Below are 72,089 nucleotides of genomic sequence, written 5' to 3'. Positions count from 1 at the left end.
TTTAAACTGTTCGGGGAGCCTATGCCATAGGAAGGAATAACTGTACCATTTATGCAAATCACACATGTTGCCATGAGGTATTCATATTATTTGGGACTTCCTTACCTCCCCTATAGTGCCTGATGGTTGGCTCCCTGTTCCGGTACTTTATACCTTTTCCCGATATCTGAGATTTAGTGAAGCTGGTTTGTTTCCGAGACAATGCGTCACATGAGCGATTAGGGGAGGAGCTTGAGATCCGGTCATATGACGCGCCCCATGTGGGGACTCTGTCCGGTTTCCGGGCGGTGAGGCACTGCGTTCATGAGACCCTATCAACCGTGGAAGTGTGCCACAGCATTACAGGTGGAGCAACCGTGCACAAAGGGGTAAGAGAAATTGCCTTTCCCTATTGGTTCTGGCTGTTATTGTGTGGCCAATGTGTTAACCTATCCAGCGATTGGCTGGTATGTTGTACAACTGTGTTTGTTTAACCTACTAACATATATATCCCCCTATTTTTAATCATCACATACTTAAGGTCGGAAGAAGTGCTGCACTGCGCGAAACGGCGGTTGCCTTTCAGTGGGCGTTCCACCCTCACTCCCTTCCTTGTGTATCTCCTGTGTGAGTATGCGTTCATGCTGCTAATAAACAAGAAGGGACTTGCATTGAAGATCGGTGGGTGCTGCTCATTTTTTCTTCATTTACTGTTTCACAGATTGGACTCTTTTTTTTCTTCTGGATGCGAGCGCCGCCATAAAAAGTTTCTTGCTTACAGCTGTGGAGTCTATTGTCCATACAACTGGACTGATTGCAGTAATATAGGTGTTGCCATTGTCACTTGCTGTTTTTCTAAAGAATGAACAAACATGTATTATCTTAGTAAAGTTATCCTAAATAATTGTCTGCATTTAATTGCAGATGAAGTAATTGAAATCACAGTTAAAAAAGTTAAGCTAGCTAATTTTTTTTAGCATAATAGTGTACTGCACACCAGACATCTCCAAGCAAGCGCAGTTGTCATCTTGCTAGTGTTGTCTTGGAAAGACTGACCAAACTCAGTTTATGTGTTTCAGACATAAGAGGTCAATGCTGCCACAACGGTGCTAAAATGAGGGGACAATACAAGGGAGTGCAGGTCATCATTTTAGAATCAAATCCCTTTTTCTTTGTACCATGTTCTCCACGTTATTGGAACCTTGTAATAGTTCATGCTGCAGAGACTTCCAGCCAAGCAAATCACTTTTATAACATTCTGAATCACATTTATTCATTTTTCTCAGGAACAACTAAAAGGTGGGAAGTGGCCTCTGAATATTTGTTGCATCTAATACTGAGAGCTTTGTCTCCCACAAGTTGGTGTGCTTGTCTTGAAGCTGTGAAAGCCATTTTATTAAAGTTTCCCCAACTTGTTGAAGCCTTGGAAGTTTTCACACATGGAAACAAATTTTCTAGTGACACAGAGAGGCAAAGGTTATATTGGATTCAATAAGTAAATATCCATTTGTTGTATGTATATAGTATTACATAAACCATATTAGCCTTGCTGTCCAAGCAGACTATAAACCTTTCTGATGTTATTGCACTTGTTGAGTCTGTTACTACTGCTTTTACTGAATACTTGCTGTCAGGTTTTAAAGAAGCTGAGTGTAAAGCTACAGATTTTTGTGAGAAGCAGGATGTACCTACTGAGTACCCAACACACAGAGTTTAAAAAAAAAAAAAAAAAACATGATAGTGCAAAGAAAAAGATTGTCAGAGCCAGCATTCCCAGGAATAAGTGGATCATCATTTTCGAATCCAAGGACAGAATTTTAAGAAACTTGTTGTAAGCCTTTACTGAACAGTCCTTGAGGAAATAAGAACAAGATTTGGGTTTTTTTTGCAAATATTCACTGCAAAGTTTGGATTTCTAAATGACCTCAAGGAAGCAGCCATTGAGTTACCTGTCTCTCAGCAACATTGTTTAACCCCTTAAGGACGCAGGTTTTTTTCGCTCATTTCTCGCTCTCCACCTTCAAAAATCCCAAACTTTTTCATTTTTATGTGTACAGACCTGTGTGAGAGCTTATTTTGTGCGTAACAAATTTTACTTTCCCATAATGTTATTTATTTTAACATGCCGTGTACTGCGAAGCTGAAAAAAAATTCCAAATGTGGAAAAATTTTTAAAAAACTGCACGTGCGTCACGTTCTTGTGGGCTCAGTTTTTACGACTTTCACTGTTCGCTCCAAATAACATGCCTACTTTATCCTTTGGTTCGGTGTGATCGCGGAGATACCAAATTTATATAGGTTTTATTGTGTTTTAATACAAAAAAATTGCGATATTCTGAAGCTAATAACTTTTTCATACTTTGGCGCACGGAGCTGTGTGAGGTGTCGTTTTTTTTGCAAAATGAGTCGACGTTTTCATTGCTACCATTTTGAGGTCTGTGCGACATTTTGATCATATTTTATTCCATTTTTTATGTGATGTAAAAAGGTGTAAAAGTCGCATTTTGGACATTTGGGCGCCATTTCCCGCCTCGGAGGTCACCGCCGCCCGTAACAGTTTTTATATTTTGATAGATCGGGCATTTTGGGACGCGGCGATACTAATATGTTTGTGATTTTTACTGTTTATTATGTTTTATATCAGTTCCAGCGAAAGGGGGGTGATTTGAATTTTTTATATTTTATTAATTTTTTTTATCTTTTAAACTTTTTTTTCACTAATTCTTAGACCATCTAGGGTACATTAACCCTAGATGGTCAGATCATTCCTACCATATACTGCAATACTTCTGTATTGTAATATATGGCATTTTTGCAGCTCATTCATTACAATGAGCCACTGGCTCATTGTAACGAATCTGCAGAAGCCAGATAGCATCGGGTCAAACGAAGACCCGAGGCTACCATGGCAACCGATCGCCACCCCCCGATGACGTTTGGGGGCGCGGCGATCGCAATAAAGATGGCGGCAGCGACTTTGCCGGCGGCAACGGACGGGTTAATAGCCGCGATTGGTGCAAGCACCGACCGCGGTTATTAGCGGTGGGGGTTTGCTGCAATATGCAACAACCCCCACCCTTGTATGAAGAGGACTCAGCCCGTGAGCCCTCCTCATACATTCCCTATACCTCTGCGCCGTAGAGCTATGGCGCAGAGCGTTAATGGGTTAAACTTCTCGGATCCAGGGGTTGATGGAGAGACCATACCAGAGGAGCTGAAGACATTAGTTGCTTGATCATTTAGGCCCACAGGAGATTTTACAGTATATAGTAACAGAATTGCAACTGTTGATAACAATACCTGTTTCAGTAGCAGGAGCTTCAGCAAACTAAAGCTAATTAACCTCTTAACGCTCAGCGTCCGATATATTGGACGCTGAGCTCAGTGACTTAGCGCTCAGCGTCCGATATATCGGACGCTGAGCCGATGCCGGTTCAGCTCAAGATTTGAGCCGAACCGGCATCGGGAAACACGGGGTGCCGGCTGTGACTGATAGCCGGCACCCCAATGTAACACCCGCGATCGGAGTTGTCTCTGATCGCGGGTGATTAACCCGTTAAATGCCGCGGTCATCGCGACCGCAGCATCTAACATGCATCTGGGGTGTCTTTCCCCCACGATCGCCCCCCCCCCCCCGAATCATTTTCGGGGGGCACCGATCATTGCTACGATATCACTGGGGTCCGATCTGGCAGAGTGCCACCCTATGCAAGTGCATAGGCTGACACTGATAATGCCCTGCAATACATAAGTATTGCAGGGTATTATTATGAACAAGCAATCAGATGATTGCTTGTTCATTTCCCATGGTGGAAAAAGTGAAAAAGTAAAAAAAAAAATTATTCAATAAAAAAATAAAGTAATAAATCACCAAAAATGCCCAAAAGCCCCAAAACATATAAAGAGCCATATAACTAAAAAAAAAGTCTAAATCATAACACAAACCCCACATATATAGTATCACTGCGTCCGTAACAACCCGTAGAATAAAAATAAATAATTATTGAACCCACACGATGAACGCCGTAAAAGAAAACTGTTATAAACCCTCCAAAAATTATGATTTTTACCTATTCAATCCCACAAAAAATGCTATAAAAAGTGATCAAAAAAACATATGTACTCTAGAATGATACTGGTGCAAAGTACAACGTGTCCCGCAAAAAACAAGCCATCAAGCAGCTCCGTAGCCAAAAACGTAACAAAGTTATGCCACTTGGAAGATGGCAATACAAAAATGATAGATTTTTCCCCACAATAGGGTTTTATTTTACAAATTTAGTAAAACGCAAGAAAATATATTAATGTCTGGTATCCCCGTTATCATATCGACCCATAGAATGAAGATAATATGATTATTAGTCTATACGGTGAACACCACAAAAAAAAAAGTAAAGAAACCAGTAGAGAATTGATGCTTTTCTACTCCTGCTCTCAAAAAGAAGTTCCTAAATTTTCAACAATAGGTGATACCAATCCCAAAATGGTAACATTGGAAAAAGCATCTCATCCCGCAAAAAAAATGCCATCACATTACCCTAATAGCGCAAAAGCGAAAATTTTATAGCCTTCAAAAGAGGCCAATGAGGAAAGTAAAATCCTGGCAGCTGCAGGGTGCTCCTTCCCTTCTGCGCCTCACTGTGTGCCCATAAAACAAGTCACGGCCACATGTGGGGGGTCTCTGTACTCGGGAGAAATTGTAGAACAAATTGTATGGTGGGTTTTGTATTTTTATCTTTTGGAAATGTGTAAATTTTAGGGCTAAATGAACGTATAACCGGCACAATTTGACTATTCTAAATTTCGCCTCCATTTTGATGTAATTACTATGAAGATCTCAAGGGGTTAACAATCTTCGTAAAATCTGTTTCTGATAGCTTGAGGGGTGCAGATTTGAAATTGGGTTGGTTATATGGGGGGTTTTGATGCTAAATATGTAAATTTTCATTCAAAACTGTATTTTTCCCCAAAATAGTCAATTCTGAAAATCCGGAAAAGCGCTATTCGATTTGTAAGCCGCGTGACATCAAAATAAATTATCCAGACATTTCAAAAATGATGAAAATGTAAAGTAAACATATGGGAAATGTTATTCAGCAATTTATTTAGGTGGTACATCTATCTGCCTGAAAACGCAATGATTTCAAATTTCAAAAATGGCAAATTTTTCAGAAAATTCATCATATTTTCTTTTTTTTTTTAAATAAACGCAAAACTTATCAGCCAAAATTTACCACTAAAATGAAGTACAACATGTGGGTAAAAAACAATCTCAGAATCGTTTTGATAAGTAACAGTGTTTAAAAGTTATAACCATATAAAGTGACGCATGTCAGAATCCAAAAAAAAATGTGCAGAGGGCACCAGATTCATGATTTGTGTCTCACATGAATCTTGCGCCCCCTGCACTGCTTCAACAGAGTGCACCATTTTTTATCTGGTGCACTTTTAACATAGGGCGTGCAACACATTTCTTTCGACCTTTGCATGTTAAATGTGGTGCAAGGTCTGATTGAGCACTGGAAAGCTCCCTTCAGTGCAGAAATTAGTTTCGCATGGAGAGTAGTGCAGTGTGCAACACAATTTTGTTGCATGTGCCAGAAATGTGTCTAAGACACTTAAATAACTGTGCAAATAGAGATCTGATAGAAGAGTGGCGTACCATTTTGAAAAATAGTTTCTTAACAGGCCAATTCTATTAGTCCCTGGATACATTGAAACCTGGAGCCCGCCCTGCCCGAAGTTCTCATTGCAGAACCAAAATACTGAAGCAACGTTTCCTCAAAGCAGAATAATTGGCTTCACTTAGGCCCGTTCCACACTTGCGAGTGTGATGCGATGAACTCGCATCACACACGCAACGCAAGCTGCCGGGAACGCACGGCCCGAACGCTGCACAACGGGAGTGAACTCAGCATGTCAGTTCACTCCCGGTGTGCAGCGTTCGGGCCGTGCGTTCCCGGCAGCTTGCGTTGCCAGTGTGATGCGAGTTCATCGCATCACACTCGCAAGTGTGGAACGGGCCTTAAAGTTCTATCTTACCTTAACCCTTTCCTTTAAAGCATGAGGCCCCCTAGCCGGCCCTGACAGGGTTAAACTCTTCTCTGCCAGCGACCCTCTCATGGATTGATTTTGTAGCTTGGTTTTTGGTTTTCGGCAGTTTACACATTCATGAGTCTTTCAGGATATTGTTGAGGAGGCAACAACTAGAGTCTAATAAACAATGGGATGTAGACTTACTGAGTTACTGGAGTGGTTTGGCTTTGGGCAACAATATAATTATTGTAAATCCAAGGTAAATGAAATTGAGCTGCATGCAACTTTAGTAACACAATTGTGATTTTGACAATAATATAGCATCTCCGGTATTCTAAAACAAGAAATTATATAAATAATACAAAGAAAAACTGTAAAGATAAAACATATACATTTTGGTATCAGAATACAATTTACAATACCTGTAAATTGAAAATTAAAAACACAAAAAAGCGTTAGAATTTCATTTTATTCACAATTTATCCCACAAATAAAGATGACTACATATCTGTGAATAAATTATTTCTGACCCAAATAGTGCTACTAAAAAATCAGACTAAACAAGCTTGTATGCTGATATGATGAAAAATGATGAGATTTCTGATGCACATGTGTGATACCTGTCAGATTTACTATAGACAAGTCCTTAGGCCTCATGCACACAACTGTACGAGAAAGCGGCTGTATATACAATGGGAATACGGCCCCATGCATTCCAATGGGCAATACGGCGATCCATGTACATGACCGCATTGTCCACCGTACCATACCGTAATCGAGCCATATAAGAATATAGAGCATGTCCTATTTTCCACCATATTTTCGTTCAGTGCGGCTCATAGAATTCAATGGGAACGTATAAAATACAGGTTAAATAGGTGCTGCATACGGCTGTGGTCCATATGCTGCCGTATATACGTGCAGTATCCATAACCAGTGGGAGGTGCATTCTGTCATCCAGCCAATAGTCAGCCATCCATCATTTACCAATACAGATACAGTGCCATACGGTGCAATACTGTATTGCCTGTATTTACGACCAGAATACAGGCGAATAGAAAGAACAGAAAAGACCATACGGTCGTGTGCATGAGGCCTTAATGTATGAACATATCCTAAATTATCTGTGTACAAACTAAATAGAAAAACATGACAGTGTAAATCAGAAATTGGTAATCAGAGTTGCTTTTGTACAGCAGGTCAAGAGTTAAACATTCTGTATAGTTTTAGTGACTTTAGAGTAGTAATAAAATGCAATAAAAATAAGGAAGTAAATAATATTCATAAATAATTCATGGCAGTAAGCAACACAATCCAATGCTTTTCCTGTTAGACAAGCAATAAATAGATATTTTAATGTAGAATAATAAAAATTGTATTATGGTTTATAGCTTGTATGCCCCATTAGTATGCCTGCAGTACAGTGCCTCTAGTACAGTATAGATTATGCCTGATTATAAAGGTGATTACAATAACTTTCTACATAATCATTGTGAAAACATCTGTTTCTCTTGTGCCGGAACGTATACATAGAAGCTGTCACTAGTGGCATATTTACAGCATATTTCTATGTCAGGGATATAAGCAGAGCCATACAGTGCAGCAATTATTATCCAATCTGTTTTATGCATCGCAAGATAATGGAAGGTTGCCTTCTATAAATATCTCCTCCACGGTACCTTTCCTATCTGTAGATGCATATAAAGTAGGACACAGTGCTTCTTCTTGTACTGTGAACAAAGCGCTATAAACCCTTAGGATTTCAGATTGATGCAAATATACAGTCTGAACACATAGAGCATTGAAAATTTCTTCAAAATTCTTTTATATAAACATGCCACAAGACCACTCCTTTCAATATAGTTTACATTTATTTACTTATCCTTGCAACTAAGTACAAAACATTTAGCTAAAACCTGCTTGGAAACTTGTGCCCAAAAATGTACAGTATTACACTTCATACTATATAAATAATATTTTCTTCAATCTATATTACCAAGGGCTTATTCTTTATGTTTGTTCATCTTTGTGCATTCATAACATTCATTAACCCCTTCAGGACTCTTTTTGTGTGTTTTTTTAGTGTTTTTTTTTTTTGCATTTCGGTTTTTCACTCTGCTCCTAACACAATCAGCATCTTTTTGAGTTTCCTGTTTACAGAGCCCTATGTGGGCCTGTTATCCTTGAGAAAAATGTTACTTTCTCATGCCACTATTTAATATTCTGTGCCACGTACAAGTTGGTTTAAAACAATCCAAATACGGTGGAATTACCACACAAATACAGTTGATCCATATTCTGATGCGCTTTATTTTTACAACCTTAAACGTGCAGTCTAGAGGGCATTTCCCCTTGATTGTTTGGGTAAGTACGATTACAGAGATAACAAATTTATATATTTAAAAAAAAATATCCAAAAACCTTGCATTTTTTTAAAAAAGCCTTGGATTGCAATATTCTTCCATCCTTGAGTGTTTCATAATTTGGTTAAAGGAACTGGGCTAGGTATCATTGTTTGCAAGATGAGAGGACATATCATTCATACCATAATTACAACTGTACAATCTTTTTATCACTTTTTACAAAGAATTTTTATGGGATGCAAAATGGTGAAAAAGTAGCTATGTTAGTTACTAAAGTAGACATCTTTGCAAAGAGAAATCATCATCTTGATAGAATAGACACTTTGAAATGTGAGGATAACATGTTTATGATTTTATTTGTTCACGATATGTGATCAAGGGAAAGGGTATGATTTCATTTTTTTCATATTTTCATATTTTAAACTTTTTTTCTTTCTATTTCAGGCCGCCTTTGTTGATCACTTATGAAATAAACTGCATTGCAGTATATTGTGAATTTACTGCTTCTCTGTTACCAGAATGTGCCAAAGGATAGCAATGCCTGCCTTTAACAGGTTCCCAGCTTTAATAGCAGCTTATGAGGTCATGTTAAACTGATTGGCATTTAGAGATGGCACCGCTCATGTGCATAACTGGTTAACTGCCGCAACTGGGGCCAGCATCGGTACCACTATTTTCAATCTACAATATTAGTGGGATTGTGTGCCATCTGTAGAGACATGTAAATATGGCATAAGGCACACTTATAATATAATATGTATAATAACTAATTTAAAAAATCTCTACTGTGGATTTTCTGCAACTCTAGACAAATTTTAACGCCATAAGGAGTTTATTTCTGTATTTAATTGCACAATACAAACATTTTTTTACAGAATGACTTTTTATTGAAACATTTAATAAACATTCAGATAGAACAATAAAACAGAAGGGAAGAAAGGCAGGTGGGACAAGGTAAATTAAAAATATCTCATCTCAATACAAAGAATATACATGGATTGTTGGGTCTGTTCAAAGGGAGGGGTACATCTAATTAATCATAACTATGTCATTCTCTTAGAGTGTGAATTACATAAAAAGGGAAGAGTGGGGATAAAAATGGGTTACGCAGCCTCTTCATGTGTATTAATCTAGCCTACACTGTACACTACATATCTGTGTATAACATCTATGAAAAGTACGACTGTTTTCATTGGTCTAGTGTTTCTATAATTTTTTTCAATAAAAGTTTCCCATGCTAAGCAAGATTTTTCATATTGGTTCAAACTGAATTGTGCTATATATTTAGGTTTTTCAAAGCTACATACACCTTTAATCTGGTTTAACCAGTCAAAAATTTTGGGAGAATTTGGTTACATATATGATTTTGTTATTTCGGTTTTAGTGGCCCCTAACAGATGAGGCAGTAATCCTTTTTTTTTAATTATTTTGTGTCCTCAGTTTAATAGAACTAATCTTACAGATAACTAAAATGTGGAGTTAACGGAATTATTTAACCGGTTAAGGACCGGGCCCTTTCCTGTTTTTTCATGTCCATTTTTCACTGCCCACCTTCAAAAATCTATAACTTTTTTATTTTTACACGTAAAGAGCTGTGTGACGGCTTGTTTTCTGCGTAACAAATTGCACTTCATAATGATGGTATTAAATATTCCATGCCATGTACTCGGAAGCGGGAAAAAAATTCCAAATGCAATGAAAATGGTGAAAAAACGCATTTGCGCCATTTTCTTGTGGGCTTGGATATTACGTCTTTCACTGAGCGCCCCAAATGACATGTATACTTTATTCTTTGGGTCGGTACGATTAGGGGGATACCATTTGTATAGGTTTTATAATGTTTTCATACATTTACAAAAATTAAAACCTCCTGTACAAAAATAATTTTTTTGATTTTGCCAAATTCTGGCGCTAATAACTTTTTCATACTTTGGTGTACGGAGCTGTGCGTGGTGTAATTTTTTGTGAAATTTGATAATATTTTCAATGATATCATTTTTAGGACTGTACGACCTTTTAATCACTTTTTATAGATTTTTTTAGATTTTTCAAAATGGCAAAAAAGTGACATTTTCGACTTTGGGTGCTATTTTCCGTTACGGGGTTAAACGCATTGAAAAACCGTTATCATATTTTGATAGAACGGGCATTTTTGGACGCTTTGATGCCTGATGTGTTTATGATTTTTACTGTTTATTTATATTTATGTCAGTTCTAGGGAAAGGGGGGTGATTTGAAATTTTAGGTTTTTTTTATTATAATTTTTTTTTTTAACTTTTTTTTATTTTTATTTATACTATTTTTCAGACTCCCTAGGGTACTTTAACCCTAGGTTGTCTGATCGATCCTACCATATACTGCCATACTACAGTATGGCAGTATATGGGGATTTTCTTCCTCATTCATTACAATGTGCTATCAGCACATTGTAATGAAGGGGTTAAAACGAAATAGCCTCGGGTCTTCGGAAGACCCGAGGCTACCATGGAGACGGATCGCCATGTGCCGCTATCTGTTTGAGGCTGCCGGCAGCTCTGCCGGCAGCCCACGCAATAAAAACACCTGCGATCGGTGCTAGCACTGATCGCGGATGTTACCGGTAAGCCTTTGCTGCAATATGCAGCAAAGACTTACCGGCTATGGAGAGGGCTCAGCCCGTGAGCCCTCTCCATGCAGCGCGACGCGACCGCCGCCGTGAATACACGGCGGGCGGTCGCGAACCGGTTAAAATATCCTGAATTATTTTCCAAAATAGTTGTAATGTTGCATACCTATAGAAAATGTGCCATAGCTTTTTAAATATTTTAAATTTTACAAAAGTTTTTATTTCATTTGGGTACTTTTAGCTATGGTCATGGATAGAGATGAGCGAGCACTAAAATGCTCGGGTACTCGTTATTCGAGACGAACTTTTCCCGATGCTCGAGTGCTCGTCTCGAATAACGAGCCCCATTGAAGTCAATGGGAGACTCAAGCATTTTTCAAGGGGACCAAGGCTCTGCACAGGGAAGCTTGGCCAAACACCTGGGAACCTCAGAAAAGGATGGAAACACCACGGAAATGGACAGGAAACAGCAGGGGCAGCATGCATGGATGCCTCTGAGGCTGCTTAATCGCACCATTATGCCAAAATTATGGGCAACAGCATGGCCATGACAGAGTGACAGAATGAAGCTAGATAGCATCTAAAACATCCAATAATTGACCCTGACACTATAGGGGACGGCATGCAGAGGCAGCGGCAGCAGCGGCAGGCTAGAGAGTGGCATGGCGACATACCCTAAATGGACTCAGGCTTCAAACCAATGGGTGGCAGAGAGGAACCAAAGGAGGTGAGCAAGAAGCGCTCAAATAATATCGGTACATGATAAAAGTTTGCCAGTATATTTTGTGGATTACACAGCAGGGTGGCGACAAAGTTAACATGGAAGCCATGAAAACAACCCAAAATTCTGCCTGACACAGCTCGTTTGATAAGGGGACCATGTATGGAGGCAGTGAACTAGTAGTAGATTAAAGGTGCTGCAGTTAAAACTATGTTAGTTGGATCTTGGCATGGAGCTGGCGCTCCGCTGCCAGGCGAGCTTTCGCCAATCCAAGCCCCTGTCTCTAGGCTACTCCCCAAACAGCACTTCTAAGAACCTTTTGTATAAGATCAAGTGTAGTAGCGTTCTTATAAGTTTAGGATATGGCGGGTGAGGGGAATGTAAACAGATGCGCAAGAAGCGCTGAAATAATATTGGTAAATGATAAAAGTTTGCCAGTATATTTTGTGGATTACACAGCAGGGTGGCGACAAAGTTAACAAGTTTGTTGTGGAAGCCATGAAAACAACCCAAAATTCTGCCTGACACAGCTCGTTTGATAATGGGACCATGTATGCCTACAGTTCATGCCAGTCGCTGCACTGGCTGCCAGTCTCCTTTCGAATACAGTTTAAAATAATAACCCTCATCCATAAAGCTCTGTATAATGCTGCACCCCCCTACCTCTCCTCTCTTATCTCAGTCTATCGCCCAACCCGTGCTCTTAGATCCGCCAGTGATCTTAGATCAACCTCTACCCTAGTGCGGACCTCCCACTCGCGTCTCCAAGACTTCTCTAGAGCTGCACCAATTCTATGGAATGCTCTGCCCCGGACTATCAGACTAATACCTAACCTCCAAAGTTTCAAACGTGCTCTTAAAACCCATTTCTTTAGGCAAGCCTATAACACTCATTAACTGCATGAAGTTTTAACTCTTCTACTAACCGGTCCTGTGTCGTCCTCCCATCTGTTATCCAGCAACCAACAGGCACCAGACTTCTCTGCAGTCCCATTAACCCTGGACCTGGTGACGGCTGAGTGGTTCAAGCGACAGCAATTCCATTTATTATATTTTGTTCTATTCCCTAAGAAGAATGGCTTGACCATTAAAAATTCTTTTACTTCGTGTTACCCCATCATCTTCATAAACCGTAAGCTCTGGCGAGCAGGGACCTCACTCCTGTTGTTCCATACAAATGTTGTGCTCTGTTACATTACATTTGTATTTGTTTCCTATGATTTGTAAAGCGCTACGGAATATGATGGCGCTATATAAATAAAGATTATTATTATTATTATTATGGAGGCAGTGAACTAGTAGTAGATTAAAGGTGCTGCACTTAAAACTATGTTAGTTGGATCTTGGGATGGAGCTGGCGCTCCGCTTCCAGGCGAGCTTTCGCCAATCCAAGCCCCTGTCTCTAGGCTACTCCCCAAACAGCACTTCTAAGAACCTTTTGTATAAGATCAAGTGTAGTAGCGTTCTTATAAGTTTGGGATATGGCGAGTGAGGGGAATGTAAACAGATGCGCAAGAAGGGCTGAAATAATATTGGTAAATGATAAAAGTTTGCCAGTATATTTTGTGGATTACACAGCAGGGTGGCGACAAAGTTAACAAGTTTGATGTGGAATGCCCTGTAATAGCTCTTGGGCGGTGTGCCTTTTATCGCCTAGGCTCAGCAGTTTGAGCACCGCCTGCTGTCGCTTAGCGACGGTACTGCTGCTGTGCCTAGAGCTACCGACTCATGGCGCCATGGCCACGGATGGTAATTCGGAGGAGGAGGAGGTGGAGGAGGGGTGGGAGGAGGAGGAGGTATAGTAGGCCTTTGAGACCTGGACCGAGGTAGGCCCCGCAATCCTCTGCGTCGGCAGTATATGACCAGCCCCAGGGTCAGACTCGGTCCCAGCGTGCACCAAGTTAAGTGTAGTAGCGTTCTTATAAGTTTGGGATATGGCGGGTGAGGGGAATGTAAACAGATGCGCAAGAAGCGCTGAAATAATATCCCTTAATGGTAAAAGTTTGACAGTATATTTTGTGGATAACACAGCAGGGTGGCGACAAAGTTAACAACTTTGATGTGGAATCCATGAAAACAACCCAAATTTCTGCCTGACACACCTCGTTTGATAACGGGACGATGTATGGAGGCAGCTATATGGATGACTTTCGGAGGTAGCAATGGAGACAACGTGTGGAGGCTGCTATGGAGACAATTTAATTTGGATAGTGCCTGTATGTGGCAGTCCAAAAAAGTTTTCAAACCAGAGGAGCAGGTAGGTGGCCCTCCAGAAAAATGAAATAGATTGAGTGCCTGTATGTGGCAGTCCAAAAAAGTTTTCAAACCAGAGGAGCAGGTAGGTGGCCCTCCAGAAAAATGAAATAGATTGAGTGCCTGTATGTGGCAGTCCAAAAAAGTTTTCAAACCAGAGGAGCAGGTAGGTGGCCCTCCAGAAAAATGAAATAGATTGAGTGCCTGTATGTGGCAGTCCAAAAAAGTTTTCAAACCAGAGGAGCAGGTAGGTGGCCCTCCAGAAAAATGAAATAGATTGAGTGCCTGTATGTGGCAGTCCAAAAAAGTTTTCAAACCAGAGGAGCAGGTAGGTGGCCCTCCAGAAAAATGAAATAGATTGAGTGCCTGTATGTGGCAGTCCAAAAAAGTTTTCAAACCAGAGGAGCAGGTAGGTGGCCCTCCAGAAAAATGAAATAGATTGAGTGCCTGTATGTGGCAGTCCAAAAAAGTTTTCAAACCAGAGGAGCAGGTAGGTGGCCCTCCAGAAAAATGAAATAGATTGAGTGCCTGTATGTGGCAGTCCAAAAAAGTTTTCAAACCAGAGGAGCAGGTAGGTGGCCCTCCAGAAAAATGAAATAGATTGAGTGCCTGTATGTGGCAGTCCAAAAAAGTTTTCAAACCAGAGGAGCAGGTAGGTGGCCCTCCAGAAAAATTGAATAGATTGAGTGCCTGTATGTGGCACTCCCAAAAATTGTTTAAAACAGAGGACCGGGTAGGTGGCCCTCCAGAAAAATTAAATGCATAAAGTACTATAGCTAGAGCCAGTGGGCCCTGTCAAAAAATAGCCAGTTTCCTCTGCTTTAGTGTACAAAGAGGAGGAGAAGGAGGAAAATGAGGAGGAGGAGGAGTGGATAAATTATTCAGGTTGAGCTTCCTTCACCTAATGGAGATTGGAAATTATGAGAAATCCAGGCTTTATTCATCTTAATAAGCGTCAGCCTGTCAGCGCTGTCAGTCGACAGGCGTTTACGCTTATCGGTGATGATGCCACCAGCTGCACTGAAAACCCGCTCGGACAACATGCTAGCGGCAGGGCAGACAAGAACCTCCAAGGCGTACAGCGCCAGTTCGTGCCACATGTCCAGCTTTGAAACCCAGTAGTTGTAGGGAGCTGTGTGATCATTTAGGACGATGGTATGGTCAGCTACGTACTCCCTCACCATCTTTCTGTAAAGATCAGCCCTACTCTGCCGAGACTGGGGACAGGTGACAGTGTCTTGCTGGGGTGACATAAAGCTGGCAAAAGCCTTGTAAAGCGTACCCTTGCCAGTGCTGGACAAGCTGCCTGCTCGCCTACTCTCCCTCGCTACTTGTCCCGCAGAACTACGCACTCTGCCGCTAGCGCTGTCAGAAGGGAAATAGTGTTTCAGCTTGTGCACCAGGGCCTGCTGGTATTCATGCATTCTCACACTCCTTTCCTCTCCAGGGATGAGAGTGGAAAGATTTTGCTTGTACCGTGGGTCCAGGAGAGTGAATACCCAGTAATCGGTGCTGGAATAAATTCTTTGAACGCGAGGGTCATGGGATAGGCAGCCTAGCATGAAATCTGCCATATGCGCCAGAGTACCAACGCGTAAGAATTCACTCCCCTCACTGGCCTGACTGTCCATTTCCTCCTCCTCCAACTCCTCTTCTTCTGCCCATACACGCTGAACAGTGAAGGACTCAACAATGGTCCCCTCTTGTGTCTCGCCAACATTCTCCTCCTCTTCCTCCTCATCCTCCTCCACCTCCACCTCCTCCGATATGCACTGAGAAACAGACCTAAGGGTGCTTTGGCTATCAACAAGGGAATCTTCTTCCCCCGTCTCTTGTGACGAGCGCAAAACTTCCGACTTCATGCTGATCAGAGAGTTTTTCAACAGGCCAAGCAGCGGGATGGTGAGGCTGATGATGGCGGCATCGCCACTGACCATCTGTGTTGACTCCTCAAAGTTACTCAGCACCTGACAGATATCAGACATCCACGTCCACTCCTCATTGTAGACTTGAGGAAGCTGACTGACCTGACTACCAGTTCTGGTGGAAGTTGACATCTGGCAGTCTACAATCGCTCTGCGCTGCTGGTAAACTCTGGATAACATGGTTAATGTTGAATTCCACCTCGTGGGCACGTCGCACAACAGTCGGTGAGCGGGCAGTTGGAGGCGGCGCTGCGCTGCCCTGAGAGTGGCAGCATCTGTGCTGGACTTCCTGAAATGCGCACAGATGCGGCGCACCTTCGTGAGCAAATCAGACAGATTGGGGTATGTCTTGAGGAAACGCTGAACTATCAGATTTAACACATGGGCCAGGCATGGCACATGTGTCAGTCTGCCGAGTTGCAGAGCCGCCACCAGGTTACGGCCGTTGTCACACACAACCATGCCTGGCTTCAGGTTCAGCGGTGCCAGCCACAGATCAGTCTGCGCCGTGATGCCCTGTAATAGCTCTTGGGCGGTGTGCCTTTTATCGCCTAGGCTCAGCAGTATGAGCACCGCCTGCTGTCGCTTAGTGACGGCACTGCTGCTGTGCCTAGAGCTAGCGACTGATGGCGCCATGCCCACGGATGGTAGTTTGGAGGAGGAGGTGGAGGAGGGGTGGGAGGAGGAGGAGGCATAGTAGGCCTGAAAGACCTGGACCGAGGTAGGCCCCGCAATCCTCGGCGTCGGCAGTATATGACCAGCCGCAGGGTCAGACTCGGTCCCAGCCTCCACCAAGTTAACCCAATGTGCCCTCAGCGATATATAGTGGCCCTGCCCAGCAGCACTCGTCCACGTGTCCGTGGTCAGGTGGACCTTGTCAGAAACGGCGTTGGTCAGGGCACGGATGATGTTGTCTGACACGCGCTGGTGCAGGGCTGGGACGGCACATCGGGAAAAGTAGTGGCGGCTGGGGACCGAATACCGAGGGGCGGCCGCCGCCATGAGGTTGCGAAAGGCCTCGGTCTCTACTAGCCTATAGGGCAGCATCTCCAGGCTAAGGAATCTGGAGATGTGGACATTAAGGGCTTGGGCGTGCGGGTGGTTTGCACTATATTTACGTTTCCGCTCCAGCGTCTGGGGTATGGAGAGCTGAACGCTGGTGGATGCTGTGGAGGATCGTGGAGGCGACGATGGGGTTTTTGTGCCAGGGTCCTGGGCAGGGGGCTGACTATCAGCTGACACAGGGGAAGGAGCAGTGGTGTGCATGGCCGGAGGTGAACGGGCTTGGTGCCACTGAGTTGGGTGTTTAGCATTCATATGCCTGCGCATACTGGTGGTAGTTAAGCTAGTAGTGGTGGAACCCCTGCTGATCCTGGTTTGGCAAAGGTTGCACACCACAGTCCGTCGGTCATCCGGTGTTTCCTTAAAGAATCTCCAGACTTCTGAAAATCTAGCCCTCGCCACGGGAGCTTCACTAAATGACACATTTGGCGCTGATGCACCTGCTCTGGCCCTGCCTCTCCGTCTGGCCCCACCACTGCCTCTTCCAACCTGTTCTGGTCGAGGACTCTCCTCCGTCTCAGAAGCACTGTGTTCACCCGGCCTCTCAACCCAGCTTGGGTCTGTCACCTCATTATCCTCCGATCCCTCAGTCTGCTCCCCCCCTCGGACTTCCTGCCCTGACAACAACTTCACCACTGTCTGACAACCGTGTCTCCTCATCGTCCGACACCTCTTTACAAACTTCTTCCACTACGTCAAGAAGGTCATCATCACCCACAGACTGCGACTGGTGGAAAACCTGGGCATCGGAAAATTGCTCAGCAGCAACCGGACAAGTGGTTTGTGACTGTGGGAAGGGTCCAGAAAAAAGTTCCTCAGAGTATGCCGGTTCAAATGCCAAATTTTCATGGGAGGGGGCAGACTGGGGGGAGGAGGCTGAGGTGCAGGAGCTGGAGGAGTGCCGATTTCGGTGACATGGGTGGACTGCGTGGAAGACTGACTGGTAGACAAATTGCTCGAAGCATTGTCGGCAATCCACGACATCACCTGTTCGCACTGTTCTGGCCTCAACAGTGCTCTACCACGAGTCCCAGTAACTTCAGACATGAACCTAGGGAGTGTAGCTCTGCGGCGTTCCCCTGCTCCCTCATAAGCAGGTGGTGTCTCACCCCGCCCAGGACCACGGCCTCTGACCCCTGCAGTAGTTGGACGCCCACGTCCCCGCCCTCGTCCTCTACCCCTAGCCCTCGGGTTAAACATTTTGAAAATGAAAGTTATAACTTTAATTTTTTTTTAACTTTTTTTTGCGTTTTTTTGTGTTTTTTAGTTTTTTTTTGTGTTTTTTAGTTTTTAAAACCAAACGATGCTATCCTGTTGCTCTGGCTATTTTCTAGCCAAGTATGAAAGCACACTGCTATGCCAGATGAGATGACGCTGAGTTATGAAAAAATAAACGTAAAATAAAAAGAAACTGCCAGACTGTGCCTAATTGAAATCCAACCCCTAATAAATTTTCCCACTTCGGTCTTTGCGATGGATATGTGCGTCACTAAGCGCTAAACACAGCGGTCGCAAGTCTCACTACAAATTCCTCACAATTGGCTAGTAGATGCACTGCAGCAAGGACAGCCACCAGCAGATCAACCAGAAATAAAATATATATAACGCTATTGTAGGCGTAAGTAAGCCGTTTGGATTCTCCTTTGGCTATTTTCTAGCCAAGTATGAAAGCACACTGATGAGATGATGCTGAGTTATGAAAAAATAAACGTAAAATAAAAAGAAACTGCCAGACTGTGCCTAATTGAAATCCAACCCCTAATAAATTTTCCCACTTCGGTCTTTGCGATGGATATGTGCGTCACTAAGCGCTAAACACAGCGGTCGCAAGTCTCACTCCAAATTCCTCACAATTGGCTAGTAGATGCACTGCAGCAAGGACAGCCACCAGCAGATCAACCAGAAATAAAATATATATAATGCTATTGTAGGCGTAAGTAAGCCGTTTGGATTCTCCTTTGGCTATTTTCTAGCCAAGTATGAAAGCACCCTGATGAGATGACGCTGAGTTATGAAAAAATAAACGTAAAATAAAAAGAAACTGCCAGACTGTGCCTAATTGAAATCCAACCCCTAATAAATTTTCCCACTTCGGTCTTTGCGATGGATATGTGCGTCACTAAGCGCTAAACACAGCGGTCGCAAGTCTCACTACAAATTCCTCACAATTGGCTAGTAGATGCACTGCAGCAACTACAGCCACCAGCAGATCAACCAGAAATCAAATATATATAACGCTATTGTAGGCGTAAGTAAGCCGTTTGGATTCTCCTTTGGCTATTTTCTAGCCAAGTATGAAAGCACACTGATGAGATGACGCTGAGTTATGAAAAAATAAACGTAAAATAAAAAGAAACTGCCAGACTGTGCCTAATTGAAATCCAACCCCTAATAAATTTTCCCACTTCGGTCTTTGCGATGGATATGTGCGTCACTAAGCGCTAAACACAGCGGTCGCAAGTCTCACTACAAATTCCTCACAATTGGCTAGTAGATGCACTGCAGCAAGGACAGCCACCAGCAGATCAACCAGAAATAAAATATATATAACGCTATTGTAGGCGTAAGTAAGCCGTTTGGATTCTCCTATAGCTATTTTCTAGCCAAGTATGAAAGCACACTGCTATGCCAGATGAGATGACGCTGAGTTATGAAAAAATAAACATAAAATAAAAAGTAAATGGCAGACTGTGCCTAATTGAAATCAAACCCCTAATAAATTTTCCCACTTTGGTGTTTGAGGTGGATATGTGTGTCACTAAGAGCTAAACACAACGGTAGCAAGTCCCCCTGCAAATTCCTCACAATATGGTACTAGCTGCACTACTAGTGCCAGCAAGCCCAGCCACAAGCAAACAAAAAAAAAAAAAGTATAACGTTATTGTAGCCCTAAGAAGGGCTGTTGGGTTCTTGTTGAATCACTCCTGCCTAACACTATTCTAATAGAACACCCTAACGCTTTCCCTGACCAGCAGCAGCTCTCTCCCTACCGGCATCCAGACACAGAATGATCCGAGCAGGGCGGGCAGCGGCTAGTCTATCCCAGGGTCACCTGATCTGGCCAGCCAACCACTGCTATCGACGTGTAAGGGTACCACGTCATGCTGGGTGGAGTGCAGAGTCTCCTGGCTTGTGATTGGCTCTGTTTCTGGCCGCCAAAAAGCAAAACGGCGGGAGCTGCCATTTTCTCGAGCGGGCAAAGTATTCGTCTGAGCAACGAGCAGTTTCGAGTACGCTAATGCTCGAACGAGCATCAAGCTCGGACGAGTATGTTCGCTCATCTCTAGTCATGGACTTCGAAAATGCACCTGATCACTTACTTAACAGTGTGATACTACACTGTTAAGAAGTGAGAAAATCTACTTGTTGGTTTAAAGATTCAGCATGGATCTACAATTTTTCAGACCCTAAAGCAAATCCCAATCTTTTCTGCTTAACTTTTTGTAAAATGGCTGCTGGCGTCATTTACTTTGAGGTTTGACTTAAGTCCTATGCACACGACAATAATAATAGTAAAATTAATAATAATAATATTAATAAACCAGGTCTATGACACTGTGACGTAAAATATAAGACATGTCCTACATGTGACCAGATTTCGGGCACAGGCTTTCTGTGAATAGGATAAGTGCTCACTCCTCCTCCCTTCTCCATCCAGCCTTGTGCTACACCCAAGTTCTGGCCCCAGTGGGGCTGGGGTATGCTTTGATTAGCTCATAGCAGCTGCCTTTCAGCCAATCATTGTGGACTACAGCAAGAAGAAGACTGTAGACACTTGAGAGATAATCATTATGAGTTTAGCCTTTGAATTAAACAGTTAATTTGGTAGAGCAGTTTCTAGGAGCCTCAGCCATCACATCTGCAAACTGCAATTTACTAGTGCTAGGAGTCAGGGACAGGGGTAGTAGAAGCTAAGGGACAGTTCAAAATCTGTAACTCAAATTTCAATCCCCTAGTGATGTGTGCACGATTATTTTAACCATTTACTTCACAATTTTACTCAGATTTATTAGCTCCTATCACTCAGTGATGGTCAGTGTAACATTCCCAGGTGTGGGCAGGGACTCTCTAAGCAGACACGTTATGATCCATTTAGTTCTATGAGCTGAAAATGTGGTTAGATTATCAGGGTACAGGTGTATTTAAACTTTCATTTACCTTCTGAACATTGTACTAGTATCTGACACATAGAAAGAGAGATGAAACAGATCAGAGATGAGATGATGAGATCCATGAGATGTATATTACATGCTAAGGTCTACTGCATCTCTCTTCTCACAGATATGTCCCTGCCCCCCCTTTCCCCCGTATAACTTATCTGCATGTAGCTTACTTCTTCTCTCTCTTCACAATGTGCTGTTTGATGGCAGGAAGTGAGTGAGTGTCTATGAGCTTAGTCCTGGACTGCAGAAATTAAAACCTCTTTTTTTGGGGGGATTTTGGCATTTTCTGGCACCAATAACTTTTTCATACAGTGGTATACGGAGCTCTGGGTGGTGTCATTTTTTGAGACTTTAGATGGCGTTTTCATTGCTTTAATTTTTAGGACAGTACAACCTTTTGATCACTTTTTATTAATTTTTTAATATTTTTCAAAATGGCTATTTTCCGTTACGGGGTTAAACGCAGTGAAAAAACGTTATTATATGTTGATAGATAGGGCATTTTAAGACACAGCTATACCTAATGTGTTTATGATTTTTATTGTTTATTAATATTTATATCAGTTCTCGGGAAAAGGGGTGATTTGAATTCTTAGGTTTTTTATTATAATTTTTTTTTAAACTTTTTTTTTGCTTTTACTATTTTTCAGACTCCCTAGGGTACTTTAACCCTAGGGAGTCTGATCGATCCTATCATATACTGCCATACAGCAGTATGGCAGTATATGGGGATTTTTCTCCTCATTCATTACAATGTGCAACTAGCAGACTTACCAGCTATGGAGAGGGCTCAGCCCGCAAGCCCTCTCCATGCACCGGTACTAGTACGGCGCACGTAGGGAAGGGATTAAGTGTTACCTTACAGTACCAACTTGTGATGGAGGATTACATTGCATTGAATTATATTGAATTATTGAATTTATTAAAACCCAACTACTGTGACTTTCTTTGATGTGCAGACAAAGAAGGCGGGCAGCTATGAGGGCTTAGTGTTACAAGATGCCGGGGTGATGATGAGGTCCGAGACTTAACACGGATAAGGCAGTGATATTGTAGACAAAGAAGTGGTGGTCAGAAAGCCCAAGTCAGCCACCAAAATGTGTGAGAGGGTTGAAAAGCACGGCAGTCAAGCTATAATCATGACTTTGCCTGCTACAGCCCAGCACATCCAGGGACTCAACACACAAAGTGTGCATGAGATGCAGCAGATGAGATAACAAAAAGCCACCTGAGGCTCCCACTGCTACTTCAGTTGGGTCAGCCAGTTGCACCTCCTGATGAACAAGACCACATGTCTCCCCGCAAAAGAGGATGCGACTCCACCACCACTTCCCTCAACAGCAGCACTACTGTCATCATAACCAAGCCTATCCATACCATACTTTCAACTATTTATCCCCAAATAATAAAGATGGGCCATGTAATGCTCTAGTCTTGAATAAGAGAATTTCCAAATGTCTGGCATTTAAATACATTCATTCAGGCTGGTGGAGAAAGACAGTTGTCCAACAGTATGTTATTCCAAGCCGCCACTGATTTTCTCAGCAGGCCATCCCCAGAAAACAGGTGTGCACTGCACACCTAAACGTAGGCATCTCTTAACTGCCCACTGGGTTCATTTAGTGGCTACTCTGCCCAAAGCAAGAATAACTTTGACTTACATTCTGCCACCACAGAGGATTGCCTTAAATCTGCCACCACATGAGACTTGATTCCTCATGCTACTCCGCTTCCTCAAATCATGCTTCCTCATCCATTCGGTGCAGCACCTGCGCCACACATTTTAGAAAAGCCATGGGAAAATGGCAACAGGCCATGCTGAAACTCATCTGTTTTGGTAAAAGACCATACACTGCCCGTGGACTGTGATCTAGGAGCAGACAGATGAGTGGCTACTGCCACTGAACCTTTAGGGTGGTGTGGTACAATGGCCGGAATCTTGCAGCACCATTGGGTCTATATAGGCTTATGCATATTCCTCGTAGCTGGTGGTGAAAAGGTTCCTGACTAATTATGTTGACCTGCTCGAGCTGCTGCATAAAGTGTGTGTCGTATGTGAGCCTTTGGTCCTGTGTCCACTTTGCATATGCTGGAAAGAGTGGGTGGGCAGCATCAGCAATTCACCACCAATGACTGGGCCTCCACGATGGACAATTGTGCCATGCTACACTGCTTCCAATATGCCACCTATATGGTCAGCGCTGATAACCAGCTCTACCATCCCTGTCTTCTACCTACTCCAAAAAAACTCTTCAGGCCATGATGTTATGGTGGCTGGAGGAAGAAAAGGAGAGACAATATCATGCCAGTGCACACAAGGCTCACAGGGTAGATTGCTGGATGAGTAGTCAAGTGCTGAACTGTTTAGCTAGGAGAGAGATTTGTAAGAGAAGGATGAGGATGTGTTTTTCTACTAGCCAGGTGATACCCAGAGCTGCTCACAGGAATTACTGGAGTATGGCTGGCGATGCAAGGGAGAAAGAGACACCTCTTACCAAGAACAGATTGTCCTGGCCCACATGAGCCAACACATGCTGCAGTGCCTGCGTAAAGACACCTGAATATACATGTCAGTAATCTGTGATTCAAATATTGGATGACCACCCTGCTGTATGCATGCTACAAAAATAGCATAGCATGCTTTATTTAACCAGTAGAGTTTGGGTGAAAAATGAGGGACCACAAGTCCACTTTGGTGGATGTACGATTGGTTGAGTTCCCATCTGACACTGAGAGCTTAGTGGCAGCACAAGGAGGAGGAAGTCACCAACCCAGCATGGGCAATAGCACCACCTTGAATGAGAGAGTTATTTTAGCCACATTGTGGAATACAATGTTTTACTTTTCTCAATTTCCACCACCAATAGATGAGGCACATAGTACCGGGAGGTGACATGGTGGAAGATTATCTGTTGACACTTCACAAAATGGATCCTCCCTGTTCAATTTCTTGGTGGGAAAATTGGACACAATGACCTCTATGCCTTGCAGGTGCTCTCCTGCCTGTGACAAATGTGCTCTCAGGGCACTGTTCAGCACTACCAAGTGGATCCGCCTTTCCACAGCCAATGTAGAGATCCTCATCTTCATGAAGAAGAACCAGGCCTGAATCCCACGTGACTTTGCTGTGCCAGCACCTGAATGAGTGGTTAGACAGTTTAAGTAAAATTTGGCATTTGCATTCGTTGGTTTCAAAATTGAAACTGTCAATTACCACAGTAGCTGGATTTTAACCACAGTGAGGGTTTGTGGTTTTCCCAATGCTTATTTTACCACTATGAGTATAACTGGTCTTAAAACGCAGAATAGCTTTACAGGACATTTTTACAACAAATTGACTGATGGTAGACTCCTCTTACCGATGTGCTTGGTTTTCTCATACTGTGCCTATAATTAGTATTGTTATATCCTGGAATGGCCACATTTTGTAGAAATAGATGTTTGCCAAGAGCATTGTGGCTTACCTCTCCTGAGTGCCCATAGAACTTGCAGAGAGCATGTGATTTCCCTGACTCTCTGCAACCTCTACAGGTAGGACCAGGTGAGACTTTGACAGTGCAGGGAACAATGAATGAAAAGATGGCGGAGCCCAGAGGTGCTCCAGCGACATAAACCTGAGCTCCTCCCACAAATTAAAATTTTTTAAAACATCTATTTCTACAAAATGCTGCCGTTCGAGGATTAACGAAGACCAATTAAAAGTAAGAATGTTAAATTGAGCAGGTCAGTAATAGGAGTCTGCTATTAGTTAATCTGATGGTAGATATTCGTTAAAGGGAACCTGTCATTAGAAATTGGCCTAAAAAAAACACTACCAGTATATTTTTGATCTGTTAAATAGCTTCTACATCATGTTTCTCTCATACCTCAGTCTAATGGCATCATCTAGAAAATCAACTTTGAGGTGAGATGTAAGTTAGCTGTATAAAGTCAGGGAGGCGGAGAGTTTAACACTGAAGTCAAGCTCTCTCTGCCTCTGAACACCTCCTCATGTACCAGACTTCAGGAGATCAAACAAATGATTTTCATGGACACAGGACCATTAATTACAGTGACAGGGGTGTTCTAAAGAAGGGGAAAAACTCTGTTAAACTCTCCGCCTCCTTGACTCCATGAAATCAATTTACATCTCACTTCAAAGTAGTTGTTTTTGGATGATTTCTCCATACCAGGCCATAAAAGCAACATCATCCAGATGCTGCTCAGCTGCTTGACAACATACTGCTAGTGGTCTATTAGGCCCATTTCTTTTATTATTTCTATGTTTCATTTTTTATGGTTATGTTATTACTTTTAATGGTTCATTTTTGTCACAGCAAATTCCCCATTTTTACCACCATTACTTCAGCCCTCTACTACCTGAATGGCATTTGGGATCAAGTGCCGGTCCCTAACTAAATTTTTTCCATCCAAACCATATCATTACTTCTTATAATCTTTGATATCTTATGAAGAATGGATGGATCATTGTACAAACACACCCTCTTAGATAGTAAACTCTTTCAAGCAGGGTGTAATTCCTATGGTTGCTGCAGAATATATTAAATAATAATAATTATTATTTTGTCTCCAATGTTAGTCTGAGAATTCTATTACCTGCTTTCAAAAAACATTATTCCAGTAAAATTGCTATATACTGTAATACATTAGTATTGAAGTATATAGTATGAGCAATCAGATCCTGCAGGGTTTAATAGCAAATAAAAAAATATATATATTTTAAATCTGAAAAAAATTTAAAATAGTTAGTTTAAATCATCCCCTTTCCTTAGAATACATATAAAAATAAACAGTAAAAATCATAAACATCCCAAAATACCAGTTCTATGAAAATATAAAAATGATTAATCCAGGCTGTGAACACATAATGGAAAATAGTACCCAAATGCACTTTTTCATCATTTTTGCATCCATCAATATTTGAATAAAAAGTGGTCAAACAGTTATATACACTCACCGGCCACTTTATTAGGTACACCTGTCCAACTGCTCGTTAACACTTAATTTCTAATCAGCCAATCACATGGCGGCAACTCAGTGCATTTAGGCATGTAGACATGGTCAAGACAATCTCCTGCAGTTCAAACCGAGCATCAGTATGGGGAAGAAAGGTGATTTGAGTGCCTTTGAACGTGGCATGGTTGTTGGTGCCAAAAGGGCTGGTCTGAGTATTTCAGAAACTGCTGATCTTAGTTTCATAGTTTATACCAGTGATGGCTAACCTATGGCACTGGTGCCAGAGGTGGCACTCAGAGCCCTTTCTGTGGGCACTCAGGCCATCACCAGAGAAGACTCCAGGTGCAGTCCCAGACAGCCCAGGACTTGCTGTGCACACAGCTATTTTAAAGTGACAGCGCTACCTGGGACTATTTTCTGCATTATTGGTGTCCTCAGAGTGCTGGTATCAATGAAAACTGTGACAGAGAAGGGAGTATAAATCATAAATTAAATTTCTGTGTTGGCACTTTGCAATAAATAAGTGGTTCTTGTTGTAGTTTGGGCACTCGGTCTCTAAAAGGTTCGCAATCACTGGTTTATACGGTTGAAAAAAGACACTCGTCCATCAAGTTCAACCAAGGAAGGGTAGGGATTGGATGAGGAGGGGATTTAGGGGAAACAATCCTATATAGCATAACAATCAATGTTATTTTGGCGTAAAAAGGCATCTAGACCCTTCTTGAAGCTCTCCGCTGTCCCTGCTGTGACCAGCGCCTGAGGCAGGCTATTCCATAGATTGACAGTTCTCATAGTAAAAAAAGCCCTGTCGCCTCCGGTGATTAAACCTTAGTTTCTCCAAACGGAGACAGTGCCCCCTCGTCTTTTGATTTGATTTAATCTGGAACAACTTACCACCATATTTTTTGTATGGACCATTCATATATTTACATAAATTAATCATGTCCCCTCGTAGTCGTCTCTTTTCCAGACTAAATAAATCTAGTTGTTTTAATCTTTCCTCATAACTGAGACCCTCCATACCCCTTATCAGTTTTGATCTACTGGGATTGCCACGCACAACCATCTCTAGGGTTTACAGAGAATGGTCCGAAAAAGAAAAAACATCCAGTGAGCGGCAGTTCTGTGGGCGGAAATGCCTTGTTGATGCCAGAGGTCAGAGAAGAATGGGCAGAATGGTTCGAGCTGATAAAAAGGCAACAGTGACTCAAATCGCCACCCATTACAACCAAGGTAGGCAGGAGAGCATCTCTGAATGCACAGTATGTCGAACTTTGAGGCAGATGGGCTACAGCAGCAGAAGACCACACCGGGTGCCACTCCTTTCAGCTAAGAACAGGAAAATGAGGCTACAATTTGCACAAGTTCATCGAAATTGGACAGTAGAAGATTGGAAAAACGTTGCCTGGTCTGATGAGTCTCAATTTCTGCTGCGACATTCGGATGGTAGAGTCAGAATTTGGCGTCAACAACATGAAAGCATGGATCCATCCTGCCTTGTATCAACGGTTCAGGCTGGTGGTGGTGGTGGTGTCATGGTGTGGGGAATATTTTCTTGGCACTCTTTGGGCCCCTAGGTACCAAATGAGCATCGTTCCAACGCCACAGCCTACCTGAGTATTGTTGCTGACCATGTCCATCCCTTTATGACCACCACAATGTACCCAACATCTGATGGCTACTTTCAGCAGGATAATGCGCCATGTCATAAAGCTGGAATCATCTCAGACTGGTTTCTTGAACATGACAATGAGTTCACTGTACTCAAATGGCCTCTACAGTCACCAGATCTCAATCCAATAGAGCATCTTTGGGATGTGGTGGAACGGGAGGTTCGCATCATAGATGTGCAGCCGACAAATCTGCGGCAACTGTGTGATGCCATCATGTCAATATGGACCAAAATCTCTGAGGAATGCTTCCAGCACCTTGTTGAATCTATGCCACAAAGAATTGAGGCAGTTCTGAAGGCAAAAGGGGGTCCAACCCATTACTAGCATGGTGTACCTAATAAAGTGTCCGGTGAGTGTAGATCCCATTATTTTTAATATGCCAGCTCTTACCACAAAAATCTTACATAGGTCTGCACACCGAAGTGTGAAAAAGTTATTGGCCTCAAAATTTAGCAATAAGATTACATTTTTTTTAAATCTACTAAAACGTAATTAAACCTATATAAATCTACCCAAAAAATAAAGTGGAAGTGTCATTTTGAGCATATTATAAAAGCCGCAAAAACAAAGCCTACAAGAATATGCGCAAATGAGTTTTTTTGTCATTTTCATTAGTTCCACTAAGAAGTACAATTCATTTAGCAGATAGCAAGCCCTCACACATCTCTGTAAACATAAAAATAAAAAAGTAATCGCTTTTGGAATGAGGGGAGAGAAAAACAGAAAATCTAGGATGGAAAAGGGCTGAGTCCTTTAAGGGTTAAGCAGTAGGTCAATAGCAAGGAATTGTCACACACCACTATTATAGTAGTGAAAAGTGGTAAAAGGGGTTTCATTAACTTAAAGTGTGGACATGGGATACATGTATAAGAAAATTTTAGCACGAAGAGCAGAAAAATTTAGCCTGAATTATAAATGAAGTATCTTACAGCTATGTATACATCTCTTCTTCTTACCTTTCCACTAAGTAGTTTCTTAATTTTTTGTGATCTAGCTGTGTTACCTGACCATTTTGTCTTGGGCATTATTTGAGTGACCCTATCAGTTTTCACTGTTATTACAACAGGTTTACAAACACTGTAACTCTCATTAGATTCCAGATACAGGTGGAAGGCAGACTGGTGGGTCAAAGAAAAGACACATTTGGGGGAAACCTGAGGTCAAGCAAGTCCAGGTTCAAGCCACAGGTTATTTTTGGCAACTACAGTTCAAAGTCAGACTAAGCCATGGTTATAGCCGAAACTCAAAAGCCTGGATCCAGGGATGTAGAAATCTAGCAGCTGTGACCAACAGAAGAGTACAGTACACTACCTATTTTTTGGGGGCCACTGTAGAAATTATCACAGTGGGTAGGAACATGTATGTTCTCCACATGTTGCTAAAATCGTTCTTATGTGCCAGTAAAAGAACTGGATCCTGATTAACAGCTGAATTCCAGGTATTGATGAGCAATATGCCAAATAACACATACTTACAAGAACACTGTCATCAGATTCCTCCCCTAATTTCTCTGACCTAAAGCAACTGGTACTTCTTGTATTTTATGGTTTGGTCACCATGGTGACAGGTTCCCTATAACCTCAGTTGTACCAAAGCTACCATCTTAAATTGATTGTATAGATTACAAAGGCGTTCAAATCTGCCTTGCCCTGCCTACCAAAATGCCTTGCCCTAGCCCTGTTACACCTCTGTAGACTGGTGTGGATAAGTAAATTTAAAAACAACAAAGTTTGCAATTTTTTAAAATGTTTTTAACACTTTGTAAGTCCATGAGAAAAACATAAAGAAAGAAACTGTCTTTTCTCGATGTGTAGTTACAACAATTTATGGGAAAGGGGTGACATAACTCTTGGATAGAAAAGTAATTCATTTGAAAGAGCTCTTAAGTTTTTTTTTTTACTGAGGCTAAAACAAATTGTTTTAGGTTCAGCTTAAAAGAAGTTTATAAAAAAGCCTTTGGTTGAATGAAAATCTCCAAAGTTAAGCAATCACATTCTAAAAGCTATTTCATTTCACAGTCACTTTTCGAAACTATGAAGTAGTTATTTTTGCTTCCACAAAGTGAGTTAAAATTTTACTAAAATTGTTTACTAATGTTTTTATTACACTGTGAAAAAAACACTTTCTAAAGATCATCACAAAGTATTTATTCTCTGTCAAACCTCATTTTTAGGGTATTTTTGTGTTTATGACTTATGTGTAACTTTGTCAGTTTTCTTTTTTGTCAAGTAATAATATGAAGTTCAATATTCCAAAACATTTATTATTTAGGTATATTGAAAATTATACAATACAACTCACATAGAACTACAAGTCACATAGAAAAAGCTAACAAAAAATGTAGAACTTTTCAAATAATTTGTTAAAAAATTCAGTGAAAATATATGTCCAGTGTACCTCCCTTCAGAGTAGCAAGAGCATAATATGCTTTCATCACTGCACTCAATTTCCTAAAAATAATAATAATTCTTTATTTATATAGCACCTACAGATTACACAGCACTGTACAGAACTTGCCAAATTGGTCCCTGTTCCCATGGGGCTCACAATCTAAACAACCTGCCAGTATATTCTGGAGTGTGGGAGGAAACACACGCAAACACGGAGAAAACATACAAGCTGTTTGCAGATGTTGACCTAGGTGGGAATTGAACAAAGGACACCAGCGCTGCAAGGCAGAAGTGCTACTCACTCAGCTACCGTGCTGCCCAGGAAAAATGCACTATTTTACTAAAGTATTTTCTTTTCACTTGATGACATCTTGCTGTACTTGGTGGTAAATATACTCAAAATTAAAGAACTCTATTTGGAGCAGCACACAAAAGTTCATGTGTGGCATATTTACTAAGGTCCTCGTGCCAGTTTTTTGGGGGACTTTGCACATTCTTTCATGCATTTAAGAAAGGTCCCCACCACTTATGTATCGCATGCAACCCTTTTGTGTTGCGTCAGCACTATTCTACATGCGACACAAATTTTGCCACTGAAGGGGACATTCTGGTGCACAGTTGGACATGCACCACATTTATCACGCCGAGTCCGACTTCTGAGAAGTGTTTTGCACGCCCCATATTTACGGTGCATCAAAAAAGTTGGTGCACACTGTCGGGACAGTGCAGGGTGCGCCAAATTCTTGAAGAACGGGTACCACAAATTATGATTCTGGTGCACCCAGTACACTTTTGGACTGTTTTTGATAAATGTGCCCCAGCATGTCTGTCTGAACAAATTATTTAAAAAAATTATTGATGCCTTTCAATGTCTTTTAAAGGTCCCTCAGCATTTCTGTAGCAATAAATGAGTTTTCTTATAAACATCTTCTTGTTGTTTGCCTCATATAATTTTGCAAGGTTATCATAACTATGATGTAAATGCACTTACTGTACAAGGGACATTTAATTATTTTCTTAGACACCTGTTAATATCTGTTCATTGAATTGCTGCCAGAACTTGTTTACCATGACTCTAACACCAATTAGCAGTCTTGAAGTTTCCATGTTCATTGAAGTAACAGATGTTCACTGTTTGAAACCTACAGACTCCTGCTGCGCTCCTTGTAACAAGGTAGTGCTTAAACAATAATAAAAAATCCTGTTTATGTCAGATTTCTTAAAAATGTGAAAGTACTGGTTGACAGTATTTTAATCCTTTCTTTTAGGTTTTATCCTAAGTTACTCAGTGGAAAAAATGAACAAATTTTATATATGAAAAAAAAAATATATTTATTATATGGCTTAAATGCATTACATTTTCAAGGACTATATCATAATCTAACAAACAATGTACAGACTAAGTGCGGGTAAGGCAAATGAGAAAGTCTACATGGTATAACTTTTTCCAGTCGCTGTCAAGTACTGAGTGAGGTCAGAAAGTGGGGCATCATTTTGCTGACTTCTGCTGTACAGTTTAGTATCATGTAGTAGTAGCTGTCATTTCCTTTGTGATTTAATAAAACCCGACACTATGAAAATAATGTACAATATACCACTTTCACCTTAAGCAGAACATTGTAAACCGTTAGAATACAGTTTTGTAAAAAAAAAACAGAATACAAGCCATGGCTGTGAATAGCCATCAGGACACCCTTGCCAATATTTGGGATTGACAGTTAGTCAGCAACACTGGCCATATGTCCAGGTCCTGCAGGGCACGCCTGGACCCTGAACTAAAAGTCCGCTAATCTCTAATAACCAGTGTTGTAAATTAAATTTTTCTATCTTTTGAAGTTATGATTTAGATTCCACCCTTACCCATGCAAAAAGGGATATCTGCAATACATTTCCAGTATGATAATGCACCAAGTTGTAGCAAGTTAGCTGCCAGGGAATAAACAATGACTTACAGTAAAAAGATATCTGCTCTCCATGAACAACTTATCTGACAAATACAGCAGTGTAAAAAAGTATTTGCTCCTTTTCTGATTTTCTTATCTGGGAGATTGATTTCAAATTTTTTCAAGCTTTTTATAAATTCTTAATCATCTGCTTTTGGAACAAATAGTTTTACCACCCAAATTAGTTATTAACATTTCCCATATTTCAACTTTATGTTTTCATAATTGTTTAAATGTCCCCTTATTCTAATACTAGGCTAGACAGCTTACAAATGAGAGATTTTCCGTTTTTTTCTGAAAATTCTAAATTAAAATTTTTGGGATAACTTTTTTTTTAACTGGTTAAGGACCGGTTAAAAACCCCTTCATTGTAATGAAGGGGTTAAAACGAAATAGCCTTGGGTCTTCGGAAGACCCGAGGCTACCATGGAGATGGATCACAGCTCCCCTATGACGTCACGGGGAGCGACGATCCTAGGCAAGATGGCGGCGCCCATGTGCAGCCATCTTTGTGAGCCCACTCCATGCAGTGGGACCTGACCGCCACCGTGAATACACCGTGAACCAGTTAAGTAAGTTTAAAATATAAATTATTAGATTCCCCCTATGAATTATTCCCTCAGTTTAACCACCTGCATGCTATCATACACTTAGAATTAATAACCACTACCCCCACTGCTATGGGTGTTGTTAATTGAGAATCACATGACACTTCAAGTCATCTAAAGTCCTTGAACAGGGAGGGGAATGGAAAGAGCAGTGTAAAGGCATTGCACTCTCAGAGATTGAGAGAAGCAGTCTGTTAGCGCTTCACCATCTCTATTACAACACTAGTCTGACATTACAATATAGTCTGACCTTCAGACTATAATATGAAGGCACTTTTTAGCAAACAGTTTTCTTGCTAAATATGTGTCTCATAGTCTGAAAAAAACTGAATTATGTCATTTCTGAATTATTGATCACTAATTCATTCAATTATAAATATTAGTTATGTACACTTGTATCACTGTCATGTATTGTTGGCTGCACTTGGCTATTGTATATACAGGCAGTCCCCGGGTTACATACAAGATAGGGTCTGGAGCTTTCTTCTTAAGTTGAATTTGTATGCAAGTCGAAACTGTATATTTTATAATTGAAGTTCTAGACAAATTTTTTTCTTTTGTCCCTGTGACAAATGGAGTTTCAAAATTGGAGCTTCACCAGAGGTCACAGTGGGCTGAGGGGTCCGTCTGTAACTATGGGTCGTCTGTAAGTCGGGTGTCCTTAAGTAGGGGATCGCCTGTACTGGATGAATTTTATTGTCAGGTGATTACTAGAAATGTACTTTTTCAATGCTTATAACAATGCACATGGTTTGAAGTTTGAAATTGTTGGCATTCATTGCATAATGGGTTACTGAGATTGTACTGGACTGAATATCTTTCAACTTTTAGAGAATTAGCAGGAGTTATTTTCTGAAAATACAGCCTTAACAATGAAAATCATTTGAAATTCACCACAATCTATTCCAATTTTTTTGTATAAAAAATTATATAAAAACATAACAGGATAAACTGAAAGGTTATACATCAGATTAAGCCTAACATAGCTTAGGTAAGTCATTTATTTTTATGTGAGCAAAGAAAGTGAAACATTATTTCATTATCGACTTCTATACGAGCAGACCGAAGTTATTCCAGATAAGAATAATAATTAGATTCAGCTCACCATGACTGCATGTTCTGAGATGACTGAAATGGTTTTTAGTTATTGAAAACATGTGAAATTTCTACCAGGAGTGAGACTTCCATTTATTTCTCAATAGGAAGCAGATTGTGCTCTCTAACTGGCTTATGGTAATTTATATTTCTTAAAAAAAAGTATAAAATTGCAAATGTTAAATTGAAACTAAACTAAAAATGTATTTTGGTTATATAATCAATAAAGGAGTAAATTAACAGGAATATGTAACTGTACTTTGTTGTCTTAACTGTCTGCTATCTATCTTAAAGGGGAAGCCAAAGACTAGTAAATTGCCTAGACTTGGGAAAGGAAATCTACCATCAGGAATCTAGTGGTGCTGGCTAGTAGGCAATGGCAGAAGCCACTGTGCCACATGGCATGGATGCACAGGAATGTGGTTCTTCAGATGCTACTAAGCCCCGCAGCTCATAAGAAGTTACTCCACATCCCGAGTAAAGTCTTAAAGAAATTAGAGTAAACAAGAAATAAAGTTTAAAAAAACATGGGGTATATTGTAGAAATTAATAGAAATTGTTTAGAGAAGAGGCGTATTTGGGGAACCTACCATCAGGACCTACCAAGTAAATAGTTCCTGGCAGCAGATTTCCTTTAAATAGCAAATTGCGGGTAACTCGGAATCAGCAGCATCTATGCCTTGCCGGTCCCCCACTCCATTTATGGTCTGACGAAGGGATTTTATCCCGAAACGCGTTACCTTTGGACTTTCTTACTGCTATAATAAAAATACACATAATTATTCTGATTCTCAGCCTACAGCTACTTATTATTTATTCATTTTCATTATCCTTCATCTCCAAATTTGGTTAATAGCGCACCCGCACATAGCTCCAAAACCTTTTGCTTCTTCCTCATATACACAATTACGGTTTCCTTTGGATACCGGTCGTTGGAGCAAGTGGGAGCTGCTGGAGTAACCAATATCGGAGACCTGCAAAAGGGGTGGATATTATCCCCCATTTTGGTTTTCTTATTGCACTTGCACAAGTGCCCATCAGGTGAGCACCTTTCAATACGTACCTGACACCACTACCCTGACGATATCACGCGAGGCGCCGTCCTCTTTGTTGTCCTTTTGTTCTCCAAATTTTCGTTGCTGTGTACAATTAAGCAGTAAATAAATCTGGTGGTCCATTGAGGTTTAATGATAACTTCTGTAAATTCTCCCAATATCATTTGGTCTACAGGTCTCCATCACAGCTATAGTTATTCATTATTTCACCCTTAACATGCATAATGAATAGAGATGAGCGAACATGCTCGTCCGAGCTTGATGCTCGGTCGAGCATTAGGGTACTCGAAACTGCTCGTTACTCGGACGAATACTTCGCCCGCTCGAGAAAATGGCAGCTCCCGCCGTTTTGCTTTTTGGCGGCCAGAAACAGAGCCAATCACAAGCCAGGAGACTCTGCACTCCACCCAGCATGACGTGGTACCCTTACACGTCGATAGCAGTGGTTGGCTGGCCAGATCAGGTGACCCTGGGATAGACTAGCCGCTGGCCGCGCTGCTCGGATCATTCTGTCTCTGGATGCCGCTAGGGAGAGAGCTGCTGCTGCTCAGGGAAAGCGTTAGGGTGTTCTATTAGCTTACTGTTAGGCAGGAGTGATTCTCAAAGAACCCAACAGCCCTTCTTAGGGCTACAATAACGTTCTACTTTTTTTATTTTAATTTGCATCTTTTACCATTTTGTGAGGAATTAGCAGGGGGACTTGCTACCGTTGTGTTTAGCTCTTAGTGGCACACATATCCATAGCAAAGACCGAAGTGGGAAAATTCAGTAGGGGTTGGATTTCTATTAGGCAATAACTCAGTGTCATCTCATCTGGCATAGTACTGTGCTTCCTTTGATACTTGGCTAGAAAATAGCCATAGGAGAATACAAACAGCTTCTTGAAGCCTACAGTAGCGTTCTATATATTTGATTTCTGGTTGATCTGCTGGTGACTGTAGTTTCTGCAGTGCATGTACTTGCCAATTCTGAGCAATTTGTAGTGGGACTTGCGACCGCTGTGTTCTGCGCTTAGTGGCGCACATATCCATAGCAAAGGCTGAAGTGGCAAAATTCAGTAGGGGTTGGATTTCTATTAGGCAATAACTCAGTGTCATCTCATCTGGCATAGTACTGTGCTTCCTTTGATACTTGGCTAGAAAATAGCCATAGGAGAATACAAACAGCTTCTTGAAGCCTACAGTAGCGTTCTATATATTTGATTTCTGGTTGATCTGCTGGTGACTGTAGTTTCTGCAGTGCATGTACTTGCCAATTCTGAGCAATTTGTAGTGAGACTTGCGACCGCTGTGTTCTGCGCTTAGTGGCGCACATATCCATAGCAAAGGCTGAAGTGGCAAAATTCAGTAGGGGTTGGATTTCTATTAGGCAATAACTCAGTGTCATCTCATCTGGCATAGTACTGTGCTTCCTTTGATACTTGGCTAGAAAATAGCCATAGGAGAATACAAACAGCTTCTTGAAGCCTACAGTAGCGTTCTATATATTTGATTTCTGGTTGATCTGCTGGTGACTGTAGTTTCTGCAGTGCATGTACTTGCCAATTCTGAGCAATTTGTAGTGGGACTTGCGACCGCTGTGTTCTGCGCTTAGTGGCGCACATATCCATAGCAAAGGCTGAAGTGGCAAAATTCAGTAGGGGTTGGATTTCTATTAGGCAATAACTCAGTGTCATCTCATCTGGCATAGTACTGTGCTTCCTTTGATACTTGGCTAGAAAATAGCCATAGGAGAATACAAACAGCTTCTTGAAGCCTACAGTAGCGTTCTATATATTTGATTTCTGGTTGATCTGCTGGTGACTGTAGTTTCTGCAGTGCATGTACTTGCCAATTCTGAGCAATTTGTAGTGAGACTTGCGACCGCTGTGTTCTGCGCTTAGTGGCGCACATATCCATAGCAAAGGCTGAAGTGGCAAAATTCAGTAGGGGTTGGATTTCTATTAGGCAATAACTCAGTGTCATCTCATCTGGCATAGTACTGTGCTTCCTTTGATACTTGGCTAGAAAATAGCCATAGGAGAATACAAACAGCTTCTTGAAGCCTACAGTAGCGTTCTATATATTTGATTTCTGGTTGATCTGCTGGTGACTGTAGTTTCTGCAGTGCATGTACTTGCCAATTCTGAGCAATTTGTAGTGGGACTTGCGACCGCTGTGTTCTGCGCTTAGTGGCGCACATATCCATAGCAAAGGCTGAAGTGGCAAAATTCAGTAGGGGTTGGATTTCTATTAGGCAATAACTCAGTGTCATCTCATCTGGCATAGTACTGTGCTTCCTTTGATACTTGGCTAGAAAATAGCCATAGGAGAATACAAACAGCTTCTTGAAGCCTACAGTAGCGTTCTATATATTTGATTTCTGGTTGATCTGCTGGTGACTGTAGTTTCTGCAGTGCATGTACTTGCCAATTCTGAGCAATTTGTAGTGAGACTTGCGACCGCTGTGTTCTGCGCTTAGTGGCGCACATATCCATAGCAAAGGCTGAAGTGGCAAAATTCAGTAGGGGTTGGATTTCTATTAGGCAATAACTCAGTGTCATCTCATCTGGCATAGTACTGTGCTTCCTTTGATACTTGGCTAGAAAATAGCCATAGGAGAATACAAACAGCTTCTTGAAGCCTACAGTAGCGTTCTATATATTTGATTTCTGGTTGATCTGCTGGTGACTGTAGTTTCTGCAGTGCATGTACTTGCCAATTCTGAGCAATTTGTAGTGGGACTTGCGACCGCTGTGTTCTGCGCTTAGTGGCGCACATATCCATAGCAAAGGCTGAAGTGGCAAAATTCAGTAGGGGTTGGATTTCTATTAGGCAATAACTCAGTGTCATCTCATCTGGCATAGTACTGTGCTTCCTTTGATACTTGGCTAGAAAATAGCCATAGGAGAATACAAACAGCTTCTTGAAGCCTACAGTAGCGTTCTATATATTTGATTTCTGGTTGATCTGCTGGTGACTGTAGTTTCTGCAGTGCATGTACTTGCCAATTCTGAGCAATTTGTAGTGGGACTTGCGACCGCTGTGTTCTGCGCTTAGTGGCGCACATATCCATAGCAAAGGCTGAAGTGGCAAAATTCAGTAGGGGTTGGATTTCTATTAGGCAAGAACTCAGTGTCATCTCATCTGGCATAGTACTGTGCTTCCTTTGATACTTGGCTAGAAAATAGCCATAGCAATAGGATAGCATTGTTTGGTTTTAAAAACTCAAAAAAAAACAAAAAACACAAAAAAAAAAAAAAAAACACAAAAAAAAAAAAAAAAAAGTAAAAAAAAAAATAAAGTTATAACTCTCATTTTAAAAATGTTTAACCCGAGGGCTAGGGGTAGAGGACGAGGGCGGGGACGTGGGCGTCCAACTACTGCAGGGGTCAGAGGCCGTGGTCCTGGGCGGGGTGAGACACCACCTGCTGATGAGGGAGCAGGGGAACGCCGCAGAGCTACACTCCCTAGGTTCATGTCTGAAGTTACTGGGACTCGTGGTAGAGCACTGTTGAGGCCAGAACAGTGCGAACAGGTGATGTCGTGGATTGCTGACAATGCTTCGAGCAATTTGTCCACCACCAGTCAGTCTTCCACGCAGTCCACCCATGTCACCGAAATCGCCACTCCTCCAGCTCCTGCACCTCAGCCTCCTCCCCCCCAGTCTGCCCCCTCCCAGGAAAATTTGGCATTTGAACCGGCATACTCTGAGGAACTGTTTTCTGGACCCTTCCCACAGTCACAAACCACTTGTCCGGTTGCTGCTGAGCAATTTTCCGATGCCCAGGTTTTCCACCAGTCACAGTCTGTGGGTGATGATGACCTTCTTGACGTAGTGGAAGTGTGTAAAGAGGTGTCCGACGATGAGGAGACACGGTTGTCAGACAGTGGGGAAGTTGTTGTCAGGGCAGGAAGTCCGAGGGGGGAGCAGACTGAGGGATCGGAGGATGATGAGGTGACAGACCCAAGCTGGGTTGAGAGGCCGGGTGAACACAGTGCTTCTGAGACGGAGGAGAGTCCTCGACCTGAACAGGTTGGAAGAGGCAGTGGTGGGGCCAGACGGAGAGGCAGGGCCAGAGCTGGTGCATCAGCGCCACTGTCAACTAGTGAAGCTCCCGTGGTGAGGGCTCTTGCGGCGAGGGCTAGATCTTCAGAAGTGTGGAGGTTCTTTAAGGAAACACCGGATGACCGACGGACTGTGGTGTGCAACATTTGCCAAACCAGGCTCAGCAGGGGTTCCACCACTACTAGCTTAACTACCACCAGTATGCGCAGGCATATGAATGCTAAGCACCCCACTCAGTGGCAACAAGCCCGTTCACCTCCGGCCGTGCACACCACTGCTCCTTCCCCTGTGTCAGCTGCTAGTCAGCCCCCTGCCCAGGACCCTGGCACAAAAACCCCATCGTCGCCTCCACGATCCTCCACAGCATCCACCAGCGTTCAGCTCTCCATACCCCAGACGCTGGAGCGGAAACGCAAATATAGTGCAACCCACCCGCACGCCCAAGCCCTTAATGTGCACATCTCCAGATTGCTTAGCCTGGAGATGCTGCCCTATAGGCTAGTAGAGACCGAGGCCTTTCGCAACCTCATGGCGGCGGCCGCCCCTCGGTATTCGGTCCCCAGCCGCCACTACTTTTCCCGATGTGCCGTCCCAGCCCTGCACCAGCACGTGTCAGACAACATCATCCGTGCCCTGACCAACGCCGTTTCTGACAAGGTCCACCTGACCACGGACACGTGGACGAGTGCTGCCGGGCAGGGCCACTATATATCGCTGACGGCACATTGGGTTAACTTGGTGGAGGCTGGGACCGAGTCTGACCCTGGGGCTGCTCATATACTGCCGACGCCGAGGATTGCGGGGCCTACCTCGGTCCAGGTGTTTCAGGCCTACTATGCCTCCTCCTCCTCCCACCCCTCCTCCACCTCCTCCTCCGAACTACCATCCGTGGGCACGGCGCCATCAGTCGGTAGCTCTAGGCACAGCAGCAGTGCCGTCGCTAAGCGACAGCAGGCGGTGCTCAAACTGCTGAGCCTAGGCGACAAAAGGCACACCGCCCAAGAGCTATTACAGGGCATCACGGCGCAGACTGATCTGTGGCTGGCACCGCTGAACCTCAAGCCGGGAATGGTTGTGTGTGACAACGGCCGTAACCTGGTGGCGGCTCTGCAACTCGGCAGACTGACACATGTGCCATGCCTGGCCCATGTGTTAAATCTGATAGTGCAGCGTTTCCTCAAGACATACCCCAATCTGTCTGATTTGCTCACGAAGGTGCGCCGCATCTGTGCGCATTTCAGGAAGTCCAGCCCAGATGCTGCCACTCTCAGGGCAGCGCAGCGCCGCCTCCAACTGCCCGCTCACCGACTGTTGTGCGACGTGCCCACGAGGTGGAATTCAACACTGACCATGTTATCCAGAGTTTACCAGCAGCGCAGAGCGATTGTAGACTGCCAGATGTCAACTTCCACCAGAACTGGTAGTCAGGTCAGTCAGCTTCCTCAAGTCTACAATGAGGAGTGGACGTGGATGTCTGATATCTGTCAGGTGCTGAGTAACTTTGAGGAGTCAACACAGATGGTCAGTGGCGATGCCGCCATCATCAGCCTCACCATCCCGCTGCTTGGCCTGTTGAAAAACTCTCTGGTCAGCATGAAGTCGGAAGCTTTGCGCTCGTCACAAGAGACGGGGGAAGAATATTCCCTTGTTGATAGCCAAAGCACCCTGAGGTCTGTTTCTCAGCGCATATCGGAGGAGGTGGAGGTGGAGGAGGATGAGGAGGAAGAGGAGGAGAATGTTGGCGAGACACAAGAGGGGACCATTGTTGAGTCCTTCACTGTTCAGCGTGTATGGGCAGAAGAAGAGGAGTTGGAGGAGGAGGAAATGGACAGTCAGGCCAGTGAGGGGAGTGAATTCTTACGCGTTGGTACTCTGGCGCATATGGCAGATTTCATGCTAGGCTGCCTATCCCGTGACCCTCGCGTTCAAAGAATTTATTCCAGCACCGATTACTGGGTGTTCACTCTCCTGGACCCACGGTACAAGCAAAATCTTCCCACTCTCATCCCTGGAGAGGAAAGGAGTGTGAGAATGCATGAATACCAGCAGGCCCTGGTGCACAAGCTGAAACAGTATTTCCCTTCTGACAGCGCTAGCGGCAGAGTGCGTAGTTCTGCGGGACAAGTAGCGAGGGAGAGTAGGCGAGCAGGCAGCTTGTCCAGCACTGGCAAGGGTACGCTTTACAAGGCTTTTGCCAGCTTTATGTCACCCCAGCAAGACACTGTCACCTGTCCCCAGTCTCGGCAGAGTAGGGCTGATCTTTACAGAAAGATGGTGAGGGAGTACGTAGCTGACCATACCATCGTCCTAAATGATCACACAGCTCCCTACAACTACTGGGTTTCAAAGCTGGACATGTGGCACGAACTGGCGCTGTACGCCTTGGAGGTTCTTGCCTGCCCTGCCGCTAGCGTCTTGTCCGAGCGGGTTTTCAGTGCAGCTGGTGGCATCATCACCGATAAGCGTACACGCCTGTCGACTGACAGCGCTGACAGGCTGACGCTTATTAAAATGAATAAAGGCTGGATTTCTCAGAATTTCCAATCTCCACCAGGTGAAGGAAGCTCAACCTGAATAATTGATCCACTCCTCCTCCTCCTCCTCATTTTCCTCCTTCTCCTCCTCTTTGTACAGTAAAGCAGAGGAAACTGGCTATTTTTTGACAGGGCCCACTGGCTCTTGCTATAGTACTTCATGCATTTAATTTTTCTGGAGGGCCACCTACCCGGTCCTCTGTTTGAAACAATTTTTGTGAGTGCCACATACAGGCACTCAATCTATTCCATTTTACTGCAGGGCCACCTACCTGCTCCTCTGGTTTGAACAATTTTTGGGACTGCCACATACAGGCACTCAATCTATTCCATTTTACTGGAGGGCCACCTACCTGCTCCTCTGGTTTGAAACATTTTTGGGACTGCCACATACAGGCACTCAATCTATTCCATTTTACTGCAGGGCCACCTACCTGCTCCTCTGGTTTGAAACATTTTTGGGACTGCCACATACAGGCACTCAATCTATCCCATTTTACTGGAGGGCCACCTACCTGCTCCTCTGGTTTGAAAAATGTTTGGGACTGCCACATACAGGCACTATCCAAATTAAATTGTCTCCATAGCAGCCTCCACACGTTGTCTCCATTGCTACCTCCAAAAGTCGTCCATATAGCTGCCTCCATACATCGTCCCTTTATCAAACGAGGTGTGTCAGGCAGAAATTTGGGTTGTTTTCATGGATTCCACATCAAAGTTGTTAACTTTGTCGCCACCCTGCTGTGTTATCCACAAAATATACTGGCAAACTTTTACCATTTACGGATATTATTTCAGCGCTTCTTGCGCAGATGTTTACATTCCCCTCACCCGGCATATCCTAAACTTATAAGAACGCTACTACACTTGATCTTATACAAAAGGTTCTTAGAAGTGCTGTTTGGGGAGTAGCCTAGAGACAGGGGCTTGGATTGGCGAAAGCTCGCCTGGCAGCGGAACGCCAGCTCCATGCGCATCATGCGCTTCTTGCGCATCTGTTTACATTCCCCTCACCCGCCATATCCCAAACTTATGAGAACGCTACTACACTTAACTTGGTGCAGGCTGGGACCGAGTCTGACCCTGGGGCTGGTCATATACTGCCGACGCAGAGAATTGCGGGGCCTACCTCGGTCCAGGTCTCAAAGGCCTACTATACCTCCTCCCACCCCTCCTCCACCTCCTCCTCCTCCGAATTACCATCCGTGGGCATGGCGCCATCAGTCGGTAGCTCTAGGCACAGCAGCAGTGCCGTCGCTAAGCGACAGCAGGCGGTGCTGAAACTGCTGAGCCTAGGCGATAAAAGGCACACCGCCCAAGAGCTATTACAGGGCATTCCACATCAAAGTTGTTAACTTTGTCGCCACCCTGCTGTGTAATCCCCAAAATATACTTGCAAACTTTTACCATTTAGGGATATTATTTCAGCGCTTCTTGCGCATCTGTTTACATTCCCCTCACCCGGCATATCCTAAACTTATAAGAACGCTACTACACTTGATCTTATACAAAAGGTTCTTAGAAGTGCTGTTTGGGGAGTAGCCTAGAGACACGGGCTTGGATTGGCGAAAGCTCGCCTGGCAGCGGAGCGCCAGCTCCATGCCAAGATCCAACTAACATAGTTTTAACTGCAGCACCTTTAATCTACTACTAGTTCACTGCCTCCATACATGGTCCCCTTATCAAACGAGCTGTGTCAGGCAGAATTTTGGGTTGTTTTCATGGCTTCCATGTTAACTTTGTCGCCACCCTGCTGTGTAATCCACAAAATATACTGGCAAACTTTTATCATGTACCGATATTATTTGAGCGCTTCTTGCTCACCTCCTTTGGTTCCTCTCTGCTACCCATTGGTTTGAAGCCTGAGTCCATTTAGGGTATGTTGCCATGCCTGCCGCTGCTGCCGCTGCCTCTGCATGCCGTCCCCTATAGTGTCAGGGTCAATTATTGGATGTTTTAGATGCTATCTAGCTTCATTCTGTCACTCTGTCATGGCCATGCTGTTGCCCATAATTTTGGCATAATGGTGCGATTATGCAGCCTCAGAGGCATCCATGCATGCTGCCCCTGCTGTTTCCTGTCCATTTCCGTGGTGTTTCCATCCTTTTCTGAGGTTCCCAGGTGTTTGGCCAAGCTTCCCTGTGCAGAGCCTTGGTCCCCTTGAAAAATGCTCGAGTCTCCCATTGACTTCAATGGGGTTCGTTATTCGAGACGAGCACTCGAGCATCGGGAAAAGTTCGTCTCGAATAACGAGTACCCGAGCATTTTAGTGTTCGCTCATCTCTAATAATGAATACAAAAATGACAATAAAATACAAATTACTTATGTAATTATATATATTATACACAAGTTACATACATCAGATTCACACAGTTTACAAATGCATTCAATACAACCACATGAAATTACACACAATACACAACCTTCTGCAAATTTGTTAAAAATGTTGAGAGTTGTGGTAAACATAAGACATGGTCTTCTTCCAGCCTAAGCTGCTCTATCCCCCAGGAACAAACAAAGACAGTAAAAGGCCCTCATAATAATAATAATCTTTATTCATATAGCACCAACAAATTCCATAGCGCTTTACAAATCAAATCCTTATGTCATTCTAAGAATCTTATAGTAATTGCCAGCCAGGAAATTCATTAACATACAGTCTAATGTGACAAGGTGACAGTATCATTTGGTCATAATTTTATTTAAAAATATTTCAAAGTATACTGTAAATACTCAAGTATAGGTTGACCGGAGTATAAGCCAAGGCCCTACATTTTGCCGCAAATAATTTTCCTCAAATATTGACTCGAGTATTAGCCTAGGGTGGGAAATGCATTGGTTACAGCCTCCCCAAGTAATGAAATGGCCAGCAGCCTCTCCCAGTAATGAAATGAACAATGCAGCCCCCATAATAAAACGCCCTGCAGCAGAGGCCCTAGTACTAAAATGCGCCCCCCCCACTGATGAAATGCCCTGCAGCCAGCCCCCCTATTCATGAAATTCCCTACAACCAGCCCCCTTATTGATCAAGTGCCCTGCAGACCCTGAGTGTATAAAAGCTAAACTTACATACTCATCTTCTGATGCTCCCCAATGCTCTACACAGCTCCTCTTCCCTCTTCTCTTCATTTGTAACAAAGCGGGCAGAAATGCTTTGTTACACGTGAGGTGAAGAAAGAAAAGGAACAGCGCAGAACATTTAGGAGAGTCGAAGGTGAGTATATAAGTTTATTTTTTCTATACACTTGTGTATAAGCCAAATTGGTTTTTTTCAGCACCGTTTTTGTGCTGAAAAACGTGGCTTATACTAGAGTATATACGGTAATCATTTAATATTTGCATGTAAAATAACTTCAAAACACTCTTTTTTCTTGTTGTATTTGGTTATTGACCTCTTAACGACCCATTAATGATCATGGCCATGGTTTCATTATGCAGGTATCAAGAGAATTTATAAGCAGAAAACAACTTGTTTCAGATTGGCATGTGTGCTCCACTTCCCTTACATATTTTTTGTGTGTAGTATGCATTGTGTCTTCCTTTTGCTTCTGTTTTGTGTCCGCATCCGCAAAAAAAACCTGAAGGTTTAACATTGCCAATGTAAAAACACTCACTGAAAGCAATGGCTTTATAAGGCATCCGTGGAAATCACTGAACAACAGAGAAACAGTGCCAATGTAAAAGAGCCCACCCACGGCAGAAAAAAATTCCAATCATCTGGATCTCCACTTTTTTGATATTCAAACATAAAAATTTCATTAACTCCTCTCGGAACGCCCGCTGACTTCAGATGTCGCTGCAGTTCTCCACTGCTCCCACGCTAGCTGTGGGAGCAGGACCCGGTTTCCGGGTGTCAGAGGCACCTTCACTTCACTTCAAAAAGCATCGTCATTGTCGCCTCATTTGCCAGAGACTATACATATTATATATTGAAACAAAATAAGGAATTCATTTGAATTTGAAAATTTTAATAAAGTACTATAAATGACAAAAAAAAGCCTTTTTTCCACCTTTAACCCCGAATAAAAATAAAAAAAAAAGTTTGAACTTTTATTACCTTTCTAAATAGCTCCAAGGGTCCCAAAAAACACTGCAAAAAATAAGTTATGGCCCTTAAACCGGCGTAGTCACTAAAAATGCCCGGTCACTAGAGCCTTTTTATGCCGCGTCACTAAGGGGTTAAAAAAAACATAAAAAAGATAAAAAGATCATATAGTTCCAGAAATTTAATCAACTGAAACGTCAGCTTACCCTGCAAAAAATTACACAGCTGCTTACGCAGAAGTATTATTATTCTCAAAAGATGTAGATTTTTTTAAAACATGACATTTAACTATTTAAATTTAGAATCTACCTGATTATTTTGACCCAAACAATAAAGGAGACATGTCATTTGGAATGCACACAATGAAAGCTGCAAATACAAAGCCCATCAGAAAATCATACAATTGCCCTTTTTGTTTTAATTGTATTGCATTTAGAATTAGATTCCAGCTTCTTGGCACAAATCAAAAATTCAAAACTGACATTAGAAAGGACAATTTATTTCCCAGTTAATAAACTCCCATACCTTATAGCAGAAATGAATTGAAGATTCTTCACGTGATAATTTAGCCGACTAAAATTTAGTATTCAGAAGCAGGCCTAGATCATTCTGCAATACATGACGCAAGATAGGTTCAATTTATGTAGCTTGGATTAGTTACAGTCAATTCACAAGTTAATTCAGCAAACAAGCCATTAATGATCTGACCCATGACTTCACATCTCCTTCCTTATGGAAGGAGATAATTAAATTCATTCTGGATATGGTTCAGCAGATAGAGGGTTAACATACACATGAATCATCCAGCAATACAAAAGTGGCAAGAGCTTATTAAGGGCTTCACAGGTTAATTCTAGCAGATAAAAAGTTGATGTGCAGACACAGTCCTGATTTATACTGCTTTTACGGCAAAAACTAGTTGGAGCCTCTCCACATATTGCTTCAGAAAGCAAATGGTTAATGTACCAGCTCAGAACTGAACCATATGGCAGTTAGATAGTTAATATGCATCACTATCATATAAATAGATTATCACCTTTCATAGATTACCCAAATATAAACCGTGTCTGCTTATTAACTACATGGTTTTTGGAATAATTTTGTGAAGAAACCTTAAATATCCTCATCCAAGCCTTGTGTGGTAAATTGTGGTGTAATCCAGTATTGCTTTTGTATGTTAACCTCTAGTCAGCCAAATTAGCTGGTGGAGAGACTTCAAGCAGTGAATAAAGACTGCAAACTATTATATGACTTAGGACTGTGTTTGCATACTATTTCTTTGCCAAATTAACCATTGGAGGACATTTGCAGGAGCATCAACCTAGAATTGAGGTGAATAACCAAATGACAATATAAAAACTTTCTGATTATTTCATTAATCTGTTAAGAGGGTCATAAATTTGATTGTGAAGAGTGCTAAAAAATTGGGAAGATATGGGCAATACGTACAGTCATGAGCCAGATCAGGATGCTGTAAAGCAGTGGTTGTCAACCTTTCTAATGCTATGACCCCGCAATACAGTTCCTCATGTTGCGGTGACCCCAAACCATGTACAAGTATATAACGACTATAATACTGCCCACTATGTACAAGAATATAACTACTATAATACTGCCCCCTATGTACAATAATATAACTACTATAATACTGCCCCCTATGTACAATAATATAACTACTATAATACTGCCCCTATGTACAGGAATATAACTACTATAATACTGCCCCCAAGTTCTAGTCCCCCCGTCCTGCCTCCAGTTCTATTCCCCCTGATGCCACCAGATCTAGTTACCCCCCCTCCTGCCCCCATTTCTAGTTCCCCCTCCTTCCCCCAGTTTTCATCCCCCCTCCTGTCCCCAGTTTTGTCCACCTTTCCTGCCCCCAGTTCTAGTTCCCCCTGCTGTGCCCAGTTCTAGTTCCCCCTCCTGCTGACCCCAGTTTTGTCGCCCTCTCCTGCCCCCAGTTCTAGTGCCCCTCTTCCTGTCCCAAGTTCTAGTGCCCCCTCCTCATGCCCCAGTTTTGGCCCCCCCTGCTGTGCCCAGTTCTAGTTCCCCCTCCTGCTGCCCCCAGTTTTGCCCCCTCTCCTGCCCCCAGTTCTAGTGCCCCTCTTCCTGTCCCAAGTTCTAGTGCCCCCTCCTCATGCCCCAGTTTTGGCCCCCCCTGCTGTGCCCAGTTCTAGTGCCCCCCTTTCTGCCCCCAGTTCTAGTGCCCCCCTTTCTGCCCCCAGTTCTAGTGCCCCTCTTCCTGCCCCCAGTTCTAGTGCCCCCCTTCCTGCCCCCCAGTTCTAGTGCCCCCCTTCCTGCCCTCAGTTCTAGTGCCCCCCTTCCTGCCCTCAGTTCTAGTGACCCCCTTCCTGCCCTCAGTTCTAGTGCCCCTCTTCCTGCCCCCAGTTCTAGTGCCCCCCTTCCTGCCCCCAGGTGTAGTGCTTCCCCTCCTGCCCCCAGGTCTAGTGACCCCCTTCCTGCCCCCAGGTCTAGTGCCCCCCTTCCTGATCTAGGGCCCCCCCTTCCTGCCCCCAGTTCTAGTGCCCACCTTCCTGCCCCCAGGTCTAGTGCCCCCTTCCTGCCCCCAGTTTTGGTGTCCCCCCTGCTGCTTCAAGTTGTAGTTTCTACTCACTGTGAGCAGAGCAGTCTGTTCCACGGGAGTCTGTATAGAGATGACATCACCACAGGTCATCGAGCTTCCCCTGTATACAGCAGCCACAGGTCCTCAAGAAATGAGTGCTCATTGCACACATGTTTTATTCCTTTTCTGACGCGAATCTCGGGGAAGTGATATATCATTGCATATGATGGTATGGCATGGCATATATCATGGCACATCCAGACTTTTCATAAGCTACAAATAAGTTGAGGGCCAAGTTTAGTGAAGTTAAGTGGAAACTACACTGACCCTGAATACAATACTCCGGCAAGGTTACGAGTAGTGTACCAAGACAAAGTGATGATCTTTGAAAAAAAGGAACAAGATTAAAGATCAATGGACAGATTTACCACCAGCTCAGGGGCACAGTGATGGGGAGCCTGAGTGCTTCCTCATATGCTAATTTGCTCCTGGGCTGGTGTTTTCGGGAATGATCCTCCGGAAGGTATTGAATTTGTTGAATAGTTTTTTTGTTATATCGACAACATATTCATTTTCTGGAGGGGTGGACCAGATGATTTCGACAGGTTTGCGAAATCACTTAATCACAACCAGTTGGGACTGTGGTTCACGTCGGAATAAAAGTTTACCCTTTCTGGACGTATTGATCATGAAGTCAGAGAATAGTCTATTACATTCGTCCATTTATCGTAAACCTACAGCAATGAATTTGTTGCTGAAGTGGGATAGTCATCACCCACTCCCGCTGCTTACGGGTATCCCTAAAAGCCAGTACCTGTGGGTACGTTAGAACTGTAGCTCAGAGCAGGAATTTCGACTGCAAGCTACCCAGATAGGATTCTTAGATAGGCTTACCAGAGCAGCTTGAATAGGAACCGAGATGATTTGTTACACAGTTCACCAAAAATGAATGAAGTAGACAGTAAACTGAGGGTCATAGCTACTTTCGATAATGGGTCCAGGGAGGCTCAAAAAATTCTGGAAAAATATTGGCCTGTCCTGATGATAGATGAAGATCTGAAAAATCTGGTCGGTACAACCCCCTCAATAACCTTTCGTAAAACTTGATTCATCAACGATTGTCTCGTGAACAATCATTATGTAGCCCCTAAACCTAAGGGCACATGGCTGGAGAGGTGAACAGTTGGAAGCTATAGATGTGGTGGGTGTATAGCGTGTCCACACATCCAGACATTTAAAACATTTATAAGCAACAACACAGGGGAGCAATACAACATCAGAGACTACATAAATTGCAAAAGCACGGGAGTCATCTACAAAAACACCTGCAAATATGGTCTCGAATACATAGGGAAGACCTTTAGGAGTTACGTAGAAGAATCGGAGAACATCTGGGCGACATAACGCACAAAAGGGACAAACCTATACCTAACCACGGCTGGATGCATCACAAAGGTAATGCAGGTGTATTGCGCGTCATGGGGATAGACACGGTCTCCTATCCAGAATGTGGGGAATCTGGGATAAGATGATCCTTCAGAGGGAGGCGAGATGGATTTATAAATTAGATACCATCTCGCCCAAAGGACTCAATGACCAACTGACCTTTGCAGCTTTCTTTTAAAAGAATGCTCTGCCTATTTATCTTTATTGCCCACTTGATACACACCTCACACTCTGCCGACTGAAATGTTACTCCACCCATGTAGTCGAGATGCATCTCGCATGACACCTCCCTAATGGGCGGCTAACCTCTTAGGTTTTCATCCTGGCTATATAAACTGAGTACATCAGGATACCTTACTACGCTTGGATCGGCTTCCCCGTGGGGGATTCATATATCAGCATTTTGGACCCTGGTACGATGGACGCATGATTCTGTAATATGCTCCCAGAAGGGGATGGGCTTACTGAACAGTGTCTCTATGGAGACGCCTCTAGCATGGTGTCCCTTGCCACATCGACGCATGCGCACCTCCATCAGACCTGGATCCTTGGAGTTTACATTGGGGTCCACCACATGGGCTGTTTCCACTGCGGTCCATGCACATTACACATAGTATTCAAGGGGTATGAGTAAACTGATATTTGGCATGTAAATTATGAGGTGAAATTTACAAATCTTCTTCAGCTTTATCCAGTTTAGTTTTATTCCGTTAGCATCCTGGCCTTGTCAGGCAATTGTACCATTCTGTGTTTATCTTTGTTGATGTCAGTTTTTATAGTACTGGCATACTTACTATTATTGTAGGTTAACACTGGTGGCAACAGAAGTTATATTGCTTACATATATAACATAATTATATTGCTTACAGTGTGTTGTCACACAGACATATAGCACAAGTGTTTAGGGTCAACACCATGTATTTTAAATTATTTTTAACTTTTTATACTCAATAATTTACAATGAATTAAGATTGGTTTAACATAATGTAGTAGTGCATATTTCTTCATTTTATCGAAAATTTTTATATGTTCTACAGCAGTAGACACACAGTATAAGTATTGCATATTTCCCAGTGAGTGGGTTTTTCAACTTGTTTGGTGCTAGTTACATTTAAAATATTGAAAGTGAAGGTTATACATAGCCAGAGAAGGTATATTGTACTAGAGTTGATAATCTATACATAATAGTTAATGCATAACCACCTTTTTCAACAACATTGAGTAGAGTAGAGTACACAAAATTATAATGGAATATAAGAACTGTCCTAAAATATGGGTAGGCATTTTAATAAGGAGTTTTGTGACGATTTGCATAGATTGCATATAACTTAGGGGAAATCAGAGATAAGGAGGAGACCCTCAACACTTAACAGGGTCGGGACAGAACTGAGAATGGGTATATTTATGGAGATGCAAAAATAAAGGAAAAAAGCTATTTAGTTATGTCAAGAAACACATAAGGTAATGTTCCAAATAAAATGGTGGAAATAAGTATTTGATTCCATTATGATCTTGCAAGTTTTCCCACCACCATGCACCGCTGGTAATGGATTTAGAGGTTAAAGAGAAAAAAGCTTCCCCATCTTTCAAGCTAAACCCACTATAATAATAATAATAATAATAATTCCTAAATGTATATAGCTCACACAGATTACACAGTGCTGCACAGAATTTGCCAGATCAGTTTTAAAAAATTGAGGAATTGAGGGATGAATTAGGGATGGATGTAAAAGACTATTTTAGGTATTAAAAGGTAGAAAATGCTGTTGGGCACTTGAATAAGCTAGATTTCACTGTAGTAAGTTACCCATTGTTTGAAAAAGATGTAAACATTTTAAAAAAAGAATGGTATTATGAATAGATTGGTAAAACTGTTAGTAAAGAGGGAAGAAGGTGATAAGAAAAGTATGGAAAAATGGGAAACAAATATTGGAATAAAAGGAAATATGAATAGGTTGGTGGTAAGTAAAAATATGAGCAGATGTGTGGTCAGGTATAGTAACACAATAACACATTTTTTTTATATTGCATAGATTGTATTTCACACCAGCAAGATTGTATAAAATGGGATTAAAGAGAACCCGTCATGCAAAATAACCCCCCTAAACTAAATATATTTTCATAAACTGCCATTAGAGAGCATTGCCTCTATCCCTTCATTGTCCCTCTACATGCCTGTAAACCTAAGCAATGAGGTCCTAAAGCTGTATGCAAATGACCTGTGAAATGTCCAATGAAGCATTAGCATATTCAAGCTGTCCACTCTATTCATGAGTGGGAGGCACAGCCACACCCCCAGTGCATGACTGACAGCCTGTATAATGATGTGAGGCTGTATAATGATGTGCTTCCTGGTGCTGGTGACCACGCCCCCTGCAGCCTGTGTGTGCATGTGTGTGTGTTTAGGAGAGATACAGCAGCTCCAGGCAGCCATGTTACAGCAGAACATGTCAGATTCATGTGTAGCTGATGTCTGTGTCTCTCACCTGTATATTAGGAGGATGCAGCATGTCAGCAGATGCAGCACTCACACTAGCCATGCTTTACTATACATTACACACAGACATGAGCAGGGGGAGGAGAGGGGAGGGGTAACAGGGGTGACATCACTGCCTCTGACCATGTGACCAGCCTCATTTACATAATAAAGAATAGATGATTTTACAATGATTAATGTATGAAATAACTAGATAAAGGCTGGGATGGGATCCTTGTGAGCTGCTCCAACAGGTAGTAGTGACAGGACCTGATGACAGGTGCCCTTTAAAGGCACAGATCTTTGCCTCAAATGTAAATCAGAGAAGGAAGATTTGATCCACTTGTTCTGGAGATGCCACAAATTATTCAGGTATTGGAAAGAAATAGTGATTATTTAAAAGTAGTATTTAAGTCTTGGAGCCTGTGCAATGCTAAATTATGTATCCTAGAATTTGATGAGGGAGTTAAGACTGCAAATAATATGGCATTGTTTTTCTGCATGAAAATTGAGTCTTAAGTGGCAGATTATGGAAAGATCCCCCATGACAATGTGGGAGATAGAGATGAAACAATGTTGACAAAGGAGTATATTGGATGCAGGACTAGTTGTAAGCAGAAATGGTTGGATAGTGTGTGGAAGAGTTGGCTGGGAGTGGAGGAGATAAGAGAGAGGGTGGGTGAAATGACTGGAGAATGGAGAATCTAACTTATATGTCAGTGTGTTTATACATTTTTATGCTGTTCCAGTGTTACACTGGAAGTATCGATGATATTAAGGGGTGGTGATGAAGAAGAGGGAAAAAAGTAAAGATAAATTAGTATGTGAATTACACACTGTATGAATATTACTTGGGAATTTTTTAATATTATAAAATAAAAACGTTCACATTGACGTTGATGTGCAGCCTCAATTGCGCATCCATTATGTTTTGTCTCTGTGATGCATTTTGTTTTGTCTCTGTGTCCGCACAAAAACACATGAATGTTTAACATTGCTTTTTAAACATCACACCTTTTTTCAGTCTCATCAGTGAAAAAAACCCAGACGTTTCATCAGTTTATTTTGTGGACCGATTCTGTGATCCCCATCAGTGAAAAAAAAAGGACATGTTTCATAATTTTTTTCCATGGACAGCGGATCAGTGGAAAAACCCATTAAAACAATGGATTTTAGAGCCATCTGTGGGAATCACTAAACCATGGACGTGAAAAACAAAGCCAATGTGAAAGAGCCCTCAATAGGGCTGCAATACTAAGAGGTCAAAATTAAATAAATCAGTAATATACACATCAACTTAATGACAATTACAAAACCTTTAACAAGTTGGACAAATATGATTCAGAGGATGGATCATTTATGCAGTATAATAAACTGATTTGAGCTTGTTGTTAAGGTATAGAATGATTAATTTTATTAGTAGTCTACTAACAAGTGAGGGTAAAATTCAATTTATATTTTAAAGGTTACATGTTAATTACAAACCCAAATAAGGATCTCATTAGATGCATTCCAGAAAAACACTGCTGTTAATCTGGATACAAAATGGGAAACTTGTCTGACAAAGCATATTAATTACTGCTTAAGTAGTCATGTAATGAGCTTTTAAATAGTGTGGATACTAGCCTACACTCAGATAAAGGCCCTTTTCTGCTTTATGTTGTTATTGGCACTTCAACACATATTTGCATGATGAAAGATTTTTTAGCTGAATAAGACGTTTTCTTGTTCATTTTTAATAAAATTTGTATTTTTTAATAATTTTCTACTTTACTATTCTGCTTTGTTGTATCATTGTACAATTTTAATGAGATTTATACTCTGTCTCTGTGTTCTTTACAGATACCGTTCAGAAACCATAGAGAAAGATGAATGTACTTGTGCTCAATTCTCTTCACCAAAGTGCAGCATGTGACAATTACAGTGTCTACAGCTAAGCAATTGTGTTTGCACTTTCCCAAAGACTTACTGAACAGCAGGACATTGTTATTCAATTTAATCATATACTTGCAGTCAGCATCATAAGGATCATTGGGCCTAAAAACTGTATGTCCATAACATGGGAAGATAATTGTATGCATGTGAGATTACTATTGATTACTAGAGAACATGGCAGAGACATATCTGTGTGCTCTTTGCCTGCACACACTTTGTGACTTTATACAGTGTACACCAGAAGAGTACACAGAATTGTCTCTGCCACTGGTAGAAGCCGCCAGAGCATGGGAGACTGAGTTTTATTTTTTATACGATGGCTCATTTCATTAAAGGGAGGCTGCTGCTGGACATTTCATTTAGTCTTGGCGGCTGCTGGACCTTTCATAGAGTGGAGCTGGTCATCTTATTAATGATGGGGGTTGCAAGACAGTGGGGCACATTTTCTAAGTGCTTTGTGCCGCTTTGCGACACACCTTAGTAGAACTGTTCCTAATCTTCATGGCTTAAACAGCTTGCACAGGTATCTAAGTAGTGTGTGCGCTGCATTTGTTGCGAATATGAACCTTTTGTGGTGCAGCTACGCTAGTTTCCATGCAACACAAATTAGGGGACGTGTCATCAGACTGTCCGACTTATTTGTACTGAGCGTGGTATTTAACATTCAAATTGTGTTGCACCCTTTGTTAAAGGTGCACCACAAATAAGATGGTGAACTATGTCGGACCTGAGCAGGGAAGCAACACTTTCACGATTTTAGGCACACAATCTTAATGAATCGCCGCATGCTGCAATTTCTGCAATTTCTGTGAACTCGAGTGACTGATGTGAAGTTAATGTGCCCCAGGTTCTCAATAATGCTGCTGGACATTATAAGGTGTATGAGTATAAGGGTGTGAAAAAATTTACAGAAAGGACGATGGTGTGGACCTCCTACCCACTTCACCTAGGTAAGTCCAGTAAACAAGTACAAAATAGGTGAATGACCGTATTAAAACATTACTTTTAATTTATCAATAGCAAAAATAAAAAATATATATACAGTTTTGTTTTAAAATTATAGTCCCCAAAGGAGCAGCCATCCGGAGAGGGATAACTCAAAGAAATGCGTGTACAGTATAGGTCACTGTTAGTTTAATTTATGTCCTGCTCAGGATACCAATCAATATGGTCGGTCACATACCTGTCTCAATGCAGGATTGATCAATATGTCTCCAAGGTTGTGCTTCCTCAGCTTGGGAACTACAGGTATTGACCATCAATAGGACCATGTGCAAGAAAATCATGAAAAGTAGCCACCAGCTCTAACCAGCTGCCATCCCATCTGGAACCTAGCCATCTGCTCAGCCTTCAGACCCTACACTTGAAAAGGAGGAGGAGAGGTAAATAAATTCATATATTCATGTCATCTACATGTATGGATTGCTTCTGTGTTATATAGATCAGAAACATGTATCCTAACACCATAGTTAAGAGTTATGTGCATCGGTGATGAGTTACAAATGTGGTCACGACCCAACATGACGTGCTTCGCCTGAACACTGCAGGCTCATCAGGGGTACAATAGACCGCAACAACGCCGTGCCTAGATGGAGATGATAGATGCAAGTGGTATAATAGGCACATCCAGCTTGCAAACCAGTGGAAAATATGGGCGGTTTCACCAGAAAGTCTCTCTATAAGGGTTGTTAGTGTCCATATCATCTCAGGGTCCCTTCCGATCAGATGCTGGTTAGGACCGAGCGTCCAAGTAATCGGAAGCTGTGTGATGGCGTCCCTTTCAGCTGGATTACTCCAGTGAGTCCGTAAAGTCTGAACACACACACATAGTGATATAGGGGGCCACAATCTCAAGTTTGCATTGTGCCCACTGGTGTCTTGTTGCACCACTGCATACAAGATAGGTTATGTAGGTTTGTTGAATTTGTATATAAGTCAAAACAGATATATTTAGTAAGTAAATGCAAAAATAGAAAGAATTATTGACATCAGGCAAAGACAGCTAAAAATAGGAAAAAGTAATCCCAGCAAAAAAAAAAAATTAGATCCCTGTGACAATTGAGTTTTAAAAAATTTGAGTTGTTAAGGAAGAAGTATTAATAATAAAGCTTTATTGCAGATACCTTACAGTGGATCCTGTTATCATATCAACTGTATTTGTGTCTTTGTACATATACAAGCGTATTGTATGTGATTTGCCATCTGATAGATGCAGGCCATTTCTCTTCCAGGGTCAGTCATTACACTACTGTTCATCCTGATGTAACCCCTCTCTAGTGTCCTGGAGCAGAAAGGGTTAATGAATGTTGAGAGACATATCTAGCTAGTAATATTCCACAGCTATAGCCGTCTATTTGAAGGACAAAAACAAACTTCAAGTAGACAGCCTGAAAGGTTCTGTGTGGAAACTTGTTTACCTCTTTAGAAACTATGAACTCCCAAGCCTTTGGCCATGTTATCATCCTTTACAGAAAGAAAGGGATAGCTATTCCATGCCTTTCCCTTGTTGAAATCCTTCTTCTGGCGGGAAAGAGATTGGAAAAAGCAGCCCAAACTGTTTACTGCAGACCCATTAGAGTCGACACCTTACAACCCATTCCAGAAGGAAAACAACACATGGTGACTTCTCTTTGGTTCATGGCAGACCCAGCATTCAGGCTACCACTAAGTTGGACACTGTACTTCTCTCTTAGAATGAAACAGGAGGTGCAGGCAACAAACTGAAGGGCCAACAAAGTGTTACTGGGTGGGGTTATGTACTCTGCTCATTTCAATATTTGCCCAATATTTACTTCAATGTCAGGTCCTTCATGTCTGCATTTTCCTCTCTGCTGCTGCTCAGTTTAGTAAAGAATCTATAGTCTTCCATACGCCTTCGCTGCATTTAAACCCCTTTACTTTAGGCTTTGACAAGGCTATAGTGGGGTCAGTCAAGAGAAGAGAAGGGGGTAGGATCAGCACAGCAGTCTGATACATAGGCTGAAGACTATTTACTTCTGTGTGTGTTAGTTACCTCTTTGTGCTACCCCCCACTGTCATGGGACAGTGCTGAACACCCTTGCTGACACACACATCTTAACAGGTATTGTGTATAGTAGTCTGTATATGTAACAGTGTGCAACAACCCTGCCAACGCATAGGCAAGGTGGTAGTTGCAAATAGCGCCAAATCCATGTCTATAAGTACTGGATAACTTTGTAATTGCAGCTGTAGCCACTACCTGGTGAGGCAAGAGTCAACTATACCTAATTCTATTGTCTAATGATGTTATTTTAAAGCAAGCTGAAAGCTGAGTGGAGAAGTGTTAACACCTGTCCAAGGAAGTATATAAACCCCTGGTGGGCACATGGTCTTAGGTCTTAAGTCATGGTCTCCTGAGAGAACCAGACCTCATTGTCTGTCTGAGGAGCAAGCAAAGAAGTGAACAGCATATGTCAGTGCTGCCAAAGTCAGTGTCCTAATACCAGGAACCACAGGTGCCTCAGGCCATTACCTAGTACCCAATTCAGGAGACTTAAGCTCAAAGCCGAGATCCACCACATAGACCCAGCTCCATCTTTATCTGCCCACCTTGAAGCTGCCACCTGGCTGCGTGTAACCTTCCTGCAGACCAGCTATCTCCCACCAGCTCACCAGCTTTCTGAAATCTACTTTTATGGTTAAGCCGTTGCCTGCTGTTGAATAAAGAACTGATTTGTACAACGTTGCCTCCATCTAATTCCTGGATTCAGGCTGCTTACCACAATGGGCTTCCTATCCATCTCCCAGGGATTCATCCTACAGAAACCTCAGGGGGTGTGCCAGGGAGAAACCATTGCATCACCTGCTGGAGACCTGCCAGACTGTAGGCCCATCCTCCAGTCCCCATACCAAGCACCGTGATGACAGCATTCCCAAGGCCACACTAGCCAGCCACTCTGGCCCCCGGCTGCATCTAGGCCACAAGCTGTATATGTATGAGTTTGTAATATAATCTATGTGTATAGGTCACTATTGAAGGTTAGTATGGATGTGAGGTTGTAAAACTGGTATTTAATTATTATCTATCAGGCAAGGGTCTTGTCTATGTTATACAGTATTAATGCTGAGGAGACAATTTAGCATGAGATTATGTCCACATTGGCTGAACTGCTAGTGTTTGTATATCAGAGGAGAGCTCAGCTTTATGGGCTCAGCTTAGCTGATGTCACAACCAAGAAGCACCTACTTACTTCAGGAGAATTAGAAGGTGATTTAAGAAGTAGGACTGAGAGATATACCTTATTAACTTAAATGTTGGGGGGAGCAAGAGTGTAAAGTGGCAAGATTAAAATATACATTTTTATTACATTTTTTAAAATTGAAAAGATGTAACATACATCCATGAACAAATTTGCCAGAAGCATTCTATACTGTAGGTGTAGGAAAATATGAATTCTTTGCAACACAAATTTAAGGGAATGATGTTGTGTAGTGAAGAATTAATTTAACTTTTCTATTGTAATGATGGGATTAAATGAGTTGCATTTTCTGGGGAGCCATTTTCTGTCCCATGACAGGCCCAGCACAAAATCAGCACTTTATGCTGGACAAAGATTTCTTCTGTTCCAGCCAAGGCAAGGCTATATATGTGATAGAACCTTGAATCTTTATACTAAATCTGACTGCATGTTCAGTAGTGAGGTGGGGGCTTAGCAGGGGGAGGGGTTTCAACCCTGAACAAAGCAGGATATACGATAAATAGAACATGGGAAGATACAGCAATGACCACATGTCTTAAAATCCGTCTTACAATGCAGGTTGTTCACATAAAAATAGACTTTACAAATGTCAGCAGAGCAACGAAATAACAGAATTAGTCTATCCCATCTACACTCACTGGCCACTTTATTAGGTACACCTGTCCAACTGCTCGTTAACACTTAATTTCTAATCAGCCAATCACATGGCGGCAACTCAGTGCATTTAGGCATGTAGACATGGTCAAGACAATCTCCTGCAGTTCAAACCGAGCATCAGTATGGGAAAGAAAGGTGACTTGAGTGCCTTTGAACGTGGCATGGTTGTTGGTGCCAGAAGGGCTGGTCTGAGTATTTCAGAAACTGCTGATCTACTGGGATTTTCACGCAAAACCATCTCTAGGGTTTACAGAGAATGGTCCGAAAAAGAAAAAACATCCAGTGAGCGGCAGTTCTGTGGGCGGAAATGCCTTGTTGCTGCCAGAGGAGAATGAGCAGACTGGTTCGAGCTGATAGAAAGGCCACAGTGATTCAAATCGCCACCCGTTACAACCAAGGTAGGCAGAAGAGCATCTCTGAACGCACAGTACGTCGAACTTTGAGGCAGATGGGCTACAGCAGCAGAAGACCACACCGGGTGCCACTCCTTTCAGCTAAGAACAGGAAACTGAGGCTACAATTTGCACAAGCTCATCGAAATTGGACAGTAGAAGATTGGAAAAACGTTGCCTGGTCTGATGAGCCTTGATTTCTGCTGCGACATTCGGATGGTAGGGTCAGAATTTGGCGTCAACAACATGAAAGCATGGATCCATCCTGCCTTGTATCAACGGTTCAGGCTGGTGGTGGTGGTGTCATGGTGTGGGGAATATTTTCTTGGCACTCTTTGGGCCCCTTGGTACCAATTGAGCATCGTTGCAACGCCACAACCTACCTGAGTATTGTTGCTGACCATGTCCATCCCTTTATGACCACAATGTACCCAACATCTGATGGCTACTTTCAGCAGGATAATGCGCCATGTCATAAAGCTGGAATCATCTCAGACTGGTTTCTTGAACATGACAATGAGTTCACTGTACTCAAATGGCCTCCACAGTCACCAGATCTCAATCCAATAGAGCATCTTTGGGATGTGGTGGAACGGGAGATTCGCATCATGGATGTGCAGCCGACAAATCTGCGGCAACTGTGTGATGCCATCATGCCAATATGGACCAAAATCTCTGAGGAATTTTTCCAGCACCTTGTTGAATCTATGCCACAAACAATTGAGGCAGTTCTGAAGGCAAAAGGGGGTCCAACCCGTTACTAGCATGGCGTACCTAATAAAGTGGCCGGTGAGTGTATATCACATTCATTCATCAGATTGACAAGACAATAACAGATCAAATATAAGTATTGTTTGAATTGACAAATGCTCTCTACAGCTGTTCTAAAACTATTTTACATTTTAAAGTAAATCTATCAGCAGGATTTGCACCCCCTATCTTTTAATTCTATTATTGAGAGCTTAATACACACTTTACACTTTATGTTTCATAAAGCTAAAAGGAGCTACACTCCTTCAGATATTCAGTTTTATTTATATGCAAATGAGTACTGCAAGGCTCCAGCTACACTGCCATAATCCGTCCTTGAGCTAGTTAATCACTAGTAATGGGTAGACCCAAGAAAGTGTGATACTTTGGGGTGGATGTCCCCAAAATGGAGAAGCACAGCATCACAGCCTGCCACAGCAGTTGATTTAAAGAGTAATTGTAATGGTTTATTTTCACACATCAGTAGCTATTGGGATGTAAAACATTGTGTAATCTATATTCAGTAGTTTCTTTGCTATCCCCCCTTGGATTACCTCAGAGCTGCAATAGCTGCTTTCATTCCCTCTGCTGAGAAACCCTGGAGTCCATAGATTTGTTTATCTAATGTTTATCAGACGGTTTAATGGAAGGGGAGTAGTTGCTGCTCCCTGCTCAAAAGGGAGAAGGTCATGTGACAAAGCTCTATCTGTGTATGAAGCAGAGCTGAATGTGTAAATGCAGATGTCTCCAGAAGAGAATAGTTAGGTAGAAGATCTCCCCTGTTCCCTATCAGTCCCTTCATCCCAATCTGTGATTCTACAGAACGATGTCTATCTCTCTGCACCTCATGCTGTTCCCCTCTCCCACCTTGTACTGGGAACTATTAGCTCTGTGCAGATAAGATGTTAACCCTTAGTGATCACATAGCACAGACTATAGGCTTCCTGTAACTGGTTTTACCTGGTATTACAGGTTAACTGCTTCTCCATGTCATGGAAGCTGACAGGCTAGGTACCATAAACATCCTCTATGTGCACTATTCAGTGTTCAGTGGATTTACTTGTGGGAAACTAAATTGATTTTATTCTAAATTACTTTGAGAGGGAACAGAAGGCATCATGGGATCTGTGAGCAAGCTAATTGGCCCCAGCTTGAGTACTTAGACAGATATTAGTCTCCGCCCACTTCACCTCTAGTAAGAAAGATTTTTGTCAAACAATTTTATAACAGAAAATGCAATAACTTTGGAAAGAAAAGGGTGAGCAGCACAAAGTAGACACAGTTCTATTTGCTTTCAAAGGGGGAATCACATAAAATAATTTGGTAAAATCACTATCACTTTACAGTTACGCTTTAAATTCTCATGGAACCTTTGCCTCCTGCATTTATAGAGATAACACCTACAATCAGTTCCAGCATCTTGGGTGATACTGATGAGATGATTGAACTGAGCCCAGACCCAAACTTCTGACTGAAATTTCAGTCTGTTATTTTGAACCTTAACCCACAAAGTTAAGAACAGACCCAACCTTACAAGTTCTAGTCCGATAAACATTAAACAGTAAAAGTGGACCCATTAAAATACATTTTTACTTTCAATAAAGTTTTTATTGAAGTTTTCAATTCTATAAAAATATACACAAAGGATAAAATACCAGTGCATGACACAAATTATCATCAATGTTGTGGGTATGTGGGTTTAGCTACTATAGAGGTACACAAGCATTGAGTTATGATATATATGCACACTTTAGAGAATATAAGTTCCATATAAAAGTACAATGAGGCAGATAGTTGGAACAAGGCAATGTTCATGAACATCAATCATAATGGAGGTAGGTATACTATGAGTAGCATACTATGAGTTGGGGGTAGAGTAAGGTTAGGGTCAGTCATGCTGGCAAAGAACCAAGGTAACTTTGTATAGAACAATACAAATAACATGGGTGAGGCATCCAACCTGGATACATAAAGTTGTATTTTAACATATGCTATAGTTGGCCTTAGGTGGAGTCGGGGACACCATGAGTACTAGTGAAGGGGGGTGGAGCAGGGCAAATCTACAATCCTGTTCACAGTGGCCAAAATCTGTTCAGGTGCATCTCAAACCATCTACACCAGTCTCTTTCATAAGATTTAAAAATGGGTTTTTTGAGCTTCCACATACGTTCGTATATGCAAGTTTGGTGCACTAGAGATAGGACTTATTCAAATTGTGGAGTATCTGCGGATTTCCAATATCTAGTGAGAAATAGCTTGTCCTCAACGAAGTTGAACAGACCAAAATAGGGAAAAGAATGATAATGTATATGTTATACCGTATTAGAATACTGTGATTTGTGTTCATCCCTATGTTCATCCCATATGGCTTGTTGGTGATTATAGATGAAACCTATTGTTCATCCTTTCAAAAGATGGAAGAAAAAAATCACACAAAGTTGCACAAAGTTACACAAAACAGGTAGTGACAAAATATATATTTACTTTATTGTAGTGAAATGACAAATACTGGTTAAAAAATGATCCTGCCCCAGCAGGGACACAAGACAATGTTGCATGCCAAACAACAGATCAGGTTAATGTAAATGTGTTTACAACATATAAATGTAGGTAAGGACACCATTGGCCATATCCACATATGTAGTACTAATGGGAAGCATTGACAAACGGTAATACATCAGAGAATAGTGATCAGAGGTGAAAAAAATAGCTTACCCATGTCAAACTGATCGTTGCCTGGAATTACAACTGCCTTGACGCGCGTTTCGGCTGGTTTGCAGCCCTTGATGAAGGCTTGTGTCCCCTCTGGTGCAGGATAATTTTTTAACCAGTATTTGTCCTTTCGCTACAATAAAGTAAATATGTCTGTAAAATTGTGGGTTATTCCTTTCTACCTGCTCTAACTAGGGGTTGTTCCTTGAAAAGATGCAGAGTCCAAACTTGGAAAAAGGCTGGTTTACTTAAAAGGTATAATAGATGACAAAGTATAAAAAAAGATAATAATACAAGATAAAATGCCTCCTCAATGTCCTATTCTGGGATTAAAATACATACAAACTTAAGACTATCTACAAGACTATATACTATATACTATCTACTAACTATTAACTATTAACTAACTATATTCAAGATTTGGTCATACATATATAGCTCAACTGCTATCACAATCACACCCACAGACGCCCATGACTCCACCCCTACTCGGATATCTTCCGGCCTTCATGATGACTTGTCGCCAATCAGCTTCCGGTAATAGGATATTGGCCTCCTTGGTATTGTCTTTTACTCCTTCCTCAGGATGGCGCTCTCGTACTTGGAATTGGTATCTTTTCCTCAGGCCTTTGTCCCAAATGGCTTGGGTGACCTCCCAGGGATGATATTTATTGCCCAGCTGACACAATAGGGCTTCCCATGGGAAAGTGTCCTTATGTCACCTTTCAACAACAGATGTTTGCTTATTACCCTCCTGAGCCAATAGAAATAGGCCTGCAACAACACAGCTCTCCTGACCACCAGGAAATTGATACCTTTGATCTATGCCCCAAGGTAATGGATAAACCCTTCCTGTGGAGACTGTACAGGATATTCCTTGATAAAGAGCACATAGGTGACACATGATCAATCACCAAGTCTTTTATGACACCACTCCAAGGCTTCAGGCAATGTCCATCTGCTCGCAAGCTATGTCAGTGTCCATATTATATCAATCTCAGTTTTGACTTTAATATTCATAATCTAACATACCCCCATTTGTGTCTGAATGACACATATCATATTATTAAAGTCCATATATGTTGTCCTCTTCAACCTAGTGGTCACCTATAAGTGAGGGGAGTCACCATTCACCTGCATTCATTCATCAACACTACAATACGTAACATGCCTATAGGGCATTGAGGAAGCCATTAACATTACAATTATGCAAATTACAATTACAAATATCTGAATGAACATTATCACATTACAGATAATTTTAAAGAACACACAACGTACATAGTCTAGTTAACCCAAACTATAATCATCTAAAAACAGTAACAAAAGACTCTATATATTCATTTATCAGATTTCAACTTTCTTTCAGATATCAAATAATCTTTCCAGTTATGTCCGTCCCGGTTATAATCATCATATATTTACTGCATAGGAGTCATTACCTTTCTTTAACATGAGGCAATCTTAACATTTGATTGTACTTCTAATTGCATGGACAGCACACAAATTATATTATACAAGCAATGTGTCACACAACCTATAAATGACAGCGCTTATCACTAGTACAATAATTATGGGATAACACAAATAATTCACTATGCCATTGACTGCACTGAAGTGCCCAAAATATACTCTCACCACTAATGGTTAGCGTTCCCCCCTAATAAATGGATAACTTGCCTAAGCCCTTTCTAATCATAGTGTGTGAGGATAGTGGCATATTTTCTTTTCATTGTAACTTTTTCTTTAGAAATTATTCATGCCTGCCAATACGTTCAAAAACTCACCTCAAATGTTATATAAAATCTGCTGCAATACTAACGTCTGTATTGATGTGACCCTATATTAAAATAATGCCTCAATGACCTCCCTTTGTGTGTCAAAACTTTCCTTACTGTTTGGTGCTATGATTGTCATTTAGTTCTTAAAATACTAATGTCAGCTTCATAGGTGCAACCCATCCCTGTTCCTTCACCACCCAACATTGTGTTAAATGTCCCCCTTGTCCCCGATTGCTCCTTGTATGGAAACTACAATATTTTCGGTGAACTCCTGGATTCATTTGAATCAGTCAAAAATAGAGGGTATTTACATGATTCAGAGTATATCCTAAACTTGTTGGGTAGTCAGCTTAAAAAAAATTCCACAATCATTACATTACTGCCTTCAGCAAAGAACATCAATCTCAAAGTATGCTATTATGTACATTATGACAATAATATTTATGATTGAGGCAACATTATCACTGACCCAAACAATAAAATTATAGGAATAAAAATTTAAACTGAATAGAGTTTTTACAATAACAAAAGAAACTAACAAAAAATAAAATTTCAAACTCATTCCTAATTAATAGAAGTAAAAATACATAACACAAACAATTTCAAACTGAATGCTGCTTTCATTTTCAACACCTTGTTGTTACTTTGTTGGTATGATGGAACATGAATTGAAAAACAAATAATAATAATAAAACCAAATTACCAGTGAGACAAGTACACCAAAAACTTCAGAAATATGCAACATTCACAGATCAGACTGTGTCCTGTTAACAGCCCTTCACAAATAGGTGTGATAGTACACAAATAAAAAAATATGCATAGATCCCGACCTTGATATTTGCCTCACAATTGAAACAATTCCTTTATTCAGATGGTAATATATTGTACCCAGCTAAACATTCAGGTGTTTAGAGAAAATTTAATTTAGACCAACTGACTGTATATTACTTCTTAAAAATGTAAAAATTTAGTAAGCTCCTCTACCACCACCTAGTAAATGCCTTTAAGGGAAAATAAAGTTAGTTATGAGATGATGATGATGATGATCTTCCTTAATTTCTTTCCGTTCCTCCCTGAAAGACAAAACTAGCAAAAGATTAATAACAACAGATAACCTCCTCTGGGAGGCTTACATGAGGAGACTCTTCTTCTCCCCTCTTCTTACAGCCTTTTATAGTGTGACCCGTGTTTGCACATTTAAATAACTTCTCTTGAATTTTAATATACTGACTGGTCTGCTGACTCCAGTCCTCCAAACTATTTACAAAGGTTTGATAGGAACTTGCATTCCTTAAAGAAACCTTTGTTGGACAATCCACAAAAGTGAATTTGTCAGTCATGAAATTTGCAAAATTGCTTTCTCCTTGAGACATGTCAAGACACTTGTAGATAGCAGTATACAAAGTTAAATAACTACTACAAACATTTATTAGATCATCCTCCCTTTTTAACTTTGTATTGTCTGGAGCTTTACTACCTCTATGCATTTCCTTAACTCTGTCATCATCATTTGCCAAATTCATCTCAGCAGGTAGCCCTGTAGGAGTTTCCCTAGGGGGTTGTAATTTACTACCAGATTGAGACTGGAGCCATTCCCACAGTAGAGCACGCTCATCTCTGTTATTCAGACTATATTGTGGAACAACAGACTCTAGTTTATTGGAAGGACTAATAGATGTTACCTGACATAGATTTGTTTTAATTGGTATAGACATAGTTCCTGATTGTAATAGGTCTCCACTATTCAAATTCAAAATAGCTGTCCTTCGCCTATTCTCCTCTGATACAGGAGTAAATAGAGAGGATATTCGCTTAGGAGGTGGCTGCTCCACCCCCCATTTCCGCTCTGTGTTCTCCTGGTCATCAGACCTGCAGGCCTCATCACCACAATAGCTCTCTCTGTGATTCTCTTTTACTGCCAAACTCACATTCACAGTACACTGTTCTTTTTGCAACAATTGTAAATTGGCATCATGTAACTGATCTTTAATTACAGCATCATACTCATAGTCTCTATGCCTTTCTTCTACTATAGACACAACATGCTGCTCTTTAAGTCTACAACTTGTATCATACTCTTCCAGCTTATCTCCCAGATCACAATTCTGCTGGACAACATCTCCCTGATCTCTAAGATATTCACATTTTTCCTTTACCACATTAGCAATAACCACATTAACACTTGGTTGAATTTCTCTTTGCTCCTCTCTTATCTGAACCTTCTCTGACTGACATTGCAGTTTTTCCTGATTTTTAATATTTTTCCTTTTCATGAGTTTAGACACAAACTTAGATACTAACTTTACTTTTACTCCTGACCTTCTGTTGCTGCCTTTTTCATTACTTTGTTTTGTAAGGTCATTAAACTGATATGAGGTATCATCGTCTGCACTTGTCACATAACAGGCAGAGGTACATTTCTTAAAAAACTTTCTCACAACTTCCATGTTTCTTCTAAAATACCAGTATAGGACAACAGCAAATTTCCAACAGAAACAAACAAAAAACACAGACCAGTGAATAATATTCACTTAACAGGGATTCGGATTTCTTTCAATCCTCCCTACGTCACACTCTAAAGACAACAATCAGTTAGAGTATCGTGACTAAAACGTGATTGACCGTAACTCATACAAGTGATCCACAAACAAGATTCACGATCCAGGCCACGATTGATTCCCTTTTGAACAATACCACAAGACTCAGGGTTTATTCCCAATCTCACTATGTTCTCAGAAATGTCGGGTTTTATCCTTTAGATCCTATGAGCACTTCAAACACCAGGGTAATTAACCCTAACTTGCCGGCAAACAATTCAACAAAAACAGGCCTTAACTCACTAGACTGACACTAGCAGACACTTAACATATAAACACAGTGCACTTAACAAAACACAATACATGTATCAATCCCAAATAGAAACATTCATACTCACCAATTAAGAGCGTCCTCTCACTGATGTAGTATCCCTCAGAATGTCAGGTCAGCGTCTCAGGTGTCTTCTGTATTCACGAACCAGCGTGGTACTTGTTCACCGATGCTTCTTCGGGTTCTGGGCCTTGAAGATTGTTGGTCTGGATCTTCCTTGGATGTCAGGAACTTGGTAGCAGTAGATTGGAACTTCTTGGGTTCTTCGCAGAATGTTGTTTTCCACGATCCGTTGGGGTGCCAAATGTAAAATGTGGGTTTATTCCTTTCTACCTGCTCTAACTAGGGGTTGTTCCTTGAAAAGATGCAGAGTCCAAACTTGGAAAAAGGCTGGTTTACTTAAAAGGTATAATAGATGACAAAGTATAAAAAAAGATAATAATACAAGATAAAATGCCTCCTCAATGTCCTATTCTGGGATTAAAATACATACAAACTTAAGACTATCTACAAGACTATATACTATATACTATCTACTAACTATTAACTATTAACTAACTATATTCAAGATTTGGTCATACATATATAGCTCAACTGCTATCACAATCACACCCACAGACGCCCATGACTCCACCCCTACTCGGATATCTTCCGGCCTTCATGATGACTTGTCGCCAATCAGCTTCCGGTAATAGGATATTGGCCTCCTTGGTATTGTCTTTTACTCCTTCCTCAGGATGGCGCTCTCGTACTTGGAATTGGTATCTTTTCCTCAGGCCTTTGTCCCAAATGGCTTGGGTGACCTCCCAGGGATGATATTTATTGCCCAGCTGACACAATAGGGCTTCCCATGGGAAAGTGTCCTTATGTCACCTTTCAACAACAGATGTTTGCTTATTACCCTCCTGAGCCAATAGAAATAGGCCTGCAACAACACCGCTCTCCTGACCACCAGGAAATTGATACCTTTGATCTATGCCCCAAGGTAATGGATAAACCCTTCCTGTGGAGACTGTACAGGATATTCCTTGATAAAGAGCACATAGGTGACACATGATCAATCACCAAGTCTTTTATGACACCACTCCAAGGCTTCAGGCAATGTCCATCTGCTCGCAAGCTATGTCAGTGTCCATATTATATCAATCTCAGTTTTGACTTTAATATTCATAATCTAACAATGTCTTTATATTATTATGTTTTGTGTAAATTTGTACAACTTTGTCTTCCATGGCTGCAACTTCACGCCCTGGACCTCAACTGGGAGACTGGGGAGGGTCCTGCATTGGGGATCAGAATACCACTCATGCTGCATAGTGACACCTCTACCTGTCCTGAATTATTCTGTGTCTCCAAAGTCTCTGAGGGTCTGCCAGCATGCTACCCGGACTTTTTTTGAAAAACACATCTGCAAACAGGCAGAGACTTTGCCCCCGCATTGTCCCTATGATTGCCCAGTGGACCTGTTGCCTGGAACCTCGCCTCCTAGAGGCTGTGTCTACCCTCTCTCTGTTCCTGAGACAGCTCCCATGCCATGAGTACATCAAAGAGAACTTGCACAGAGGTTTCATATGCAAGTCCTCCTCTCCGGCTGGTGCAGGGTTCTTTTTTGGTCACCAAGAAGGACGGCTCTCTGTGTCCCCGCATAAACTATTGTGGGCTGAACAAGGTCACTGTCAAAAAACGCTACCCCCTGCCATTGATTACAGAGCTCTTCCACCGTCTGCACGGTTCTAAAGTGTTCTCTAAGCTGTACCTTCGTGGAGCCTACAACCTTGTTCAGATCCACAAGGGAGACAAATGGAAAACAGAGTTTAACGCCCGTGATGGACACTTTGAATATCTGGTGATGTCATTCAGACTCTGTATTGCTCCTGCTGTCTTTTAGAAGTGTGTGAATGATATTTTCAGAGACCTTCTGTACACATATGTCGTGGTCTACCTTGACAACATCCTGGTCTTCTCCCCAGACCTCGAGGCCCATCAGTCGCACGTACGTCAAGTTCTTGGCCGCCTTCAGACTAACCGTTTGTATGCCAAGCAGGAGAAATGTCAGTTTCACCATTGCATCCTACTCAAAAGGCCTACAAGCCAAACAGAGTTTTCTGGGTTTTGCAAACTATTATCGTCAGTTTATTCAGCACTTTTCCACTCCGGTTTCTCCCATCGTGGCCCTTACCAAGAAAGGTGCCAATCCCTGTGCCTGGCCCCCTGTTCTCCAGGCGTTCTCCAGGTTGAAGTAGACTTTAGCCTTGGTTCCTGTTCTCACTAGACCTGACAAAGAGAAACCCTTTCATCTTGAGGTAGGTGCATCCTCCGTAAGAGCTGGAGCTGTGCTCACCCAGAAAGGGCCTAAGGGCCGAACTCTCACATGCGGCTTCTTTTCTAGGATTTTTCTCCTACAGAGAGAAATTATTCTATTGGTGACAGAGAACTGTTGGGCATCAAACTTGCTCTGGAGGAGTGTCGGCATCTACTGAAGAGAGCTATCCATCTCATTTGTGTGTACACAGACCACAAGAACCTTCTGTTCCCCCAGACAGCCCAGCGCCTAAATTCCAGACAAGCCCGTTGGTCGCTGTTTTTTTCTCACTTCAACCTGCTGATCCATTTCTGTCCTGCGGACAAGAATATCGAGGCTGATCCACTGTCCTGTGCTTTGGATGTAGTTGGAGAGGAGCCTGTTCCTTGGCATATCTTCTCCCCTGAACAACTTGTTGTTGCAGCTCCGGTGGATCTTCAGCAGTTACCTCTTGGCAAGACATATGCCAGAACTGCTCTCCGGAAGATGATTCTGTCTTGGGGTCATTCTTTGCGAGTGGATGGGCACCCAGGGATGCAATGTTCCGTGGCTCTCATCTCCCACTACTACTGGTGGCCAGATCTGGTCAAATACATCTGGGATTCCATAGGATCCTGCTCCACCTTTGCCTGTAACAAAGCTTCTCATCTCAAACCGGCTGGACTGTTACTTCCGTTGCCGATACCCATTTGCCCGTGGCCCCTTTGTTTTAAGTTTATGTCAGATATTTACCATTATTAAAATTTGGTAAGAGGAATCCGCCTCTCTCTCCTATCATATATTTATTTTATCCAAAAAACTGGTAGCATCACAAAGGTTATAAGGAACAAGTGGATGTATTACTCCATTACTGATGCATTTCTCAAGCAGTGACATAAAGCCACAGGTGCCAAAGGAGGCACTCATAGCCCTTTCTGCACTCATACCAACACCCTAGGATGGAGTTCACCAAACAGGACCAAATCCACCAAATCTTTCTGCAGTCCCAGGAAACATAAGAGATGATGCTCTTGGCTCTATTTTAAACCGACACTTCATTGGCTTTTTGGAACTGCAGAAAAAGTGAGTTGTTGACAGAACTGCATTATCTTTGGTGGTCATCTTGCTTTGGAGATCACCATTCTTCCTGTAAAGAAAAGCTACAATAATTGTCTCAAGGGGTCCTATAAGATTGAGAGATGTGGAAGAGCAGGTTGCAATAAGTTACTGCTTAAAATGCCATGTTGGCACCTCACGGTAAATAAGTGGATTTTGGTTGTAGTTTGGGTTCTTAGTCTCTACAAGGTTCACCATCAGTGACATAGAGGAACAAGAGAAACCCCTTGAAAACTGCACACCTCAAGAAGTATAGTACTATTTTGGGGTGGCTATACACCATTGATTACATTTTATTAACTTTTTTTTGGCAGGAATGCAATAAAATAATAATTCTGATTTTTTACTTTGATTTTTGTTTTATTCACTGTATAGCAAAGTAATCATGATATTTATGTATGATTCCCATTTATATGTTTGAATAATTTTACTGCATAAAAATGCATTTGAAGGAAAAAAAAAACACTGGCTTTTGCATCGCTATCTTCTGGGGTAAAATTTAGATTTTTTTGTTGATTGAACCGTAGTAGAGCTTATTTTTTGCGTGATGAGTGGCTTAAATAGGACTTTTTGGTCACTTTTTATTGCTTTTTTTTATCATGTGACTTACGGTGCGACTGTATGGATTACAGTTCCAACACTCCAATGAATCCGCTGCCATCACTTATTGAATTCATACTGGGACCAATAAGGATCCCACTTCACATCCACTCTTGCCTCTCAAGTAAATCACAAAAAAATATTGGACCTAATGTCACGGCAGGGATATAGGAGCAATAAGATGGTGTGGTGTAGTGAAGCTGCTCTAGGGTCCTTTCAGTGCCTTAAAAACTTACAATAACCTGGGACCAGGTAGTGATATACTCTTTAGATGGTGCCGTGTATACTTAGACCTCTGTATGTGAGCATGTAGGTATCTTAAGCAGAGTGCTATGGTTTGGTATGTAATGGGATCATACCTGATCTCACACTACCGAACCTAATGTACTGGGTTTAAATGATAATAACCCTTTACATTATCGACTTTACTCGTTAGCCTTAGGCACCTGTGTTTTTAAAGTATTTTTTTCTCAAGTTGAGCAGTCAGTAGTGCTTCTACTGCCACTTTTTACATTTAAACAATATTAAAAGTGACATTTTATGATTTCACTATCTGTCCGGATATGGGTATTTTTTCGCTGCCTTAGGTGGCTTTCTGTGTTAATTAATGCCTCTCAAGTAGACACCTTACCACACTACTAGATACTCTAGTACTCGGTACTCTAGGAATAAGCTAATCACACTTTAAAAGGCTATGAATTTGCAGAGAAAACAGGGGAAAAAATTAAGGTGGAAAGCTTCAATACAAAAGGGAGTTCAGTGCTTTCAAAAAGCATGTTAAAAAGTTACAAAAATAAAATGACACAACACAGCAAAACAGTTATAAAATAAAAAGGGA

The 72,089-nt window shown here is 41.9% G+C and overlaps 1 protein-coding gene across 1 annotated transcript; it reads right to left on the bottom strand.

Moving 5' to 3' along the window:
• Positions 1-23,954: 23,954 nt before the first annotated feature.
• LOC140105212 (posterior protein-like) lies at positions 23,955-66,833 on the bottom strand. Its single transcript, XM_072129167.1, has 3 exons — positions 65,520-66,833; positions 62,609-62,738; positions 23,955-24,244 (listed from the first exon to the last, which is right to left on the bottom strand). Exons 1-3 carry the CDS (start codon positions 66,831-66,833, stop codon positions 23,955-23,957), a joined length of 1,734 nt encoding a protein of 577 aa, XP_071985268.1.
• Between the last annotated feature and the right edge of the window lie 5,256 nt (positions 66,834-72,089).

This window comes from Engystomops pustulosus, chromosome 10 (assembly GCF_040894005.1).
Source record: "Engystomops pustulosus chromosome 10, aEngPut4.maternal, whole genome shotgun sequence".
Classification (NCBI taxonomy): Eukaryota; Metazoa; Chordata; class Amphibia; order Anura; family Leptodactylidae; genus Engystomops; species Engystomops pustulosus.
The sequence above is the reverse complement of the archived record's forward strand: the minus strand, read 5'-3'. Positions and strand labels throughout refer to the sequence as shown.

What these genes read in the sequence shown, in the direction of transcription:
- LOC140105212 (XM_072129167.1), bottom strand. Translation starts at nt 66,833, where the DNA reads ATGGAAGTTGTGAGAAAGTTTTTTAAGAAATGTACCTCTGCCTGTTAT. An exon ending in GAGAAGAAGAGTCTCCTCAT is followed by an intron (nt 62,739 to 65,519) that starts GTAAGCCTCCCA and finishes ACTTTATTGTAG; the next exon opens with CGAAAGGACAAATACTGGTT. An exon ending in CAACGATCAGTTTGACATGG is followed by an intron (nt 24,245 to 62,608) that starts GTAAGCTATTTT and finishes CCACTCATTCAG; the next exon opens with GTGCTGGCACAGCAAAGTCA.